The sequence below is a fragment of the Mauremys mutica genome, unplaced genomic scaffold (assembly GCF_020497125.1).
Source record: "Mauremys mutica isolate MM-2020 ecotype Southern unplaced genomic scaffold, ASM2049712v1 000077F_np12_subseq_10558478:10632872_obj, whole genome shotgun sequence".
Taxonomy (NCBI): Eukaryota; Metazoa; Chordata; order Testudines; family Geoemydidae; genus Mauremys; species Mauremys mutica.
Window position 1 is genome coordinate 2,141 of NW_025422829.1, and position 72,089 is coordinate 74,229.

Genomic DNA, 72,089 nt, shown 5'->3' on the forward strand with positions numbered 1-72,089 from the left:
AGGTCTTGGCTACACTAGCATTTTGTTTCTAATTTCCCATCCCTTGCACTAGCAGCAAAGCTCCATCAGACAGACTGCCCATGGCTGGCAGCATTTTAACCATACTATTGTCTACATATGCTCTGAGCAAGTTTTAGATGGCACACTAGTTAAAACTCCAGCTGCTGGTCTGCACTAGTTCTTCCACCATTGCTACTACCTAAACTAAGCTACAGTGGTGGCAACAGTGGGAAATCTGAAGAAAAATGACGGTGTAGACAGAGCCTTGATATCTTAACACATTAGAAAGGAAGGAGCATCTGGAGGTTAGGGTACTATCCTAGGATTTGTGAAACTGGGTTCAAGCACCTGTTCTACCCACAGACTTCCTGCATAACCTTAGGCAAGTCACTTCGATTCTCTGTCCCTTAGCCCCCATTTGTAAAATGGGAATAACAGCACATCTCACGGGGTGATGTGAACATAAATAAGATTGTTCGGCACTTGGATTTTATGGTAATGGAGCCCACATAAGTACCTAAGAATTAAATGTAGGACACCTCCAAGCAGGGCCGGCTTTAGGCCGATTCCCCCGAATCGGGCCCCACGCTTAAGGTGCCTTAATTTTTTTTACTCACCCTGCAGCAGTCCGGGTCTTTGGCAGCACTTCAGCGGCAGGGGATCCTTCAGTGCCGGGGAGCGAGTGAAGGACCCCCCCCCGCTGCCGAAGACCCGGACCGCCGCTGGGTATTCGAATCGGGCCCCACAGTTCCTAAAGTCGGCCCTGCCTCCAAGAACCTTACCAAGAACAAAGCACTGACCCAAACAAAAACAACAGGACAAGCCAAGGAACAGGTATCTATAGCTGGTCTGAAAATCCACATTTTTCCCACAGAAATTTAATTGGAAAAACCTACTTTTAAAGTTTTCTACTGAAAATTTTTGGGGTTTCTGTGGAAATTTTCATTTTGTTTTGATTTAAAAGGATATTTCAAAACAGAAAACGTCATTTTGTTTCAGACTTTTGAAAAAAAATGAAATATTTTGCTTCATTTTCTAACTTTTACCAGCTGGAACAAAGTAAAAAGTGTGAAAAGTGGGCTTTTCCACAATTTCTTTTAACACCTAAAGGAGTGGGAGTAAAAAAGTGAGTGAAAGCTCCCAAAATCAAAAAAAGGAAACACATTTTTTTTGTTTCCAAAAATCCAAAACAAAATGACTTTGTAGTCAAAACAAAACAAATGCATTTATTTTTAAAGTATCAGATCAAAATGAAATTTTTCATTTTCAATTATCCAAGTGGTAAATCTTTTTTTCTTTTTTAAATCTACTTTTTTTTTTAAAATACCAGACACATTTCTCAGCAGAAAATTTATTGTGAGAATTTTTTTTACCAGCTCTAACGGTCAGTTTCACTGTTTGCCTGGTATAGCCTGTTAGCCAATTTCCTCTGTTGCTTACATGGGTCCTTAATACAGCAGAAGTGAATGGGATTATTTTTTTTTAAATAGGAGAGTTTAACTGTAAAATCATAAAAATTGGCAGGGAAACTAAGGGGCAGATGTAGTACCTGAAGCTTCTGCTAACTCCATTTATTTTTTTTAAGATAAGATTTCAAGTTGACACTGCCTTTTAACAATTCTGTTAATGATGTGTGAGAACATGTCATTTGACCAACGCTGAATTGGCTCTGCAATGCTACAGGAGTACAAAGCAGTAATGACTTACTGCAGGAGCAAACTGTGTCCTGTGTGGCAAAAACCCACAAAAGCACCAAGGAAACGTCATGAATTAAAAAAACTGGGGTTAGTGTCCCAATGTTCCTTTGGGACGGACAGAATCGACGCACTACCAAACAAGATGGAAGAGAGGCCTACCCAATCCTTATGGGTTGTAGGGGAATCTTATGGATATCAAGACAGCTACATGAAGACCCGGTGGCTCCATATTGCTCTCCTGGCCTCTTCTCCCCTGTAGCAACATGGCTCCTTATGGAGAACAGCCTCGCAGAAGCGAATTTCACAGCACAGAAGGTGAATCTGCTTGAAGATGATACGAACTGGGGCACTGTTATGTTCTACAAGGAAATATCTGCAGCTGTGTGAGTTGATGGTGCCTTAGGCCTTGTGTACAGTGGTGGTGGCGTCTAGGGTACATGTAGCTACGTGCAGCAATGAAAGGCAGGCTGCATCCACACTGTGGTATGTAGTTACGTGCAGCAGTGAAAGGCTCTGGCAGTGGGAAAAAGGTTCCAGCAGCTGCCAGAGCCTTTCCCCCTGCCTCTGCCTACCAGAATCTTCCCTGCTGCTAGAGTGTTTTAGTGGCAGGCAAAGGCTCCAGCAGCAGGAAGCTGCTGGAGCCTTTCCCCACCACAGGGAGCTAATGGAGACTTTCCCCACTGCCGGAGCCTTTCCCAGCAGCACAGAAAGGCTCCAGCAGCAGAGAGTCAGCAGGACACTACCTGCTAAAAATATTTCATGTTATAGCATAGGGGTCGGCAACCTTTCAGAAGTGGTGTGCCGAGTCTTCATTTATTCACTCTAATTTAAGGTTTCGCGTGCCAGTAATACCATCTAAAAACGTCAAAATGTCTCTTTCTACAAGTCTATAATATATAACTAAACTATTGTTGTATGTAAAGTAAATAAGGTTTTTAAAATGTTTAAGAAGTTTCATTTAAAATTAAATTAAAATGCAGAGCCCCCCCAGAACAGTGGCCAGGACCCGGGCATTGTGAGTGCCACTGAAAATCAACTCGCATGCTGCCTTCGGCACACGTGCCATAGGTTGCCTACCCCTGTTACAGCATGTTTTATATCACTGTTATAGCAGTCTCTGATAATGACCCAGCACATGTTGTTCATTTTAAGGACACTTTCATTGCAGATTTGACAAAACACAAAGGTACCAATGTGAGATTCCTAAAGTTAGCCACAGCACTCGACCCTAGATTTAAGAATCTGAAGTGCCTTCCAAAATCTGAGAGGGACGAGGTGTGGAGCATGCTTTCAGATGTCTTAAAAGAGCAACAATCCAATGTGGACACTACAGAACGCGAACCACCAAAAAGGAAAATCAACCTTCTGCTGATGGCATCTGACTCAGATGATGAAAATGAACATGCGTCGGTCCGCACTGCTTTGGATGGTTTTCGAGCAAAACTAATCATCAGCGTGGATGCATCACGCATGTCCCCTGGAATGGTGGTTGAAGCATGAAGGGACATGTGAATCTTTAGCACATCTGGCACGTAAATATCTTGCGACACCAGCTACAACAGTGCCATGAGAACACCTGTTCTCACTTTCAAGTGACATTGTAAACAAGAACCGGGCAGCATTATCTCCTGCAAATGTAAACAAACTTATGTCTGAGTGACTGAACAAGAAGTAGGACTGAGTGGACTTGCAAGGCTCTAAAATTTTACATTGTTTTATTTTTGAATTCAGGTTTTTTTGTACATAATTCTACATTTGTAAGTTCAACTTTCATGATACAAATACTGAAGTGCAATCTGTTTATTAGGTAAATTGAAAAAATACTATTTATTTTGTTTTTTCACAGTGCAAATACTTGTAATCAAAAATAAATATAAAGTGAGCACTGTACACTTTGTATTCTATGTTGTAATTTAAATATATTTGAAAATGTAGAAAACATGCAAAAATATTTAAATAAATGGCATTCTATTATTGTTTAACAGTACGATTAATCGCAATTAATTTTTTAATCACTTGACAGCCCTACTTTTAACATCTTGCAAGTGTTTGATCAAATGCTTATTTTCTCTCTGTCATTTTACTCTGTTCAAGTTAAAAATTAAAATAATAACTTTTAAGAGAAGGAAGCAAATATACTATTGTAAGTTCAAGTTACCTGAACTAAAACTACATTGACTCAAATGATTTATCATAATTATTGGACATGGACTACACAGAATCACATGATGTTATTTTATTAATCAGGTATTACTGGTTTGAGTAACCCTGAACATTTGCGTGGTTTACAAGGGAAAATTCTGTAACGTGGACAATAATACTTTGCTTTCTAGAAGCTGGAAACAGGTCCTTCAATTAGCTGAAAAACATGTGCTTGAAACCTCCAATTTTCTCTTTCATTATAATTTATTTTTGAAACCATGACGTTTATAGGTGTGGTAATAAGATTGTGATCCTGTTGCTGTCACTGAAATTATGTATATGGAAAATGTATCAAAATAATGCATTTTCTAAATTGAGGCATAACATGGACCATATGTATCTGATTATACTTCACATAAAATCAGATAACCCAACAATGACTGATTTTTCTGAATATATTTCCTTTTAAATAACAAAAAATAAACAGAAGTCATTATTCATTTGACTAGATTAGACTATACTATGCTGGTAAAATCTTAGACTTGCAAAGAATTTTAGGTGTTGAGTGACTACTCTAAATAACACTGCATTACACACACCAATCCCAATAAGCCTTTTGAAGGCTTTTAATGGTAGCGTGCACACAGGTGGTTAAAAATTCATCTCCTACCTGATCTTCATGATTATTAGAGTTACAGCAGGATAACATAATACTAGACATATCCTATGATTATTCTGTTATCATTATTATTATTCATTATTAGAATACATTTTGTATACATCACTGAGGCTGTCTTATATTTACTTCAGATATTCTCAGATTATGGAGGCAGTATAGTCCAGTAGATACTAGTAAACACAGATGCTAAAAATATTGAGAAAGAGTTTGAAAAGCAAACACCCCACGGGGCCAATTTTAGCCCTAATATGTACCACCTGGCGTAGATACAAAAATGTGGATCCGTATCTGCCAAGATCAACCCGCAATCTGACCCGCAATCCACTAGCTGTCTTTTACCTGTATCTGCATCCACACCCACAGGCAGCAGCAAGCCATCTCACAAAGTCTAGCCATTGGGGGTGGGGGAGAAAGGAAGTGAGTGGGGGGGGCAGGGTCTTGTGGGAAAGAGGCAGTGCGAGGGTGAGGACTGGGGGTAAGGGTCAGCGTAGGGGCAGTGTTGCGAGGAGAAGGGGCAGCGCGGAGGGGGGGACAGGAGGGAAGGAGCATTGCATTGCGTCCTGCTCCTGGGAGCTTGTGAACGATGGCACACGGCAGCAGCAGTGCGTGTTGCATCACAGAAGGGTGGAGGGATGGGATGCCGGGGCCCCACCCGCTCCAATCCCCATGGGCACGGATGGGCCCTGCTGCCCAGAGCTGGCAGGCCATGCCCAGGACTGGGAGCTCAGCCAGTGCTGCCAGGCAGGGCCATGGTGGGGACAATGGTGCTGCCCAAGGGGCCCAAGCTGCTGGACAGGAAGTGGCACAATGAGTGGGTGCTGGACAGCCCCGACTTCAACCTGCTGCCAAGTCCCAGCCACTGGCTGCCAGCCCCGAGCACACTGCGCCCCCCGGGCTGCCCACGCCGGATGCCGCGGGCCAGGTGCCACTAACAAATAGAGCCCTGCATGGTTCTATCTGCATCTGATCCACAAGCCGCAAAAATGGTCCATGGCTATCTGCATATTTGCAAGGCTCTACTAATACAAAGTAGATAAGTCAGTCTTGAACTACAACCAGTGCATTTTTCCTTTTCTGCCAGTTTTCACTGTGAGATTCTCCAACAGACTGAGTGGAGAGGACATTGAGCTAAAAATCATTCTATCCTATTGGGCATAATACCTTACAATGTAACACTGAATTTTGTCAAGTTACATGTGCTCAGTATATAAGCATCATCATTTTTCTTTCTGTGCCCTCTCCCCCCACCTTCTGCCCCCTCCTTCAAAACACACAGCTCAATGAATTCCATTATTTTTCGAATTAATGCAAAAACTCACCTCAGGCACTTCTTCAAAGTCTTCTTTAGAGACCAAAATTCAGGGTATTTCAGACAAACTCAAAAAGCCAGAAAATTGCTTAGTGAAAATGGACAAAAGAAGCACTTTCACATCTAATTTAAATACTGATTAGATTGTGTTTTCCATGAAAGCCATGCAAATAAGGCAGGAGTTGCTCTAATAGAAGGAACTTCCAAGATACATGTGTACACTAATTGGCTAAAAGAAAATGCCCTTACTCAAGGGCTCCTTCATAGAGGATAGAACAGACTTCTCAGTTGTTTTCAGATCTAAATTGAAAATTACCCAGGCAGGGGAAAAATATCATGACTGGCAAGATCCTAAAGAAAGAAGCCTGTTGCCTGTGAACCCTGGGAGGGGGGTGCCCAGAAATAGACTCCACCTGAGTAAATTTATCAACCTCCTGTTGAGCCTCATGAGGTTTGTCAGGGAGTCTCCATGATCTAGTTTATAGACTCATAGATTTAAGGTCAGAAGGGACCATTATGATCATCTAGTCTCACCTCCTGCACAATGCAGGCCACAGAATCTCACCCACCCACTCCTGTAACAAACCCCTAACCTATGTCTGAGTTATTGAAGTCCTCAGGAACCATCTATCTCTCCCATTGGCCCAAAGAGGCTTGTAGGGTCCCCCATAAGCCCTAGAAGATTTGCATCTCCCAACACCTCTATGCCAGTCTTAATAGGCTATTCAGGGATATCTTGAACTCCAGCTTCTGAGAGACTTACAAAACTCATCAGGACACCAGCTGCTCCAGGAACTCCCTCTACTAATCCTAGGAAGTTCAAATCTCACCATCTCTCAGCCCTGGCAGGGATCATTAGTGCCATCCCAAACCACAACCACCACCCCAGCAAGCCTCAGAGGAAGAGTTGGCAGCTGTCCAAATGCAAACCACATTATGCTCATGAGGCCTCCAATAAGAACCGCCATACTGGGTCAGACCAAAGGTCCATTTAGCCCAGTATCCTGTCTTCTGACAGTGACCAATGCCAGGTGTCTCCCCAGAGGGAATGAAAAGAAGAAGTAATCATCAAGTTATCCACCCCTGTCACCCATTCCCAGCTTCTGGCAAACAGAGGCTAGGATACCATCCCTGCCCAAATAGTCAAAATAAGCTTATCTGGGACTAAGGTTTATGTGAGATTGAGGATGACCTTCAATGAGCCTCCCAAAGCTCAAATATAGTGACGGGCGCTCACTGATTCTAAAGTTTGGGGGATTAACCCAGCAAGCCCCTTAAGGCCTGCAGGGGGGCTGATAAGTCCTCCTAAGGCTCACTACTGGTTCTCCTCTCCTGTAAACCTCAGTAGCTCCACAGGAAAGAGGGAATGCCCAGCTCCTAACCACCACCCCAAACCCTGCTCTCCACAGCCCCTTAGACTGAGCAGGGGGCTTGGAAAATAAGGCGATCAGAAGGATACCCCCTTTCTTGTGAACTTTCTGAGGTCTGCAGGAAGGGAGAACCCCTGGAGAGATTTAGAAGGATCATCATTCCCTCTGCAAGCCTTTTTGCAGCCATTTTCTCTTTCTTCCATCAATAAGGCTCTCAGCAGGTTACAACATTTTGAAGTCTACATTTGCAAGGAAAAGAGACTTTGTTGTTGTTAATGAAAGATCAGAATTCCAGCAATCCTTTGATGACCAAATACTAAGCTCGCTGCAGCAGATAGCACCATTACAAATCTGAACATTAATAACTTTTGAAATTAAAAGTTTAATCCTCTAACTTTTCATCCTGGACACCAGATCATGGCTAGGGAGTCCAATAAACTAAATTTTATTCACTGTATGTCCTATTTTGCTTCAAATAAGGTGGCTTTTTGAACTCTGGTGAGTGCTTCTATTTTTAGGGTGTCGTCATGCAAAAACTTCTTGTCCAATCGCTCCGCATTTTGTTGAAAAACTGTACCTTAGCCCCAACTATAGACTATCAATTTTGAGGCTGAGAGGACTTTTTTGTATATGCTGAGGAAGGAAAAGGGGGACAATGAAAAATTTGGGTTTATAGCAGAAACATAGTTGCAACTTTAAACTATGGAGTAACTGGTTTCCTTCCCTAAGTATTATCTATGTTTCTAAGTACTAAAATTAAGAAAATCTAGAATAATGACCATGAAGGGAAAATAATTTTAAACTGACTTCAGCAATGTGAGCCATAATATTCAAAGAGCACTATCCCCAGAAACGCCTGAATTAAACAGTAACATTCAGCGGCCTAAAGTCTCAGTCAACCAGAGAACAGCTTTCTGTTTCATTCATTCGCCTTGAATAAGCTGTTATCCAAAAGAAAGAGCCTCTTAGGGCAAAAGCCTAATGTTGTAGAACTTACATAAAGAGGTACTTCAGTGCAGCTCAGCTTCATTGTTACAGCATCTACAAACAGAATAAACCAGAGTAATTATCACACACTGAATCACAGGGCACTGATACTATTCAGGTTCTTATAGCACGCCAATCACCATGGTGTCTGAATATCTTCCAGAATGAGGACATTAAGAGACTAACTTTATCAAATGTGCAGTTCTTCTCCATTTTCTTACCTCACGGGGAAAAGAAATGCATGCATGTATATTACTGGAGGAGGGCTTGTTTCTAGTTAATATGCTGCATGTTAATATGTTTTTTTCAATACTGTACACAGTAAACTAAACTAAACAGGTCAGTGAACATTTCTGAGTCCAGCCACCAAGATGTTAATATTGACAGTAAGTGAAGTATTAAAACTTGTTGAGTATATCAACAGAGGCAGAGGAAGGAATTGTAAATTTGATCCAGGGATGTAGTTGCACCTACCCTTGTAAGTAACACCAAAAATCAAGTGTCTGGATTTTGGGGTTTTTGTTTTTTTTAACTCCTTCATTTAAGAACCCCACAGGCTTCAGTTTGTCATTGGTTGCCTAAAAAAGCACCTAAAGTGACAAGCAACTGCTTAGAGTAATTTAACAAATGAATTTTAGACGATCAATTTCAATTATTACTATTTTAATATAGTCGAGATAACACTGATTTCTAGTATTATATTTTGATTTCCTTCTCCGATGCATCTACCATTCCCTAAAAATAACATTTTTTTAAAAAATTAGAAAAAAATCAACCTGGAAGCAACCAAGCCTTTAGAAAGCCCACGTGGACAAACATACTTACAAATCCTCTTCCTCAACTCACCAAAACAGAAAAGAAAGCCTGTCCTAAAAGGAGGCTCTCTCAACTCGGATGTGGCTGTGCTGTTAAAGTTGAACCCTTTCCAGTAATAATATGATTATGTTGTGCACAGCCTGTTCACGCATATGAGTCAGATATAATTGGAATGTTTCCCCTTTTACATACTGCAAAATTTACTTACAGAGTTTCCACCATGAACACAAAACTTCTTTAGCAAACGGTTTATTTATACTAGACTGATACAGCCCATCTTTTCATATGCACACAAGCAAAACTGGGCATGCTGCTAGGTTTTGATTTTCACACAATTTTGACAAAAAGGCAAAATCTTTTGCAAGAACATTGAGCACAAACGTCAGACCAAGGCCGGTCTTTCACACCATAAGCTTTGTAGATTTCCCCCTATATCGTACTCATTCTGAAACCAACGTCTGGATTAACAGGTCAGACATCACCTGCTAACCCCTCCCAAACAGTAGTTAAATGAAGTCAGCAAAGAATCCTGTGGCACCTTATAGACTAACAGACGTTTTGCAGCATGAGCTTTCGTGGGTGAATACCCACTTCTTCAGATGCAAGCAAGATGCAAGCTTTCGTGGGTATTCACCCACGAAAGCTCATGCTGCAAAACGTCTGTTAGTCTATAAGGTGCCACAGGATTCTTTGCTGCTTCTACAGAACCAGACTAACACGGCTACCCCTCTGATACTTAAATGAAGTCAATATTTAATCAATATCTACACTCAGATAGAAGCTCTTGTTTTGTTTTTGGGGGGGGGGCGAGAGGAGGAAGTTGGTTTCAAGGTGCCTTGTTCTGACTGCCAAATACAGACAAGGTTCTTTAGTTATTCTGCAGCCAGCCCTGAATCTGACCCAATCTGAGATTAACATCTGAAGCACACTCATGTTTGTGCAGACTAAAGGGGGGTACGAAACGTAACCCAAAAAGTTGTTTCTTGAGGAATTATCAAAAACACTGTTTTCCAAAAGTGTCATATTTCAGAAAGGATGAAGCCCATTACCTCCTATCTTGGATCTCTCATCAAGCCATAGTTATTGCTGCCAACATGTTATATTTATAAACAAGTCAGCAGGAACTGCATATTTGGTGTCATGCATGACAATGAAATAAAAGGCATGTCACATCTGCTTTTGAGCTGCAACATGCCAGCTAGCAGAATCTCCACAATGTTTCTCTTCTATTTTCTAGGGAATCTATTAATCTCCAATTGTCCATGTTCATAAAGGAGTTCACAGACCATCAGACTTAAACCCACACAACCTCTTTTACAACATGAACGCTGACCCTCACATAAATTGTAGTAGCATCTCAATAAAACAAAACATGCATCTAATTATGGTCACACAATAGATACAATTCCAAGCGATATACACCAACCCCCTCTCGTTTTGCACGAGTGCACAGAGGAATGGGAAAGGCAGGGCTCCCTATGCCCTCTCCCTATTCCAGTGCATTTATGCAAGGGGAGGCATAATTTAGTACCTAATTTGGGGATTATGATTGTGCAAATGGTCAGACTTGTACAACTCTTCATTTATTAGGAAGTGAAGTTCATAACATGTATACAGCACACACAATAAATAACATCCACTAAAAACATGGACCTAGCACACACATTCCCTCATGCTTTATTTATATGCTATTTAGATCATAGGCTCTTCAGGACATAAAGTGTCTAGCATAATGTTGATGCCATCGAGATAAATAATAATATAAATACAGTAGATCATTTGAATGGCAATTTCCCCTAGTAAATGATGTTTACTAACCTAGCCTTTCAGTTATTAGCATTAATTGGTTAATGTTTGTTTGTATAGCACTACAAAAATGTAAATCACAATTAACATACTAAGAAGCTATTACATTTCCAATGAGGCCTTGAATTTGACCTATGCTCTTGCTCACATGAGATGTATACCAATATGAAGATCAAAAACACACACAATTTTTATTGAATTCCTAATGTGTCACTGAGTTACAAGAACAAACTCGCAGAACTCAATGAAATCTAAATTTTAAATTTATTTACACAAAGATCAATTTCTCAAGCAGGCAGTTCTATTAGTATTTTTATATTCTTCTAATAAATACCTATAACCTGCAAACTGCCTGGCCTTATGAAAACGTTAAACGTGGTGTAGAATGCTAGCTGTACTGGTTTAAAATATACTTGTGATTGTCTATAAACAAACCTTATAATCACCAACTTTTAATGGTGTTTCTTAGAAACAAAAGGGCACTTAATTGATCCTCTTTTCACTTCCTGCATAGGAACTTGTTAACGTCAACATATATTATAGTAAGTTCTAAGCAAACAGTTCTGCTTTGCTGTTTTTTTCACATTTGTTTTCATGGCAGTTGTTTAGAAAAAGTTCCGCACAAATGATCCAAGTCTTCCCCACAGTGTTTAGCCCAATTCACTCACCTGGCTGCTGGGAATCTTTGAAATTTACTAAAAACAAATGCAAAGCACTATATTTAGGAAGGAAAAAATCAAATGCACAGCTACAAAATTGGAAATAATTACTAGCTAGGCAATAGTACTACCGAAAAGGATCTAGAGATTATAGCAGATCACAAACTGAATATGAGCCAACAACGTGATGCTGCTGCAAAAAAGGCAAATGTCATTCTGGGATATGTTAGCAGAAGTGTTGTCTACAACCGTGGTGCTCAACCAGGGGTCCAGGCAGGGGTGAAAGTAACTTAAAGGACTTGCCGGTACTCCAGAGTCCTGCCAAGGGGAGGGGCTCAACCGGAAGAGGCGTGGCCTCTATTGGAAGAGGTGGGGCCTTTAAATCCTGGGGCTTTTAAATCAGGATTTAAAGGGCTCTGGGAGTCAGCTGAAGCTAGGAGCTGGGCCCTTTAAATCACCCCCGGAGCTACCAGCTGCAGAGGCGGCTGGGAGCCCTGGGGTTGTCCGGGACCCCCTGGGGGACCACGAGCAGGTTTCAGGGGGTCCATCAAGCAGGGCCAGCATTAGATTCGCTGGGGCCCCGAACAGACAGCCAAAGCCCCACCACATGGGACTGAAGGCCGGGGCCCTGAGTCACGTCACCCAGGGCTGAAGCTGAAGCCTGAGCAATGTAGTTTCATGGGGGCCTCGGTCTCATGGGGCGCCAGGCAATTACCATGCTTGGTGCCCCTTAATGCTGGCCCTGTCTTTTATATGCAGAAAACCAGTTGGTGTAGTACAGGTGGGCCATGGAGTTTTTATAACATGGGGGGATTCAAAAAGAAAAAGGTTGAGAACCCCTGGCCTACAAGACATGGGAAATAATTGTTCCATTCTATTCATCACTGGTAAAGCCTCAGCTGGAGTACTGTGTCCAGTTTCGGGCACCACACTGTAAGAAATATATGAACAAATTAAAGAGAGTTCAAAGGAGAGCAACAAAAATGATAAAAAGTTTGGAAAACATGACATATGAGGAAAGGTTGAAAGAATTAGGCATGTTTAGTCTAGAGAAGAGAAGGCTGAAGGGGGACATGATAGGAGTCTTCAAATATGTTGAGGGCTGTTACAGAGGGAATGGTAATCAACTGTTTTCCCTAACCACTTAAAGTAGGATAAGAAGTAATCAGCTTATTTTGCAGGAAGAGAGATTCAGGTTAGATACTGGGGAAAATGTCTAACAATAAGACTATTAAGCTCTGGAACAGTTTACCTCGGGAGTCTGTGGAATTCCCACCATTGAAAGTTTTTAGGAACAGGCTAGACAAACCACTTTTCAGGGATGGTCGAGGTGTACTTCATCTTGCTCAGCATGGCAGGATGGACTAGCCGACCTCCTGTGGTCCCTTCCAGCCCTGCATTTCTATCATTCTATGACTACGGGAGTAATTCTCCCACCGCGGCCATGGAACCAGAACAAAGTTGCTCTGCAGTCACTATGGAAGGAATGCAGTCACAGCCTAAGGAATGGAGGAGATTTCCAGGGTCCTGACACCACATCACCCACCATCTCTGGAGGATTCATGAAACAGCAGATTCTCTAGTGCAAGCCAAACTGCCACCACCATAGACCAACTGCACACAATTGCACTGAGAGGCACTAGGGAGTAGCTGCACTGAGCACAATGAGTGCAGACCCCATGCAGTTTCCTGGCATACACATATCCCTCCACATAGCAGAACTACATGAGTTCCCTTGTGTCAGGGTCAATCTGGGTGATGGGAGAGAGAATTGGGAAGGATTTGGGCCTAAAAAAAACACCATTTCCAATTTCAGCCTTCTCCCACTGAAGTCAAACTCCCATTAATTTTAATAGTGGCAGGATCAGCCTATAAATCAGATCTTTCCTCATTAAATGCAAATTTGAGTCAGTTCAGTAGTGAACTTGACAAAAAATGTTGCGTGATTATGTGCCATAATTTGGAGAAGTCCAAGGCATAGGCTTATTGTCCAGTATAGTTGAATATCTATGCTTTATCTAAGAAAATCTGCACCAAGTACATCAATTTTACACTATCTTACCGCTGGAGTGAATGGGAAATCTGTGAATTTCAGAACATGCATCTGACGAAGTGGGTATTCACCCATGAAAGCTCATGCTCCAATACTTCTGTTAGTCTATAAGGTACCACAGGACTCTCTGTCACTTTTTACAGATCCAGACTAACATGGCTACCCCTCTGATACTCAGAATTGCTGTAGGTAAATTATATCTCAAGGTAAATTCTATCAGTGATTATCCCCAAAGTTTAAAAGAAAAGAATTTACCCAACAAGAGTTTTGAAAATGTCTAGTTTGCCACCTTCCCCACTGGAAATTGAATTTTTGTGTGTCCTAACCTACTTGGGATGGTTAAGAATGTTTATTACTTTTATCGTAGTTAAGATATATTTTAACAATTTTTACCTATTTACTTCACAAGAATCTTAAATTATATTTCAGGTTTTTTGGGGGTTTTTTTGTTTTTTGGTGGGTTTTTTTTGTTTGTGTTGTTGTTGTTGTTGTTTTTAAATACACCACTACTTCTAGCTTTTAACTGTGTTTTTCCCAAGTACCTTTAATAAGGGACCTGGGAAGGAAATCTGTCACTAGAAAATGTGAATGGAAGTGTGTCATGCTGAGAACACGTTAATGGAAAAGGTTTCTGTTATCAAACCTTTTCAGTTTGTACATACTAGAGAAATTAGATAATGGAAAGTACACAGGAGAAATTCCAGCAATAATGCCTTTTATCGTGCTTGACAAGGTGGACGGCCAATTTACTTTATGAATGGTGTTTTTTTCAAGGAGAATTTTCTGAGACTAATATTTGGATTGCAGCACCTACTGTGTGTTAGATGCTTTCTAAACGGATGAGGACATATTTCCTGGCCCAAAAGTCAAAGGCCCTGTGTGACGAAATGGGTCTGTTTCCTCTGAATATGGTAGGGGTGCCTCAGTTTCCCCTATGCATTTCTTAAGTCTCTAGGGGGTGAGATTGTTGCAGAGCAAAAGCCCAGTGTGCATAAATGGCTGGCACTCTGTCTCCTGGCAACTAATGTCCGGGGCCCTTCCCCCCTGCAAGGAGATAGCTAAAGGTGTGGGAGAACAAAGAGATCAGGTGACCTCCTGGCCCAGGAAAGGAACAAAGCCCAGAGAGGAGGGGCTGGAGGGTGAGGCAGTTTGGAGCTAGCTGGGGAAGAGAGGTGAGGGCAGACGTGGGTATCTGGCTTGCTGCCCTCCAGGATGGACCCGGCTGAGGGGTCCTTTCTCTGTACCTACAAGCTCTCTTTTAGACCTTGCTCCTGTCATCTAATAAACCTCTGTTTTACTGGCTTGCTAAGAGTCATGTCTGACTGCAAAGTGGGGGGTGCGGGACCCTCTGGCTTCCCCAGGACCCTGCCTGGGAGGACTCACTGTGGGAAGCGCACGGAGGGGCAGAGGATGCTGAATGCTCCAAGGTCAGATCCAGGAAGGTGGAAGCCGTGTGAGCTTCTTGCCCTGAAGACAGTCTGCTCACAGAGAGGAGACTTCACCAGAGTCCTGACTGGCTTCGTAGGGAGCAGTTCCAGACCATCACCTGGGGACTCCGTGACACCCTGATCCCATAAGTTGGCCTGCAACTCAGTATTTGAGCCTCACCTTCCCCAAAAATGAGGTGTTTACTCCTAAGATAAATAAATTAAGTACATAAGTAGAGGACTTAGGCCCCAATCATGCACTGAGAGCCAAGAAAGGCAAACTGCTGTACCATTAAACTTCAGGGCTCCACCCAGGTAAGCAGTCGGACTGCCTGGATCAGATTCAGAATCAGAATTGGGGCATCAGTCATTTAGTGTTTGTAGGCCTTTCAGAATAAAGTATAGTATAAAAAATTAAATTCATATTTCTATTGCCTTTTAAACTGTATGTAGAATACAAAGTTGTGTGTAGAGACAACATTTATATGTTCCTTTTTGTATAATAGTCCAACACCTCTGTACCACACAGACCTATTGTCATCCCATAATTTGGGGTGTAAATTACTGAAATCAAAATGCTGACCTGTGAAAATAAACCTGCAGTTAAAAACCATGAGTGCCTTGGAATGTATATCCTATTTCCATTATTGTGATGCCCCACACTTTAATACATGTTTGTAAAACACTTTGAGGAATACAAGTCCCATTATTAGTTTAGAGGCCAGCACCCCATATTTGATTTTTGATAGATTAAGAGCAACATGAAACAAACGGGGTCTTTATATTTTAACAATAGTGGCCCATATAAAGGTCATTAGCAGGCAAGAAAATACTTCCACTGCGCACATACAACCTGCCCCCCCACACACACACACCCATGATACCCTTATTGCTCCTTATACAAAATTATGAGATTCTGAGTGGTGCTTATAAAACCAGAGATTTCTAATAAAATACTGCTGGCCAGAACTGCTTTATTGCAACATATGTGGCAACTGGACCACAATACATTATATACCAAAAAGCACTATCATTGTTTCCTGACTGTCAGGACACATTGCACAGAGATCAGATATTATTCAGTACAGAATGTACTTTTATGCACAGCTTCTTGCCCTCGACCAAAACTAAAAGATCTTAAAATAATTCAGTGACAGAAAAAAAGTAGCCAGTTGAAGCAAGCATATGATGACTACTTAATTCCAAAATGCATGGATTTGTACCATTATAACCAAGGTTTTTCAAATCAGTCCTAATTCTAATTCTGATGAAGATACGTAGCATGAAGTGGGGGGAGAGGAGGGAACAGCCACCAGCCTTGAAGTCATTTACTTCATTCTAATATTATTTAAATTGAGAAGTAAAATAATCCCTTGCCTATAAATGTATAAGGAAGCAGCTTGCATAGGTTTTGATCACCTCACTTTGCACTAGTCTGCTCTTGAAAACAAGCAACTGGAGAAACTCAGCTAAAATTTATTTTACAACACTCTTCATATCAACAAGAAAAACACACTTCTCATCTTATTTGGGGCTAAAATAAAAGATCACTTAGCTTCCTGAAGATTATCACCCAATTCACTGCTCAGTTAACATACTAATGCTTTCATTAGTTAAAGCCACCACTATTTTGTGTTGCATTGCAGAGAAAATATTTAAAGAGCCAAAATAAAAATGGGAGTTGTTCAAAAATTTAAGGCTAAGGTTACACCTTATTATATATATATATTAGTTAAGATCACTCAAACCAACTAAATGTTCCTATAGCATTGCCAGACTCCCAGTGTACCATTCTTGCTCCTTTAGTACCAGTTTTGGAAGCCGTGTTACTTTTTAAGAGTGTTTTTTCTAACAGTTTTAGAAGGCACCAGCCTATTGAAGAAGATATTTTAAATACTAAAGAAGCCATTATACTGGGGCAATAATTTTGTACCACCATTAAAACCAATCTTTCTTTCTCCATCGTTTCTCATAAGGGTCCCACAAAGCTCACAGTCATAGGCAGGAGGTATCATAAAAACTCTGCCCCTGTAGTTCGCTGGTAAGAGTACTGAACAAGTGAATCCTAGAACACTGCTTTTATAACTGTGTTCAAACATATAATCCAATACTAAGTGTGATGGTTCATCACCTCTTCAACCTTTGACTTTTCTACATAAGTGCTCTAACTTCATGAATAAAGTTTAGGAGGTTTCTGTACCAAGCTATACTAACTGTGTGTCTCATGACACTTTTGTAATTTGCAGTTCATCTGCCTTTTTGAGCAGTGGAAAAGGCTGCTTTGGATACGCTATTTGTCTAAATCAGGAATTGCTGAAATACATCTATGTTGACATAAGGTTGTCTCAGCATTCTGTCTTGTTCTGAGGGTGATTCTATGGAACGGAGTTAAGATGTTTGTGTAACTTTAGCTATATATCTGCATACTTTCACTTCAGCCCTGAGTGGCGGGGCTCAGGCTTCAGCTTTAGCCCTGGCCAGCAGGGCTCAGGCTACAGTCCCCCCACCCAGGGCTAAAGCCCTGGGGCTTCGTCCACCCTGCCCATTGCGATGGGGCTCGGGCTTTGGCTTTGGCCCCCGCTCCTGGGATCATGCCGTAATATGTAGCAATCATGCAGGGATCACAGTACAATGGAGTTTGAGAACCCTTGGCCTAAAGCGATACATGCTTTCAATTTTAACTGCAGGTTGAAGGGGTTTTTTTGCTAGGAAACTCCCTCAGGTTTTTCAAAATCCACAAGCTCTTCCAGCAGCCACCCGCCCCTTCTCTTCCCCCTCTTGCAGAACTAATTTCTTAAGAATGAAGGTTCCCTTTGCTCCTCCCTCTCCCAATGGGGAGCTCACGAGCGCTGCTCTTTTAGTGATTTCAGCTCTTAGTGATTTCAGCTTGTAGTAGGGGAGCCCCAGTGCTGGTGCACTACTGACCCAATGTGAATTCAACTCAGCAGCCTCTAGATGGACTCCTAATGGAATCAAAATTAGCTCTGCTCTTCAAACAGTGGAGAGAGGAGGAGGTGCAATGGGTGCTCCAGGCCCTCAAAAGGGGCCCATACCATAAGGTACACACACCAGTGAGCTCTGCAAGTGAGAGTTTGACAGTTCCACAAGAAGGGCTGGAGGTAAATCCATTCCTCCTTAGCATGTGCTGTAGATGTACAAAGGCTCACAAAAGTTACATTTTCAGTCCTGGACTGTAGCAGACTAATCTACTTTTCCTGCTATCTTCCTTAAAATGTGGCAGCACTATGGAAATCTCCCCCCTCCCCGTCAACTGCCAGCAATGCAAATCCAACCTGAGCTCTAAGAATCAAGGTGTGGTTGTTTTATTCACACGCCGTCATTAGTAATAACGTTTCTACAATTTAAACTTGCTTAAACAATTATGTTAATGATGCATGAGGCAGAACGGATTTCTGTTCACTCTCCCATGGCCACGTTAGCATTGCAGAGCAATCAAGGAGTAAGTAATAGTAACATTTTTGTCAGTAAAGTCATCAGATATGACTCAGAGTGTCGCAGGGAGCAGATTTGGTTGGGTAAGATGGCATTATTTTTAAACTGTCTCTTTCTGATCATAAATACAATTCAGTGTGTTGTTTATGGCAGTGGTTCTCAAACTTTTGTATTGGTGCCCCCTTTCACACAGCAAGCCTATGAGTGCAACCCCCCACTTATAAATTAAAAACGCAAATGTTTATATTTAACACTATTATAAATGCTGGAGGCAAAACGGGCTTTGGGGGTGGAAGCTGACAGCTTGTGACCCCCCCACCTAATAACCCTGAGGGGTCGCAACCCCAAGTTTGAGAACCCCTGGTTTACGGCTTTCAGTATCCATCTTAATGATACTCAGACTGTAAGTGATCATATGGATCAAAGAGTCTGTAGTAAGTTAAAAATCAATATATATTTGTAAACAGTTATCAACGTACAACTTTGAAGAAAATATTGAAACTCTACCTGAAAAGTGTCAAGATGCTTAGAAAAGCGATTCAGAACCAAAAGGAGTAAAACACAATCAGTAGATAGAGTTGAGAAGTGACATCTAAGGAAGTTTAAATGCACAAAAAGCTGTGGTTGTAGCAGTATATGTGAGCTGATTTACAAGTATACTAAATACAGTTTTTATTACAAAGTTACACTATAAATTAAGTGTTTGGGTATAGACAAACACAAATTGTCAAATGTAGATCTGAAATGCATGTGCAAATCCTGTGGTCTGCATTTGCAAATGGGCTCTTGCACGTACAAAATGATGAACTGTGCACTTAAGTGTTCATATATGCATGCAAATAAGGAATCTGCATTCTAGGCAGCCACTTCTGAAAACCGAGTCCATTGTTTTCAAAACTATGTAGCTCAGCTCAAATGATTAATGCAACAACAGTTAATTTGCTTTTTGATGTACAATAGCATTTCCCAATCTCTAGATAAGGCATTAGTAAAATAGATCAATTTCTACCATACACACCAAACACTCCTGATAATATAGTCTCTTTCTTCAATTTTGCCTCAGACACCTGCATCACCTAAGCAGGCAACAAGAGTTGTGTGACCTCTTACTTTTATATTAATGAAGGGAGTCACACATTAGTTGATAGCTGGAATAAGAAATCATCTTTTCTGTTGTCTAAAAATATCTAGGTTCTAGAAATGTAGTGAAGGTTCTCTCATCCACCTTGGCCCAGTGAATGTTTATATAACTTCCACAATGAGTGCAAGTTTCTGGGTGATGCAGATATAAGCCTAAAGCTATGTGTTGCTCTTGCTCCATGGAAATGCTCCAAATGCTACCAATAGGAGCTGTGTGCAGAGACTGAGCCTTTTAAGTTACCCTTCTAACTTTTGTTGCTGGATCCACTTCTCCCTTCGGTACTATTAAACTGTTTTGTAACCTATTTTGGGTCTTGTATATGAAAATATCACAGACCTCATCACATTTGACTACAGTCTATAAATGCAAGTACAATCCATCTATGCAGACTGCAGTATATCACACAGGTAGCATCTATAGAAGTGGTATGGCTGGTTGGAAAATGATTCATGGAGAGTGAATGGGTGTGGGTCTCTGAGCAGCTCCGTTTCCCAGGATTTTATTATTATAATGAACATTAAATGTTAATGTGCCAGGCTGAAGAGAGATTTTGAGGCAGAATCTGAATAGTCAATAGGAAAATTCTTGAGTTTTTAAGGACTTCAAATGTATCCGTGTGTGCACCCTGTGTACAGCATGGAGCTCTGCTCTGTGTGGCTGCCTGAGTAGCAGCATGCAAGTTCTCCCATCATCCACCAAGCACAGCTACGTAGGGGCCCATGGAGGCTATCTGATACATTGTGCCGGAATGGCTCAGCTGCCTGTGGGAACAAGGAGAATTCCTCCCTTGAGCCCCCCTTCCCTTCCCTATATCTGTGCAATGCATAGCCCAGATCTACGCTGGGCACTCGGAAAAAGGTTTGTTTTATATTCCTTTTATATTTTACCTTGCACCAGGCCACAAGATAGAGCAGCTTTCTCCAAAGTCTTGCTTGTGCAAGTAAAAGCAACAAAGCATGGCTGTGATTTTGGTGACTTGGGAAGCTTTACATCTCTACAGTAAAAACAGTAAACCACATTGAACCAATAAAATACAGTTGGATTCATTTTTAGTAAACCAGAAGAGCCTGCTGAACAACCTGGGTTGAGTATCATGTCATCACCAACTAGTGTTGCTAGAATAAAGGATCTTTCAGTGTAAATAATTTCCAGAAATTCATCACTTGACCATAATCTTTGACTATGATAAGATGAAACCTAGCAGTACAGGTATCATTTTTATTATCAGTATTACAGCAGCACCTACTAGCCTCTTTCTACTGACCATTGTACAAACACATACTAAGTAAGAGTATATGCCCCAAAGAGTCTACAGTATTATCATCATCCCATTTTACAGATTAGAAATTAGGGCACAGAAGTATTAAGTGACTGACCCAAGGCCACACAGGAAGTCTGTGGCAAAGATGGGAACTGAAGCCAGATCTCTGAATCATAGCCCAGTGCCTTAGCCATAGATCATCTTTCCTATCATCACTGAAGCACATATTTAAAAACTCTTATTTGGATTAAAAGAAAGTTAAACCATTCTGTACAGCATAGTTTTCTGAAATGTCACTGGCGCCCAATGCTGAAGTCTCCAAAGGGAAAGCTCCCAATGGAGTCAATAGGATTTTTGGCTGAATTAGGACAGCAGTTTTAAGCTCATTGGGAGAACATTGCTGTATATTAAATAACTGACTGTGGGCTTCAAAACCCCACAAGCATTTCTGCCTAACCGAGAAACTCAAGCATTTCTGCCTAACCGAGAAACCAGCTCAATTACCTGACCTTTTATTTTTAAAACATTCCAGGCCATAGGATCTGCTCATCAATTTCATTATTTTATCAAGTACACAAAAACTGCCCTGAAAGAAGAAAACCAAAACAAACATATTTTTAGTATAAACATTTATGAAAATACCAGTCTCTGATTTTTGTTTTTGGCTTGCTAATATATACAGTTTTGTGGAGACAAAGATAACTCTTTGTCTCTGTAGGAATCTGACACATGGCCCTTTAACATTCCTCCACTCATGATCTCTTGTATACTGCACCAAGTTGAAGTATCTCATCCTCACCTTCAAGGCCTTGGCACAGCTCCCTCATCATACATGCCAGATGTTGTCTCCTTCCACATTTTCCCTTTCTTTCCCTCCACTAGTGACACCAGACTTAATGCCTTGTTCCTACACCCATTCTCATATCTGATCCTATTTCACGCAGTCACCTATGCCATTTTGCCAAGCCTTTTCTCATGCAAATTCCTCCTAAAAACCTATTTCTGCAAAGCATACAAGAAGTCAACTTATAATAATTATAAAAAAAATACAAAAGGCTCTCAATTATCCCCCCTCTAGATTTATCAGTACATCCCGTCTTTCATGTGTCTGCATATTAGAATGCAAATTCTTTGGCGGGGGGGTGGACTATCTTCATTTTTGTCATTGTACAGTGCTCAGTATATCAGCAGCAATAAATCAATTTTAAAAAGTTATTTTAAAGCCTCTCCTTGTATCATATCAATGATCAGGGTGAAAATTCATGTAATTCTACAGTGCAAGTATGAGTTTGGAAGCTCAGAGGCAATTTGATAAAACACCTACAAGCATGGCAGAAACCATTCCCATCAGAGTCTCAAATAAACTTCCTATTTTCTTTCAGAATTTTATTTCTTCTGGCTCTCCAGTTCATTTTTGTGATTGTTGATGTTCAGTTGAAACAATGCTTTGCTCCAGTTCAGAAGTACCAGTATAAGCATTTTTCAATACAGCTATAACAGGGGTAGGCAAACTTTTTGGCCCGAGGGCCACATCTTAGAATAAAAATTGTATGGTGGGCCATGAATGCTCACAAAATTGGAGTTGGGGTGCGGGAGTGGGTGAGAGCTCTGGTTGGGGGTGCAGGCTCTGGGGTGGGGCTGGGGATGAGAAATGAGGAGTTCAGGGTGCGGAAGGGGGCTCTGGGCTGGGGCACAGAGGGTAGGGGGTGAGGGTTCCAGCTGGGGGTGCAGGCTTTGGGGTGGGGTTGGGGATGAGGGGTTTGGGGTGCAGGAGAGTGCTCCAAGCTGGGATCGAGGGTTAAGAGGGCGGGAGGAGAATCAGGGCTGGGGCAGGGGGTTGGGGCATGGGGAGAGGCTCAGGGGTGCAGGCTCCGGGCGGCGCTTACCTCAAGCAGCTCCCAGAAGCAGCAGCCATGTCCTCACTCCAACTCCTACACAGAGCCGCGGCCCCATTCACAGGCACCACCCCTGCAGCTCCCATTGGCCACAGTGGCGCTTGGGGCAGGAGCTGCATGTAGAGCAGAGCCCCCAGATGCCCCTATGCGTAGCAGCCAGAGCAGGGCCATGCCGCTGCTTCCGGGAGCTGCATGGAGCAGCCCCTGACCCTGCTCCCCAGCCTGAGCACAAGGGCTGGATTAAAATGGCTGGTGGGCCAGATCCGGCCCAGGGGCCACAGTTTGCCCACTCCTGAGCTATAATGTAAGTGACTCACTGAAAGTCCCAGTTTATTATTTCTGCCTTCTGCTACTCAGTTGTTAATTGAGATACTATAAAACAAGCAAAAGTGCTGGTGCTTAGCTCAAACTTGGGGGAAAATTAGCAGGAGCATAACTGCTGCTTCCTTCACATCCTGGGTCAGTACAGCCAGAATCATTCTGGGAATCCACTTGTTGGCTGGAAGCCAGCGCCTGGTTCACCAGATGCCCTGACGACAGCCCAGTCAGATCTGCACACTCATAAGACCAGCCTCGGAGCATAAATTCATAACTTTGCTAGACACTAGAAATCATGGTCTTAATAAAGACACTGGATTTACAGCTTATTACAACAATCTATAACCCACTAATCCCCCTTTTTTGTCCAATGATTTTGTTGTCCTATAGTGTTAATAGGCCAGTTCACCTTGAATCGTCCCTTAGTTTAGCACAGAGGTAGGCAATAGGCAGACCACGGGCCAAATCCAACCTTGCTGGGACAAGGTTTGTCAGACCTACAGAAGAGCTCTGTGTAGCGCCAAAGCAGGTCTCTCTCACCAACAGAAGTTGGTCCAGTCCAAGATCTTACCTCACTCACCCACCTTGTCTCTCTAATATCCTGGGACCCCCGCGGCTACAACACACATCCTAGGGCACAGACTCCTGGCAGACGCGAGTTCTCCCTGCGCAGCCCTAGCAGGAACCCCGCTGCGCGTGGAAGGGAGGTGATGGGCTCCTCATCAGAGCAGACCGTCCCTCAGGTGTGCGAGTTCTCCAGCAAACACATCCTTAGCCGGGCAGCCCCCAAAGGAGTCGGACCCTAGTACTCGTGGCGGTCAGTTCTGCCCCCCGCACGCTGCATGTCACACTGCCCAAGGGGCAGCTCGCCCCGCCCGCAGGGGCACTGACTAGCCCTGGGACACGAACCCGCAGCAGAGGCGAGAACAGCCGCCTCGGGCGAAGGCACCTGTCCCAGGGCCACAGCTGGACACAGCCCCCGGCACCGCGCAAACGCCGGGCTGCAGCCTTTACCTGGGAGGGAGGCTCAGCCCCGCTCTGGGCGGCCGGCGCTAGGCTTCACCTGCGGGGCCGTCTTGGCAGGGGAGGCGGGCAGCCGGGCTGGAGACCCGCTGATGGAGAAGGCGCCCTACACTGCCCAGAGACCAGCGCCCGCCGGGCTCGCTGCCTGCAGCGCCGCCCCCCTGCCGGCTGCCGAGGGGAGGAGCCCGGCGCTGCACAGCCCCGCGGACCTGCAGCTGCGTGTGAGCGCCGCCGCCTTTCCCCGCGCCTGAGTGGCGGGGCGGGGGGCGGGAGCGCTCAGCTCTCTCCAGCGGCCGAGACGCACTGGCCCTGCTGCCACTTCCTGGGGAGCTTTGGCTGCTGCCCAGCTGGGGGGACTGAGGCATCGGGAAAGGGCCCGGCTGCCTCTATAGCACCCCTCAGCGGAGCATGGGGGCCCCAAACCTTCAAAACGCCTGAGTCAGGCTGCCAGGCATCCTAAGATTTTATTATTTATTAAAAAGGGCCCCAAATTGTCCCTTCTTTGCCTTCTGGTTTGTGATCATTTTCAAAGGTTATTTTCCCCCCTCACACCTGCACTTTGGAGGGGCTCAGGGACTCACCAGCCTCCAGCAGCTGGGGCTTTAAGGAAAACCATCAGCTATAATGAGATGAGGTTACTGGGGGCAGTACCATGGCATTTTCCCTGGGTGGAAGTCAGGAATTGTGTTAAGGATAGTTAGCTCCAGCCATACGGTGGTAGCACACAAAAGCTGCAGTGTTAGGGACACTGTTGTAAATGCATTGTCAGACTCACTCAGTTCCTCACAAGGTATTTAGGCACCTAAATCCCACCAATTTCAATGGGAGTTGGTGCCTAAATACCTTTGAGGTCTGGGCCACAGTCTGCCCTGAAGTGCTTACAACTTTAATTCCATGAACCTAGAAAAAGAAAGCTTAATGATCTGCAATGTCCTTAATCTAACCCTAAGGAAGCCCTATTATAGATGTTATTTTAGGATTAATCTATTGCTGTTAATTTCTAAAAAAAACCAACCTATTGCTATGTTTGTATGCAGTGTTACTGTAGACATGTTAGCCCAGGATATTAGAGAGACAACGTCGGTGAGGTAATATCTTTTATTTCAAAAGCTTGTCTCTCTCACCACCAGACATTGGTCCAATAAAAGGTATTACCTCACCCACCTTGTCTTTCTAGTACGGCTGTGCTTGTAATTCATGCTCTAGGGTGGTACCACTGCCCTCTACTGGATGGATTCACAAGGCATGAGGGATGAACTGTGTGCCATAGTCTGTGTATAGCTAGCAACGTTTCTTTCCTTTTACTCATTTTGTAGGAGGCTGTGCATTGGGATCAAAGTTCTAAATTCTACACTCCGCCATCACCTTTTGAGCAGCTAGAATGCATAGTGAGAAATGTTCATTCTTCGAATGCCAGAGATTTGCCACACTATTACTAATCATTATATGGTTTGTGCTCTAATAATACAGAGAGCACTACACAAACTTTAATCCTTATGCCCCTCAGCCCCCAGTGAGGTGTATAAATATTCTTATCCCCACTTCACAGACAAAGCAACAGATACAAAAAAGATTTCTTGACTAGCTCAAAGCCACACAGCAAGGCAGTGGTACTGCAACATATACCTTAGAGTCCAGATAATGCAATATAGTCTTTCACAGAATAGAACTTTCATTTTAAAGGATCACATTACATTGTGCTTTCCATACCATCCTGAATGTACAGAATATTATATTATATGCCCTTTGTAGTGCTAATGTGATAATTTATCTATTCAGGTATACACTGGTCATTGTCTGTAGCATTTTCCTAGTATGATACAACAGGTGCAATTACAGTGAAACTTTTGTTAACAGTCACCTACTAACCCTGGCCACCTGTCTTTATGGGCAATGAAATCTCTGTTATACTACATTATACAGCTGCTTGTTAAAACTTCACGGAAAATAGTTACTTAGATGCCCACCATTAACAGTTTTCCCTGTATTTTTTTTAGTCTCATCCCTAAATGAAATGGTCCACTGCAGTGTCATTGAATAGGCAGAATAAGGGATGTCTTAGTTCAGTTATTAATGTTTACAATTTTAATAGATAATAAAATGATAAATAACCTATTGTCTTCTTGACTCCGATTGGCTGAATTTTTTTTTTTCTTGATTCCCTACCCATTTTTAAATGATATTGTATAGGCTCTTATTAAAATAATCAAACAGCACAAAATTTACATTTGCAACATGTTTTAAAAGGTTACTATGGTTGTCCTGAGTTTTAGCATCTTACTTCATGAGTCTTAACCTGAATTGCTGGAAATGCTGGTCCTGATGAATGCACAACCTCTTCGATCATGCTGGAAGTATTTCCTACAGAATCTTCCACAGAGCCTGTTGTGCCTACCCATGGTGTTGCTCACCTCCCATTCAAACTGCTTGCATTATGTTTTGTGATTGCCTCTACCAGACAAGGAGAAAATCCTCAAAGTGCTCTCCCCGCCTTGATTGTTGACTTTTCCGCACAGTAGCTGACCTGGCAGTGGGCCAACAGCCTCCTCTACACTGTGAAAATTACTATATTAGAGTGCCCACTTAATTCAAATATTGCTGGGTTATAGCACAGTTTGGTAAGAAAGTTAAGACATGGTTTGATCCTATCTACACAGGTATGACCAAAAATCATGTGTTAAGCCTATGAGGGCATTAGTCTGTAGTAACCAATCAGCCCAAAGGGTAGAATTTATAGTGTAGCTTGGAACAAAGGTGTACAGAACTGGGAAAGTGGTTCCTTACCAAGCATGTATTTATATTTTTATGTTTCTTTCACAGGACCTGTTATTCCAACAATACACACAGATGCTAATGTGACGAGTTCACTTTGCTAGAGGTTTTGTTACTGTGCTCTGTGGGAGCCTCCCTTGGAATTAAAAAAAATATTATCTGGAAAGCAATTGTCTTCCTTTGGTTCCTTGCCTGGGAGAATCCTTATAAACCTGCTGCATATGCAATATTTCTTTTTCCCATACTTACAATGCTCTCCCTATCGCAGTGTTCCGAGTGCCCACTCTTTTCATTCAAATCGCCCCTGAAATCCCACTTCAGCAAGGTTCACAATATTAACCCACTGACTGAAAAGCAGTGTATGTATTACAAGGCTCAAGGGATTCCAATCTATTGTTTCTGATCTTTGTGTGCCTTTCAGACTACCAGCTCCTTGCAGCAAGGATGTCTGCATTTAGTACAGCACTTGGTAAGCTGTCTGCATGCATAAAACATTCTGCATCGAGAGCAGCTAAAGAATTAGGTCCAAAATTGTCTGTGTTAGAAGCAAGAGCCACACATTAAAATTAATTATAGAAAAGTTGTGACCAAGAATGTCAATACACTGGAGGCTCCTTGCTAAGAACGTGAGGTCATTCACAGACTCAAAATTATATAATGGAAGACTCAAGCGTCTCATTTATGGTCTTCTCACTAGATGCCCTCAATGTAATTATTGGCTTACCTACCCATCATTTTCTTGTATTTAAAAATAAATAGTTTTGCCATCCCTTTTAAAGAGGCAGACCTATTACCCGGCTGCAACAAAAATACAGCTCAAAGAGGCAGTCCTGCCCCCCGGGGTTTGAATTGGATCTCTGAAGGAGATCAGAACAAGGTGATGTACTCACTGTTTGCAAGGCTAGGAACCTTGCCCTCCACAAGGAAAATAAACCTGCCTTCAGAATCTGCTGACTATCATTCGTTCCTCCATTCTTTGTAGCTTAACACCAAGCTTGTCACTTCCAGGGCTCTCTCAGCCAAATCCAGGGTACAGTGAGGTCCAATGGCAAAACACCCCATTGACTTCCGTGGGACCAGGATGTGATCTCGCATACTGGTCTTTTAGATGTGCTTTACAGACAGCATACAGAGAGATCGCTTCACTGCCATTGAAATCCAGCCACCTCTCATCTGCAAGCAATCCATCTGGCACCTGCACACTTCATTAAAATTTATGAAGCAAATGAAGAATTACTTATACAAATGAAGATCTCTTTTCCCTTCCCCCCTCCCTTTGCAAAAAGTTCTATGGAAACTTTCGTGAAAATAAGTGCTCAGGATCTTTCATTTACATCTCACCTCCAACCATATAGTGGCCTCTAGCATTAGGCTGGGACATTGATTCATAACTGAATTAGAGAGGTGTCACTTAAGCCCTGATCCTACAAAACACTGGAGCACTTGCATAAACTTTATTCTTGTTAGCAGTCCCAGTGAAATCAATGGGCCTACAAATTGACAACCCAAGCATTTAATTCTCATGGTAGAAAAAAAAAAAGTCAGAAGATTGGCTTTAAAAACATGACATTTAAAAAATAATTACTGTCTCTTTTGCTTTGCCTTCAGTGCCACGCTGTAGAGAAATATCAGCTAAAATCACCTCATCCTGTGGAAAATGGTGCCAGTAGTCAGTACCAATTCTTTATACTCATAGCTTTATGCAATTGAACAATTCCCTCACCTCTGGCAGGCAGTACTCACCATGGCTGGTGCTGTGAGTGACACCATGCAAAAGTACTCTGAAAGGAGAAGCACCAATCAGCGTGTCTTGTTTAAAACTTTGGAGGGATGAAGAGAAGGAAGATTATACCAACAATGGTACCTCTGTGTTTTATCTGTAGCAGCTGCCAGTGCAGCTTTGAGGGGTTCCCCCTTCCACACCCGAGCCAGATAAGGAGAAAGAGGATTCTGGATGACATGTTCAGTGAGCTCCTGCGAGCCAGTGCTGCATCAGACTGTGAACAGAAGGCCTGGAGGATGAATAATGCAGATTGTATGGAGAAGGAAAGAGCGGACAGGGCAAAGGTCCAGGAATTGGAGAGGGACATAATGTACCAGGACATAATGGGGTTTCCTTCTGCAGAAAACACAAATGTTTCAGACTGTTGTGGACCTGCAAGTTCAACAATCCTGGACTCACCTCCCTTTGCAGCCCTTGGAGAACTCCAGAATAGCATCTCCCTCAACTTTCCATGTGGCGTCAGGGGCTGCATCCTGTTCTTACCACTACATGCTGGGGCGGGGAGGAGAATATCAAGGACAAATCACAGCTTCACACAGGGGCGGCTCTAGGTATTTTGCCGCCCCAAGCACGGCAGGCAGGCTGCCTTCGGTGGCTTGCCTGTGGGAGGTCCCAGGTCCCACGGATTCGGCGGCACGCCTGCGGGAGGTCCGCCGAAGCCGCAGGACCAGCGGACCCTCCGCAGGCATGCCGTTGAAGGCAACCTGCCTGCTGCCCTCGTGGTGACCGGCAGAGCACCCCCCGTGGCTTGCCGCCCCAGGCACGTGCTTGGCATGCTGGTGCCTGAAGCCGCCTCTGGCTTCACATACATTGACCTGAGAGGCCACAGTTGATGCATGTGTAGCTAAAATGAGGGCCAATGCAAGGATGTTTCACGCCCTAGGTGCGAAAAACACCTATTTTAAAGCGGCAACTGGAGAACACATCCCATCAAAAGCCTTCCTAAAAATCAGATAGATGCACATTTTGTATAACAACTGGACTGGTGAAAGTGTACTAATTGTGCATTTCAAAGACATACCAACCTTGTAATACCAAAGTGACCTGCACATGAAAGGTATCTTCCTCTTGCCCCCTTTAAGGTGAGGAAAACCCCACACATACACCCAGAAAGCTAAATTCAAGAAGCAACACACATGGTTAAGGTTCTTATAGCAATTTAAAGCCATCCTACTGCATTCTAATGTTTTTGGATTAGTAGATTGTTTGGCATATAATATTAGTCTGTAGTACATGCACTTCAGGAGAATTAATGATATTATGAGAACCTTAGCTTCTCTTTAAGTATGCTTACATTTGCAATCAACAATGCATTAGCGCTTTAAAAAAAAATAAGCACATATGCTAGCATACATAAAGAGACCATTGTAGATATTTACTTGTCTATATTAGTTTCAGTCATTTGTTCAGTTTGATAGTCTCTCCCATTATAATGCTAAAATTAGAAAAATTACAGAAGCCCTATTGGTAACAAATAACCCTCATCTTTACAGACCCTCAGAGAAAAAGGTAAAATAAGTATATATTTTAATGCATTTACAATGTAGTCTCTCAAATCCTGCTAACTATGGAAGACCAGGGGTAATTTTCAGAACAGACAGCATGAACACAATCCTGATAAGCAGTAGAAGCTGTAGGTGCAGCCATCACATCAGACATCCCCAGCCAGCTAAAACTTGATGCCATACGAGGCAGTGAACCTGATTACAACCCAGATAACTCCCAGTTTCTGTTAGTGCTGTTGTGTCAGAATAGCAATGGCTACCTGACCTACCATTAGAGAGAAACTCATCTCAAGCAAGATGACATGAATCTTAGGATCATAGAATTTTTCACTGGTACAAGATTGTATCAAAAGCCTGCAAGGTTATTTAGTAATCTTCCTAAAATTAAGGTCTCAAATACCACTAGCAGTACAAGAGAACCATGCTTCTGTTTTAATTATATATTTCTAATTACACTCTACCTCCACTGTTTTACTATAACAAACAATTCATATATGCAATAAGGCAGATTTAAGTGCATTGCACAATGCAAGTGAAGGGATTCAGCTGATATGGGGAGAGTGGGAGAGGAAGGAGCAAAAGTTAATATGATGCTGGAACTGTAACGGAGGATTTCCTCACTGATGAGTAATTTAGTTAGATTTATTTATTTTTTTAAAACTAAGTTGCTCTAAGGGAAAAACTCAATCCAAATAAGAAAACTCAATTCTAGGCAAAATAGGTTATGAGTTAGCATTCACTTTTCAAAAGTGAATACATTGCAAGGATTTGAGTAAAGATATTGAGCTCAGAATCTTCCTGTATCCCTAAAAAATGCTTCACTATTGTCCACTATTTTCTGACAGAGAGAGAAAGAGAGAGAATTGCTTTTTACTAAGATACCAAAGATTTGAACTGGGTAATGAAAAGAGAATGAAAAAATGCCACAATGCAGTCAAGCTATGTCAAAGTCATACTTGGTTTTATTCCTGTGGCCAAGTACCGGAGATTTGAGATATACCAATTCTGTAAGAATTGATGTATATTAAAGTTAAACAAACAATTATTATTTGGGGGGGGGGGGGAGAGGGGAGAACAATGGAGGAGAAAAGAGGAGCAATATAAAATGAAGTTCATAAACGTATTTGGAGGAACAAAGTCTCTCTTTGTACTGATCCGCAAGATGTATTTTAGTAGTTAAATAGCTTTGGAATAAAACTTTAAAATCTTTGTGGTCAAAAAATTACATGGAAAGTTTGTCTTGAAAGGGTCCGTTCTTTCTGTCATCATTAATCCAGTCTCTTCAAAACACATCCTGCAGGAGTTGTTTCCATTTCCTGAAGCAAAATAATTTTTTTTTCTGTAGCAGCTTTCAAAATACTATCTGGGGAAAGCTTCGTAGATTTCAAATCCAATGAATTTTCCACAAATATGATGTATGGAATTAGACAGTTAGTTACTTGTAGCTTGTTCCAGAACCCTCAAAATACCATTAGTTTTGTTCTCCTCTAGAGAAGTGGCCTTTTTCTTCGTCATGGTAGCAAACAGTGTATCCATCATTCCCAAAACTTCAAGTAGTTCCGCCTGGTAATCAATTTCTTTTTCTATGATCTCTTGGAGTCTTAAGAATTGTTTATCAATTACTGCCGATTGTCCAACCACAGGGAGATAAATATCTGGAGAAAGGAATGTTACTTAAGTTAGTCTATGTGCAGATATCCATTTCACTTGGTTTATATTTTATAAGCATGTATTATATTTTTTAAATAGTTATTTCTGATAAGTCTTGCTTTGTGGTAAGATGGAGAATATTTTAATAGCTTTCTGAAAAGTTATTGATATAGTCTTACAGTAACTTTCATGCTAGTAAGCCTGAGGGGGGCTTAACTTTTGTTTAAATGTTTACTACTTGTGGTATTATGCACTGGGAGAAGTTGGGGAAGCTAGTCATACCACACAACTGCATAAAAATAGCGCCGAGGGCATTCAGCGCCTGGGACAGGTGCTCTTCTGTACAGTGAGCATTAATCAAAGTGAAGTGTACAGTCTGATCAATCATCTGGCAAGAAAAAATAAAGCCTGGAATTTTCTGATTTTATTTTGACCACTGGCTTTTTTATTACCGTATTTTCCAGCGTATAAGGTGACTGGGCGTATAAGACGACCCCCTAATTTTCCAGTTAAAACATAGGTTTTGGCCTATACTCGCCGTATAAGACTACCCCCCCCTTCCGAGGCAACACCATTTAATAACATCAGATTTGATTTAAATAATTTTAATTAAAATGGTTTTGACTTACCGGTACTTACAGGGAGTCAGAGGGCTCTGGGCTGCCCGCTGCGGCGGGGAGCCCAGAGCCTTTTAAATCCCAGCCGCGGCGGGGAGTCAGAGGGCTCTGGGCTGCCCGCTGCGGCGGGGAGCCCAGAGCCTTTTAAATCAGCACAGGGACGTTCTGTATGTAGCCGAAGCTACAGTATGTTTATACCCGGCGTACAAGACGACCACCGATTTTTGGGGGTTGTATTTTAGTATAAAAAGTCATCTTATATGCCGGAAAATACGGTATATCAGTTTTAAATTCCACCCTGGGTGGTTAGGCAAAAATGTAGAACTTTACTCTTTGGAACAGCATAAGCTTAGCTTGGAATACTAGTAGTTTCCTTTTGGTACATTACTTACAGAACATTCATTTGACGAAGTGGGTATTTGCCCACGAAAGCTTATGCTCCAATACATCTGTTAGTTTATAAGGTGCCACAGGACTCTTTGTCGCTACTTACCAATAATCATTTCTGCAACTTTTATCAGCATAGGGGCAAATCTTGGCTCAACCACATACCTGCAGAGACAGAGCAATTCTTAAAATTGGGGAGAGGGATAGCTCAGTGGTTTGAGCATTGGCCTGCTAAACCCATGGTTGAGAGTTCAATCCTTAAGGGAGCCATTTACAGATCTGGGGCAATAAAAATACAACAACAAAAAACACTGTCAGGGACAGTATTTGGCTCTGCTAGTGAAGGCAGGAGACTGGACTCGATGACTTTCCAAGGTTCCTTCCAGCTCTATGAGATAATTTTATACCTAAGATACTAGCCATTTACTCCCATTCCACCAGTATGAATAAACAAACAGTTTTCCTATACGTATATACAATTTACCACACAAAAGTTTAACTAGACAACTTTTCATTCACATGAAGGGGTAAAAGCAGTCCAAGGGATGGGATAATCAGGAAGTCACACGTAGCAACCCCTCAATGAGGAAAGCACTGGGGCTTGGAAAGGTGGCAATATTCTTTTTAAATAAAGGAAGATAAAACACAAGCTTCAGACAACAGGGCTCATTAAGGTGGAGTGGGAGGGTAGCAGGCAAAGGGGCAATAAGGCAAGTTTAAAGAAACCTCATCCTCTTTTTGGTGGGTCTCATACTTCCTCTAAAAAGAGAGCAGCAAACTTGATCAACATACATTTTATAAACAAAAGGCAGTGTAGTTACCATACAAGCACAAGTCCATTAAGAACACAAAGTAATTGTGAACAATGGTAGGGGTAAATTCTAAACTTGTGCCTCCACTGAGGTCAGTGGCAAAATTCCTGTTGACATCAGTCGGGCCAAGGTTTCACTCGAAAGAGGTGTCTGCAGGTAAGTGTGGCAAAAGCTGGCAACAAGAAATATCTGCCTGATGAAATAGCCTTGTCAGAGGTAATTTAGGTGAGTGATACCTTATCAAGAAAGCCAGGAGGACGCTAAGTTGTGTTTCATCTCGTCCTGCAAGTGCATTTTGAAGTGTTCCTCTGCGATTTAGCTCCTGCATGACTGCAACTGTAATTTCAGGCGTCCTGTTACGGGCCTAAGTGTACGTAAAGAGTTTAGTACCAGTGCTCATCTTCAACATGAAATGAAACTTGCATAAGCAGGTCTATGTACACAAGAGAGATTTCTTCCCCTTCTAGCCTTGTCTAAAAGTTATATTATTTCATAATATGTAAATATAAATGTCAAATGAAGGCACTGAGTATTGATGCACAAAGCAGTAATGGCCTTACCTCAAGTACTACATCAAGAGCCTTGGTGACCTGGAAGCTTTTTAGTAGTTTGTCATACTTTTTTAAGTGACTTCTCACAGGTTTACTGACAAAGAAATCCTCCTAGAATTGAAAGGACAGTTCAGGACTGAGCAAACATGTTTAATATGTATTTTTTCAGCACTAACACTACTTCTCAATTTCTTTATATTGCTTTTCCAGACAGTGCAATTTGCTGTCCAGGTGTCTTTTGTTCTTATCAGAGTTCTGGGAAAGTTTTCAAGGGGGGGGAGGGAGAAGGAATGTTGTATTTGGAAAGTCATGTTAAAAATACAGTTGTCAGCACAGCTAATTAGATCATTCCCTTTAAAACCCTTCATACTAATATTAGGTGTATAGATTTTTTTTTTTTTTTAAAGCGCAATTTTTATTTTGAAGAGTTATACAGAATGCAGCTACCACACACACACCTTCCTCTCCCCCATACCTGCTTCGGCATGTAGTTTCTTCCTTTTACAAAGGTTCTGTATCCTGGCCGTTTCTTCTTTGGAAAACGTTCTTTGCTTTCTTCGTGTTTTCTGTTTCTCACATTTAGTACCCCATTGGTCATACCTACAACTATAGTTTCATCTTCAGGCTAAAATGAACACGAAATTGAGTTAGTAACAAAGTGTTTTTGCTGTGATGAAGCTTTCCATAGCAGGCAGAGTTCTCTGGTTATATAAACATTGTTAATCTATTTTGTATGAAACAGGTCTGATAAAAACCCCAAAATACTAAGGCCTGCTGATCTAAACAAAATTTTTGGACACAAGGGCATGGAACAACTCCCAGAGGAGAGACTAAAGATTAGGGATGGTCGTCTTAATAAAGAGATGATTGTGGGGGAATATGATAGAGGTCTACAAAATCATTACTGGTGTGGAAAAAAAAATTCTCTTTCCCACAATACAAAAACCAGGGATCACCTGATGACAGGTGGCAGCAGGTTCAATACAAACAAGAGGAAGCAGGTTTAATACAAACAGGAAGCCCTTCTTCACACAATACAGTTAACTTGCGTAACTCATTGCCAGTGAATGTTGTGAAGGCTCAAAAGTATACGGTAAGTGGATTAAAAAAAAAACTAAATTAGTTCATGGAGACAGGTCCATCACTTGCTATTAGCCAAGATAGTCAGGAATGTAACCTCATGCTCAGGGCAAATCTAAATCTCTGATTGCCAAAAGCCAGGAAGGGAAAATGAGGTGGATCTCTCCAAACTTGCCCTGTTCTGTACACTCACCCGGAAGCTCTGGTGCTGACCACAGATGGAAGACAGGATACTGGACTTGACAGTCCATTGGTCTAACCCAGTATGGTAGTTCTTATGTTTGCCATGGTACTAAAAACAGGCTGAGGTCTCTATACTCTGAACCTTGACCTTTGTTTAAAACTGTTAATGTTGTACAGTGACAGGGTCATGTTAGCATCTTTGACTCTTTGGGCTCATATTTATCTAAATACCACAGACCCCCCTAGGACTCAATACCTCCCTTCCCCCCTGGTCCCCAAGAGATGGCTGTGAGGGGCCAAGACAAGGAGACCTCCAGAAGAGCCAGAGAAGGGGGGGGGGGGGTTTGGGAAGGGAGAAGAGGTAGTCAATTGATGCCAGACTCTCTACCAACTATGAGGGTGGCCCTCTGAACTACCACTGGGGGGAGAAGGGAGCTGTGTCTGACCAGCCTTCTCAGCCCCACCAAGCAGAGAATTTGGCTCTTCCCTTGACTCTCAGGCAGGGAAGGTAAAGGGATGGCTTGCCAAGCAGTTCATTCCCTTCCTCCTCTGCAGAAGTTCTGACAGGAGAGCAGCCACAGCTAGCTCTGCCTGCAGTAGGAGTGAGCTGTCAGGCAGCCAGAGAAAAGCAAAGCCAGCCCCTGCATTCCCTGCCAGGAGGTTGTTTGTCCACAGCTCCTCCTATGGAAACTAGTTTCTAATGTCTCTATCCTTAACCCTTCATCACAGGGGAAGCCTGTTTGTAGAGTGAGGAAGGTTTCGGCAGGTGAACTGTTTGATTCTATCCATGTCTTCCCAGACCAGATTGGCTCTAAAAGGCTCCTGGGGCAGGTCCTCCCACAACCACTGACTAGCTTCAACAACTGGTCCACTTCCAGCTGGAGCTGCAGAAGGCTCCCCAACAAGAAAAAGTACAGCCTTCTTTACAAAGTGAAGGTCAGACCACAGCAACATTCCCTTCCCAATCACTCACTCCTTGGGGGAGCGCACTGCTCAAGACACTCCCAGCTCAGAGTACACTGCTAAGACCAGTGCCAGACTCAGCTGCGGGACAGCATGTTAAGCCAATGGATTGTTATGACAGCCTAATGTATAATACTCAAAGTCTCCAGGTAATATTTGTATGTGTAGAATTCACTTAGTGACACACACACACCCCCCACACACACCCCACATACACACCCCATCCCTCTGACATTTAGAGATTGCAACAAAAGCTAACATGAATTATGTAGACCACTTACTTTTTTTTTTTAATACACCAGTTCCCAAAGAGCCTAAAAATTATTTTTTATATTATACTTACGGCCAATGCAAGACTCAGAATTGACGCAGCATAATCAAAGCTGTGGACTACTTTGTAGGAGGCTGTACTGTAAACCTTCACATGCCTGCATAGAAAAGCAACTTATTTACAACTTCACATTTCCATGTCTCAGTCTAGATATTTTACAGGAATTTCACCTCTTACAAATGTCACAGACTCGTCTAGAGAGAGTTCAACAAATTTTACATAAAAGTTTTTTCATTGTACAACAGATTCTACTTTTATTGGTCTCTTCAGATATCTAGCCTGCAGAAAGATTTCATACTCTCAAATTCTTACACTTGCTGTACCATCAGGCCATCAGGTAGTGGTTCAAACATCTGGCTCATGGTCCAGACCTGGCCTCCACAATATATTTACGTGGTTGGTCTAGGATATGCAGATTCTGCAGAAACTAAGCTTTCATTTAAAATAATATTTCAATTTCTAACTTTCAAATAACCTTCCAAACATGAACCGAGTGTCAGGGTACTACTGCCTTCCCTAGGCACCAAAGGAAAAGCCAGAAACAATGGCTCAATCATTTGAACCTTTTATCTTTTTAATCTCTTCTTGCACTAGGTACGTCCCTCTGTGGGTTTGGGCCCCTCTTGCTAGTGAGTTAGAAGGAAATACTCAGAAGAAAGTAGAGGAGACAGTTTCCCTTGGAGCTCTTATGCTGAGCTGTGACTCAATCCAGGGATCAAGGACCAGGGCAGCCACTTTTGGGGGTAGGGAACAACTGCTAATATGAATAAAGAGTGGGGTGGAGGTTGCCATTTTTGATGTAAGGTGCAAGTGAGGATTATTAGCAAGAGAGGACTCTGACCTAGACTGAAATCAGAGGCACTAGTAAGTAAGTAAGTAAGTGCAGCTCTCTTTTCATATTAAAATGGGACCAACTGGCATGGGGGGGGGACTTAAGTTTGGAGTTTCAGGAAACAGAATAGCAATTTGGTGAAAAGTCACAGTTTGGCCCTTTGAATGATTTATGCATTTGCCACTTAAGTCAGTCAATGGGAATTACGAGTGCACAATTAAAGGTAGAACAAGGCCCCAGAATGTGTTTCAAAGTTACTTGCACCAGTAACTGTAATATGAAAAATATTGCTTTTATTACTTTTAGTCTGGTGTTAGTCTCCTGCCTTGATCTATAGCAGTCATGATTACAATGTGTTTTTCCCAAATTTAAAAATAACAAAACCCCTAAAAAGTTAGATCAAGTGAAAGATACTAACCTGTCCAATGAGCCTGAGAGCAGCCTTTGCCCAGAGCTACTGAGGCATAAACAGGTTACAGTTTTATGGTGATTTTTCAGCGACACTAGTAATTGCCCTCCTTTTAGAATGTCCCAGACTTTAACATACCGGCCTCCTGTAAATAGGAAACACATGCAAAGCAGTTTTGACATATACATGTTTAAGTTTCTTTGCATAAATTTTCAAGTTAAGAGCACAAAAGAACACACTAGCGGAAAGTCATGGTTTCCTTTTAACACTAAGTTTACTGCCTCCACCCTTGTCCACTTATGATTATGGCATAAGTACCTGTCAAACAAACAATTTGAGTTTATATTCTATAGGAGACATGAACTTCCTCTAGAAGCAACTGGGAGAAAAATATTGTATCACTCAGGTTATAGCAGCTGTGGGCGTCAATCATGGTCTGTTAGAGATGTTAAAAAAGGAGAAAATGTATAACTTCCCTCTATAAGAACATTATGGAGGCTCAGCATGGAGTTGGGGATCTTCTGTTTGTGTTCAAGCAAATCGGGGGGGGGGGGGGGGGGGGAAAAACGGACCCTGAAGAAAATAAAGATTCTTAGCTCTACAGATCAAGAGTGAAAAATTGACATCTTTCAAGAATAATCTTTGTCCCATGAAACAATTTATCCCATTCTTCCACCCTTGCACACTATGGCACTACGCCAATGAGAGTCAGTTTCCAGTCCTAAGGTTTCTTATTTTAAGTTTTGATTAACAGCAAGTGGGAGCAGATTACAAAGATGAAGACCCTCTTCTGAGAATGCCCTGCTGCCTACTCCTTGAGTTTAGCTCTTAGGACAGACTGCAAATTCACTACTATAGTAGGATCTCTAAGACAGCTGGAACCAGGCCACTCATGGCTGCATGACAATCGAGAGTTCAATGCATTATTAATTCATAAGGCAGTAGAAGTGTGCAGCCTTGGTGTTTCAGTCTCAGCAATGACAAATGTGATACCTACTCTGTGGCTGCAAGTTAAGGGGGCGAAGAAAGGAAAGAAATTTCATTTTGTTCAAATACCTGCAGACACTAGAAGACCCCCAGAAGGGAAGAGAAGAACACTCTCCACAGGCTGTCCATGCTCTACAGTCATAACACTTTTTTCTGTCCGTACATCAAATACTTTCACAGTGTGATCGTATGAACCTGAAAAATACCCCAGTGAACAATTTAAGAACCCATAACATTTCAAGTACCAAAAAACCCCACACACTCATCTAAGATTAAATGTTCAATCTCAAACACAAGTCCATAGGAACTGCTGACCAACAGAAAAGCATTTTGCTTCAGTTTAAATAGCCAGTATCTTACATAAGTGAATTTCCCTCTTTCAGATGTTATAAGGATCTCACCTTTAGTCCTACTACCAAGACACTGGACCTTACAAACCCTGTCATTCAGATCAGTTTTCTTCCTACCCACCCTTGAATTCATATGACTATAGCAGCAAGAATCACTAGAACCACTAGAGCTAAAACACGTTTTATACCATGTAAAAACTTGGAATATCAGTTTTCAAGTGTAATGAAGCATAACTATAGTCCAACCAGTGGTCTGATAACCATAACTTTACGTTAGTAGTGTTCTGTGTAAGAGTTATCCATCAGTTATATTGTGCTATAGGAGTGCATGGTATTTAATCTAGATTATGATGAAAATATCAGGAAACTCAGTAGCAGTTGGTTCTAATAGCTACTTAAGCTGCATTTGTTCCAGTTTTGAAACTTCAACTTTTAGACCACACAAGCCATGTTCACTGGTGCCATCTTTTCCTAAAGTCTTAGCAAAAATTTTCAATTGCATTGATGTATTAGGTTTTTGCTAATTGCTGCCCAGAGGATTCAGGGGGCCTGGGGCAAAGCAATTTCCAGAGGCCCCTTCCATAAAAAAAAAGTTGCAATACTATATTCTCGTCGGGTCCCCTGTAGGGCCCAGGGCAAATTGCCCCACTTGCCCCCCCCGGGCAACCCTGTATTAGGAAAGTGGAATGCTTGCTTACTTATTCTTAAAAAGTCAAGAAATAGTCTAGTATTTTAGCAGAATCATTAACCTTAAAGGACTAGTGTAATGTTCTAATCACTATGAAACATGTAACACACAAAAAAACCCAAAGAACTGGCATAAGAGGCAAGCCCACTGTCGTACTGTAATAACAAGAGTCATCCTGTAAAGATAAATGCTAAGATAATCAATATTTTAAACAGAAAAAATCAAGGAGAGAGAGAACACATGAAAGGCAGGAGACTCCCAGTGCAGGGGAGGGGAAATTAGTGCCATTTAGATGTAGAACCCAGGTCAAGAAGAAACTGCTTTTCTGAGTTTCTTATATGAGACCAATTCAAGACAGACAAGTATTTTACAGAACAAACCTGTTACAAAAAGATCTGTGTTCAGTTTACTTGTACAGCCACATCTCACGTAATCCATATGCTCGCTGTATGACACAATTTCTGTTGCACTTGGAATATCCCACAACTTCGAAGTATAATCGTCAGCACCAGAGACTATACGGTATTTATCAGACAGAAAGTCCACTACGTGTACTGCTCTAGAAACCAAAATGAACGATGTCCAAGATTACTACAAGTACTTCAAACTTTGAATACACAGTTATTATAGGAAAATATGTCCACTTAATCTGAAGTGCTATAATAAACTGGCTAACAAAATATCTGCTACTGTAAGGTATAGTGCCGCAGCTTGCAAGTCAGATATGCCTTCAACGGTTCAAAGTTTATATTAAAAATACAGATCACAAAATATGGGCTATGCTGACTTTTTTCTTAGAATATGCATTAATACCACTCCACCCCTCCATCAAGGGCAATTACATATTCTTTTGTATATAAAGAGAAGATTCAAATAGGGTAGGAGCCTAGTAATTCTATATAAAAGTTGTAAGGGATTTTGGTATGAGTGTTAGTCTGATGTTAATATTTCTTGTTAAGGAGTGCCTGAGTGTGGTTATCAATAAAGCCGGATGCCTGTGTTTGAGTGACATCTACCCCATCCCATTCTGTGACTGGTTGGCCGCCACCCACAGAATGGTAATATCAGATTGTACCATCATTTAAATGTACTTACATAATAATTCTAGATGTGATACAGGAATATTCCATATAATCTGTGTCTTTTATTTTGGTGCGCCGCTTTAATTATACGATTCTTTAAAATGTAATTCTATTGTGTTTTATTCTATTGTGCTCTATATACCGGGTATTCTTTCTTGCTTTATTAAAAACATTGTTACCACTTATTTCTTTTAAATAAATAATTATTTTGTTTTCGAAGAAATTCTGCTTGCGTCCATAACACCCTAGCAATTCCTTTAGGGCAGGCCACAACCTTGTTTCCCTTTCGTTAAATTAGAAATGCTAATGCATGCTAATTTTAATTGGCGTGTAAAATTTAGGGTAACAAACTTATCTAGTTCTGAACCCTGTTAATGTCTTCACCTTCACAAAGTATTCCGTGGTATTTCAATCATAAAATGTACACGAGAAAGCTTTTATACACAATGAATAAAACCATGTTGTCTTTCTTACTTAGTGTGACCATCATATTGTCTCAGTGCTGCTCTTCCATGGATATCAAAGAGCCGAACGACACCTTCTTCACTTCCAGCAACAAGCAGCTTGCCATCATCTCTATATGTAGCACAATAAGCAGCATCTTTGAAGCGAGAGAATGTTTTGATTGGCTCCTGAGAGTACCGACCATAAATATGGATCTAATAAAAATAAATTTTAAATTAGTACATTCTCATACAACACTAATTGAAAAACAAAATAGGGCTAATTATGAAAACTTACCCTTGAAGAGGCTGTGACTGCATAATTATGTGGAGGAATTGGAGAGAAGTCAATTTTATTCACTGCACCAAATTCCTTTATCTGAACAGGAGTCTAAATGAATTGAAATGAGATTAAAGAAATTTAATCTTTACCAAAGATTTTTATTAGCAGTAGTCTTACAAAGACATGAAAGCTTGACATGGATATTCTACCATTGTCTAGTTTCTAAACTGAATTACAAAATCCTTTTAAAGAATTAGAACAGAAAAAATCATGGCTGTATTTAAAAAAAAAAAAAAGTTTTTGCCCCTCCCAAAATTTTACTTCCTCTTTTTTGCTTTAAGAATTTTTTTTTCTAATTTTATGTTTAAAGTGTAAGGTTGTTTCATTACTAGGGAATTTTCCAAAATGCAAAACATGCTCATATTGTATAAAATATGTACTTTTCAAATACCCATATGTACATTATACCTAAATTGTCTGGTATACATTTTCATTTTTAAAAAAGAGACTTACTACAACAAACTTATTGTAATGATTGCCAGTAAGATAAATGAAGGTGACCATATTTATTAGAGTGATCTGCATATATTAGAGGAAGAAATTTGTGATTCAAGTCAGTCTGGGGTCTTGAAATGTTGACAAACTCATTACACGAGTAAGATGCAAACTTGATTTTAAAAACAAACATAGGCAAGCTGTCACCTCTACTGAAGCTATTTTGCTATAAAGTGCACAAAGAGAGAGTCCAGTTACAACAATGGATAGGAAAGTCATTTTTGTTTTTAAGTTTTGGCCATTTATACTGTTGCATAAAAGCAAGACAAAAATCTTTAAGCAAAAACTACTACACAAACGCTTAAGTTATATTCCCATATATTAACTATGCATTCTTACCTTGTAATTCTTCCAATACAAAGTATCTTGTGTGATTTTCTCACCAAGCTTGGGAAATGACTGAACCACTACAGGTTTATAACTAGCCATTTTTTCGTATAATTAGGTTCCCAAAAGCAGTAAGTGCAGCCCCTGCTGTTATGCTCTCGGTAAAGCAAAAGTGTGGTATTTCTTTTTTTAAATGCAAGTGGAGCTGAAAAAAACAAGAGTTTACAATAAATTTTAAATTTGAACCATAAAAAAAAAAACAAATGAAATTCCATTATGCATGTGCTGAAATATCTTATCCAGCTTCCTGATTTTAAGTTTTGGGGGCAAGGGCCAAGGATGAAGGGGACAGTGTGGAACATAAGGCCAGGGCATGCAGTAGATTCATATAGCAGCCTTACATCTAGAGTGTTGAAGCTGGATCAGATCACACGTGAGCTCACCTTAGCTTCCATCCACGCTCATCACAACAGACACAGGTCAGTAACACAGCGCCCTGCTCAAGAGACATTTCAGACCAAGACTACGGACTCACTAGTCAGCGCCTGCACAACGCAGCCACTGTGATAACTCCCCTTTCCACACCACCCCGGCTACCCCCTCCCCGCCACCGTGACAGCCCCTCCCCAGTCAGCACAGCAGGGCTCCAGCTTGGCCAATAGTTGCGGAGCTGCCGGTGCCTGAGACAGGGGCAGCCCCGTTGCTCAGCAGCAGGCCCCGCCTGAAGGACACGGGACGGGGCAGCCCAACGCGGGTCCGGCCCGGCTCACGCGGGCTGGCGCCGCGCTCTGCACGGGGCGGGGGTATCTAGGCACAGGGGCTCGTTACCCAGCAGCGGAGTTACAGGGTCGAGCGGAGCAGAAGGAGCCGGCAGCTCACCAGCCTCAGGAGGCGGGCGGGAGAGACCGGGGCCCGGCTGCTCTCCGGGCCGAGCGGCGCGGCGCGGCTCCCTCCCAGGCCATGCGGGGCGCGGAGGGGGGGGGGTCTCTGCCATCGCGATCCCCACCTCGCAGCAGGCTCCCGTCCCGACTGGATGTCACTGGGGCAGCGCCGGACGAAGGAGCCCGGTTCCGCCTCAGCAGGCAGAAGTCACGTTGCGTCCCACGGCAGCTGCCATCGAGCATCAGGTCGGTCCTGTCGCGGAAGAACTGCGTCATCACTGCTGCGCCTCGCGTCACCTCTCACACCCACGTCTCTGACCCGCGTGACCTCTTGAGAGGCCCAATGAGAAAAAGGAAAAGGGCACCAGGGTGTCCAATCGCACCGAGTGTTATTGGTAAAGTAAATGAGAACTCCCTTCCGGGACGCGCGCGCCCGTGAGGCTGGAAGACGCTTCATTGCTCCGGATCCTGTAAACAGAGAGGAAGTGACGTTCCGGAGAACAATAACAACAACGCCAGTAACAATACCGAGGAGGAGCCGCCGCAGGTGAGACGGTCCGACCCCAGAGACCTGCCACGGCTCGCGCCTAGAGCTCCCTCCCCACCCCCTTCTTCGCCGTGCGAATAACGGTGACACCAGGCGCGCGGCCGAGTATTAAAGTGGCTGCGGGCGGTAGCGGGCCTGAGGTTCGCCCCGGGCAGCGTTGGGTGAGTCTCTGCCAGCGGCGTTGTCTTAATAAGGCAACAAAGGTTTCCGGAAATGAAGTGCACTTGTCACGTGGGGCTCTTGCTTGATTAACAGCTGGTTTAGAAGCCGTGGCCCAGCGAGCGCAACGTTTGTTCGGGATGTGGATCACGCTGCCATTAGCTGCTGTCTTTGCCGCTTCAAGCCTCGGGTTTATAGGAGGTCACCGCTTAAAATGAATGGGAAGCTGGAACTGGAGTAGAAACTGGTTGCTTGCTTAGTAAGCAGGACACCTTATAGCGATCAGCTGACTCCTATACTCAGGATCTGTAGTTGGTATCTGTGAGCTTACAGATAGATTTTAAGTGTTGGGTTATATATATGTCTATAGTCATAAATAACCAACATCTAGCCTACCTCCATAATACACTGCTGCAGATGTAATCATTGGAGGCAGTGATGCCAACTCCACCTTAGTATAATAAGGACCCCAGCACTCTGGACTGCCTTTCTGCCCCCGTCTGAAATAGCTTGGATTTACCATCTTTCAGTGCTTGTTTCATTTGACCTATGAAGAGAGTCAATTATTAAAAATTCTTGCCATTTTAGGGTCCCTGTACTTATGTTTACAATCTTTTTCCATCTTGTTTTCTTCCTTTTCCTTCCTACCTCATCTTTGTTCTTGCTGAAAAACTGAGTTATAGAAGACTCTGAATTTGGAGGAACTAAACATGTACTTCTGCACAGTCTAATTTACATAGAGACATTTTTAGTACCGATCGTGACAGTTTTTGAGTAGCTCATAAACATTAACAACTTAGGCTTTGTAATATGCCTGCAGGTTAGGGAAATATCCTTATTTTACGCAGGCACAGGAAGACTTACATGAGTGACTTCCCAAAGATTACAAGAACTGGGAATGCCCTAACCCATAAACCATTCTTCCTCCCTATAGGATCTAGCACTTGGAGTTTATCAATTTTTTTTATTTATTTATTTTGAAAAAAGAAGGAGAAGACTGGAGTCCTGAACTCTGTTCTGGTTTAATAATAGTCTGGATTTTATCTACACAAGTTAGAGATTTGAATTAGTTCTGAATGTATTGCAGTTCACACACATTTCTTTTAGAGCAAATTAGCTTGAACAGATTTTCCTAGATAACAGTGAAATGAATGGCCGCTTGTTTCACCTAACCCATAGTAACTCTGTTAAGATCTTGATTCTGCAAGGTGACATACAGTACAATAAAGGACAACAACTGTTTCTTGCTAACTTGCTAATTGGAGCCTGTCTATGGCAATTTAGGCTTTGATGTAGGATACAGTCCGGTGAGATGTGAAGTCACCTAACTCGCATGGATCAATGAATTATTATGCTTATTGAAATCCAAAAGCTTTGTTTAACAACATTGTGTCTAGTCCTGATATCCAAAAAAAAAATTTTGATTTACATTTTTGTAAGTTAATTGAGTTATAATAGTGTAAAACAACCATAAGTGGATCAGAATCAGACTTAATAATTGTGTTGCAGTTTCACTATAAACCAGCAGGCTACACTCAGGATTAGTTTGTTTTCTGAGACACACAGTCATGCTATGAGGGAGAGGGGAGGGGGAGGGAGAGGGGAGGGGGAGGGGGAGGGGGAGGGGGGGGAGGAAACCAAATACTGAAACGGTACTGTTTTCCTGAACAATTTTCCTTTCTGTTCAAAGACAAATTATTTCCTTCTGTATGTAGCCTTAGGCCCAAATCCTACAGTTCTTACTGAGGCAAAGCTCTTAATTAAGCCTACAAGATATGGCCCTATGAGGAGATGCTTTTCTCAAGCTGCTTTAGAGCAAAGTTTATGCACTGTATAGAGTCAAAAAGACCAAGTTCCCCCCCTTCCCCGGGTATCTTTAATACAGAAATTAACAACAGAGTTCAGGTTAAGCCTTCTCCTGAGATGTGACTGATTCTAGGATTCCTACCTCATTACTGCTCTTGATTATTTTTCTCTAATGAGTCACTTATGTCCATGTGGGACAAAGTGAACCACCTACCTCAATGAGTCATAAAATGCACCTACTGTAGTCCTTTCTTCCCAAGTATTCACTAAAAGGGTGAGTGTTTCAGGCAGGCACATAGTAATAAATCAGAGTTTCAAACTACACATTTTCAGTGCTTCCTCAAACCACGTTTTCCGTGTAATAGCTGGGGACAGCTAAATTATAGTCAAAGAAGCAAAATCCCTTGTTATCGACAATTTTATGTCTTATTTCTTTGCATTGAGCTGGCTGTAACCTTAGTAATTAAAAGGTCAAATCCTGAAATCCTTATTTAGGTACAATTGTTGTTTGCTTCAATTAGAATTTTGTTTGAATAAAAACTAAATAAAATCTAATACCGATTTTGTGATTTGGCCTGAAGTTTGTAACCATAGTAACATAATTGCAGCTACTTTAAAGGAAGAAGTAATAATGTATTTTATAGCATTATGAAGTTGTGACATTGTATTCAAACCTTAAGAATATTTGTGTTCAATTGTAGATTGTTCTGAAGTCCAGATCTCTTCAAAGACTGCTTGACTGGTTGGAAATTATGCTAGTAAACCACTACCAACTGGAAACCATGAAGCAACATTTTACATAATTGAGATTGAAATTATGGCATCTTCAACAAATCTAGATGTTGGGGCACAGATAATTGTGGAAGAGTGCACCAGCAGCTATAGTCTGTCTCACATGCCAGACATTAAAGTAGAGCATCAGCTTGACTCCACCACTGAAGAAGGCCCAGCTCAGAGTGTCGCCATGGGAATGAAATTCATTTTGCCTAATAGATTTGATATGAATGTCTGTTCTCGGTTTGTGAAGTCATTGAATGAAGAAGATAGTAAAAATATTCAAGACCAGGTCAACTCTGACCTTGAAGTGGCATCTGTCTTATTTAAAGGTTGAACTTTATGGTACAAGTTGTGTGTGGACTATCTTCCCCTTCTCCCCCCACCCCCACCCCCTTCACTTTTCAATATTTTTCTTTGCTTTTTATCCTCAAGATTATAGATCAATTCATATAGTTTCCTAACATTCTAGAGTGGTTTTAAAACTAAAAAACAAAGTTCAGGATGATTATGTCACTGTCTTCTATTTGCAAAAGATTGCATAGGGAAATATAAGTAGTGCAGTAACTCCCATTAAAGTCTTTGGAAAATTTTAGGTGCAGGAAGCAAGTTCCATTGCAAAGCATGCAAGCTGACTTGTAAAACTATCTTGCCTAGCCTATTGATGTTTAAATTATAGAAAATTGCTAATGATTAATTCCTTAACATTTCTGTTACACATCCAGTTCAAAAATGGTTTAATTCAAACCTCATTTCCCTCCTGAGAGTACATACGTATACATATCTTTCAGGCTTTAAAAAAAAAAAAAAGGCAACAGGACTGAAGAAAAGTCATAAATGTACTTAGACCATGAGTCTACACTGAGGCAGATGTCTATATTTTTTGAAAAACTACTGCCACATTGAGAATATAATCATCTTTTGATGGCTTAGTCCATAACCCTGCAATGTGTTGCACACAGGTAGACTCTTGTACCCACACAGTGCCCCACTGAAAGAATTGCAGGATCACTTGTTAGCTTTAATACACTTTTGGGGGAAGTTTAGAGAGTTTTCTCTTTTCCCTAATATTGATACAAACTTTTAAGTTATTTTGTCGCTGACAGTGGCCTCTTTTGATCTTGTTTTATCAGTATGATGCTGCTAGACCTGCAATCATTGCAATAATTGCCTTGTTGAGTCATTTTCACCTATTTTTGAAAGCGGTTAGTGATTCTGGGTCCAATTCTGTGAGCTGTTCCATGTGGGCAGACCCTAACACCTGTGTGTGCAGTCCCATTGAAGTTGAGGGGGGCTCTGTGCAGGCATTGGGCTGCTCACACAGAACAGCTTTCAGAACTAGGCTTATGTCTGTTACTTCTTAAATATCTGCGCTTTTAAACTTAATTTTCACATTTCTGTACTATATCAAACAATCAGTGATCAATCTTGTCATGGTGTTGAATCTAATCAATTTGCCATTATGAATACAAGCTTTGACTGGTTACGGGTTTCCATTTTCCCCCCTCTTGTATTTGGCTGCAGTTCAGCCACCAGGGTAGGGCATTTAACTTTGTAACCACAGCTGCAGCTATTTGACCTACAAGTAAAATGTAATTTTGCTTGAACTACATTTGCCCCAGGGTGTCACACTTTTTTTAATCAGATCTCTTCCTGAATTTGCACTCAGAAGTTCTTTACAGTATGACTCCAGAGTTACTGGACCTGTTAATTAACCTCAAATCATTTAATTACTATTGCATACTAATGCCAAATCAATTCAGCCAGTAATGCAGCTTAATCCTAGTTATGACTTCCTACATTTAAAGTGTTTGGTTTGGTTTTGTTTTTTTAATTCTGTGGCTTCTAATCTAAGTTTCCAGAAGTAATATAGCCACTCCTAAGAATTGGAATCCAAATGACAACGTCTATAATAGATCCTTTTAAATTACTGTTCCTATGCTCATCTAATGGAAAGCTAGGAAAATAAGCCCATGCAAAGTGCAGATAAAACATGGCATAGAGTGACCTTTAGGACTCTAGCTTCCCCACACTATAACAGCTAGTCATCAATTAATTTGGGAGGTCTCCATTTCTATTAGATCAATAGTCATAAGACATCATTCACAATGCAATTGTAGTTTTGCTAAAGAAATGGTGAAACTGTACCAATAAGGAAACATAGTTAATGTAGACACCTGGTAGAAAATTTTTATTATGGACTTTGGATGATTGTAGGTCATATTCATCCCTAGAGCATCACTGATTTAGGGATGAATTTGGCCCTTTCACTTTATTATTCTGTACATGTAATTAATAGTGGAAAGAAATACATTCCATCACTCTTATTTAATGCAGGTTTTAAATATTCTATAACATTAACGTATCCTACTTTGATTTAGAATCTGTAGCTTTCCTTTTAGCGTTCTTACAGTCACTAAAATCAATTATCTTTTCCCTGTTGAATTTAGCTGAATGCAACATCCATACTTCCCCTTCTCCTGGAATTCAAGTAAGACATGTCTACACCCCATCAACAACTAAACATTTTTCGCCCATAAAACAGTCAACTACTTTAACTAACAAACATAGGGGAAATGAGGTCTCTACAACACCTCTCCTTGTAAATTGTAAGTATTCTGTGGTATAGTAAATGTTGTGAGTTGTAAGTTAATAACTGTCAGATGTTTGACTTTTTCATTGGGACCTTTCATAGAATAATGCCAGAAGAGACCATTAGATCATCTAGCCTGACCTGCATAGCACAGGTCATAGAATTTCATCCATTCACTCTGTATTGAAGCCAATGAGTTATGCTTTAGCTAAGCACATCTTCAGGAAAAGTATCCAAGTCTTGAGCTGAAGACCTTGCAGACGACCTTTTTGATTCTTTGTAGTCTTTAAATGAAAGTACTTGATTTTTTTAACCCTATTAATCTGTTATCAGTGTAGGTACAGCAAGTAGAACTTATTAATTAATGGGTAAGTGCCAACAATGTCCTGGATGTTATACAATAAATATTCAGGCAGTCTCTGCTCTGTAGTGATTATAATCAAGGAGACAGAAGATGCACTGACAGAGGAAGTTGTAAAATTATTTTTTTTAATGTAAACTGATAACCTAGTAGAGTTTTCACCTACAAATGGCCACAATTTGAAATCTTAAGCATACATCCCTCTTAAACTTAGAAGTTCAATTATAAAATTTCCCCTTTCCTACTGGGCTAGTGAATACAGAGGTATACCATACAATGCCCTTTTCTGAATAAAAGGTGTATCCTTTCTGAGAAATCAAACTAACAGTGAATAGGAATAGCACAATGGACATTTATTTAATGGACCACTGGCAAACAACACGAAGTGTTATCAATTAATATGTATAACTGTGGCCTTTCCCCAAGACAGAATGGTTGTACCCACAGTGAGCTTGACATAGGCAGACCCCCTGTGCCTGTACAAAGCACGTTGCAGGATTAAGGCCTTAAATGTTTGCTCTTAGATTATTAAAGCACTCTGCTGTAATAACTGATTCCATCCCCAAGTTTTTTTGGGGGGATGGGGTGGGGAGAGGGAGGTTAATGGAAATATTTTCCTCCCCGATATAAAAGTAGGTCATGTTGTGTATGCTTACAAAAGACTTGATCCAATGCTTATTGTACTCAATGGGAGTTATGCTATTGACTTCAACAAGCAGTCAACTAGATTCATACAGAACACTGTGTGACCCGTCACAGAGTATTTTGGATATTCTAATGCAACAAAGAGTTTGATAAGTGCTTGCAGCTTTCTTAAGTCTTAAAATAAGTAAGAATATTCCCTTTGTCTGACCATTATCAGCAGCAGGTCTCTATAAAAATTCAGTGCTGATGAAGCAACCTGAGATAAGCTTAAGAATTAAACAGAAAGGAAGGAACATTGGAGGAAACATTGGTTAATAGTTTCAAAACGGGAAAACACTGAGGACATGTTCATCAGTGATTTGGTATTTTTAATCTTTCTCCTTTAAACGTTCTTGAAGGCAATATAATCTTGATGGCAAAGTGACATTAAATTACAAGCCGGGTGGCAAGAAGCCATCTCATGGAGATATTGAGAACATAATAAAGTTTGTAATTCAACATCAGTGGAAAATATTTTGCCCTAATATGATAGAGAGTTGGTGGAAAAATGGAACCACTTTTAAGAAGACTGCAAACCTGATTCAGAAGTTAAGCTGACATCAGTATGAGCACTTCCTTTTGTCATTGGCTTCAGGTGGAGCAGGACCATGCCTTATGTGCACATAATACATCTTTGTGCTCTTTTTGCAGCTCTGTCAGTTCACCAGCTGGCTGCTCAAGGGGAAATGCTTTATTTGGCCACACGTATTGAACAAGGTGAGAGTCTGAGGGGCTTTAAACCTCATCTTTTCTTTGGAGGATTTTTAACCTTGTTACATGGGATTATATCCCCCAACATTCATCAGCTGCATAGAAAATCCCCCACAGATCTATCACAAACCCCATAAACTCATGATGGACATGGATTTTTTTTATATCTGTCTGTACTTTTAAAGATGTCGAGTTGCCCATCACTGCAGTTCGGGTGTGCAAAGTAACATTAGTCTTAATGGGAATTACATGTAAATCCTTTCTGTACTGAAGCAGGGGGAAAAAACCCTATAGACTGCATATAGATAAACTGTGAAAGTGAGATATGCAAAAATCTGCAAATTAGTTATGAGATGATTTAACTGTAGTGTTCTTTACTGCATTTATAGTCTGATACAAATTCCCACTAAAGTGAGTGTATTTATATTCATAATTTTATCAGTTAACCTATACAGCATTATATTGTAGTTTCAGACGGCTCTTCACTGCTTATCATTCCAAATCTGAGTTATGCAATATCCTGCAGTGAAACTATTGTAATTTTATAATAGATATTATTTTCTGTAAAATAAACTGCGAAATAGCATCCACTGTACTGTACATCACTCCTTTTAAGTAATTATATTAGCGTGAATATGGATGACTCGCTGGCTGGCTCAACAGGCTATACAAGCATTTACATTAACTTCTCTGGTACGAATCTGGCCATTGTAGGCAGTCATTGAAAGTCATTACCATCTGACATCTGTTTGTTGGCCTAAGGCGGTGTTATGCTTGAATATACAAATTTGAAATTTGCTTTTTGTTGGCATTTATTCAAGTAAAACTGTCTCGCCTTTGTAGGAGGCAAAGGATTGGGAATCCAGAGAAAGCAAATTCATTTTTAAAAATTTGAGCATATATTTATTTAGATTTGACTAATGGTTTTTAAAAAAAAAAAAAAAAAGTTACCCTTATAAGAGCTTTGGGCACCCTGACACCTAATTTATCTTACAACAATGTAAATATACTCAGCAGCATTGAAAAAACAAACATCCATCAGGAACAAATTAACTCAACTCATCCAGCCAATGAATCAGCTACAAAAACACACTTACCACCCCCCTTCATTTCTGGGAACACGCTTAACCCTCTGCACAGAACCCCAATCAAATACATGAAATTGCCAACTCTTTATTCTAGACCTTAGATTTACATGTTATTTATTTGAGAGACTAGAATGGCTCATTATCTTGGAAAAGCACATTTTAGATTGCCTAATAACTATTAATATGGAACGTTTGTTTATTTTGGGGGCATCTGCTGTACTATCTCCAAAAATATCCATAGCCAACATTATGGTTAAATGACCTGCAATATTTTAGTATAAAAATAAAGCTTTATTTGTGGAAATGTGAAAGTCATCAGAAGCTAGGTTTTCCTTCCCCCTCCCCCCACACAGAATAGATAAGTGTATTTCTGTCACTGTCAGGGTTAGATTTTGTATGTAAAATGTCAGGCCAGAGTGGACTTTATGGTAGAACTATAAACGCAGCTGTTCATAACAGAAATGTTGACACAACCTTTACTCTAACAGCACTTGCAGTACAGCAGCAAAAATGATCATTGAACTGTATTTTTCTTTTAAACAGAAAATGTAATCAACCATAAAGATGAAGAAGGTTTTACCCCTCTGATGTGGGCCGCAGCGCATGGGCAGATAGCAGTGGTAGAGTTTCTGCTTCAGAATGTAAGGAGAAAATACAGTTCTTCTCAAAATCTTTAGTTCATTTTATATTGCTAAGTTTAGAGATGTAGCATCTGCAAAAGTAGTAACATTAATTGCCCCACAAAGGGGAAATAAAAGGCAAATGTGGTGGGGGCACACTCCACTTTGGAGTTCTGTCTTATGTCAGTGCATAATGTCATTGGTATCCTGAGCTCCAGCACTTCCTGCAAGTATCTTCTGTGGCTCAGCCCTCCAGCCAAGTCGCATAAAGCTTAAATCCCCGTTGGGGTAACTAAAAGGTCCAAATGAAAATCCAAACAAATCTGAATAAAGTTCTTGCTACATTCAGCTACTGAAGTCTTCTGCTTACAAATTCTATCTCAGGGCCACCCCACAGGAGCCTACTCTACTCCCTTTGGGTGTCTTTGGGACTACCCCCCACCCCTCCATCCCTGTGGGTTTCTGTCTGTAGTAGAGTTCTGCTGCCTCTGTAGTCTCTCTCAGACCCCAGCTGCAGCTCTAATCACTCTAACTCTAGTGCACCAGGCTGGGATCACTAATTGCCCTTTCGGGGCAAGTCTGAGCCCAGCTTGCCTTAAAGGGCCCTCTAGCCTGTGACAGTAAGGTTTCTAAATAGGACTGGTAACACCTTTTTTTTTTTTTTTTGTTCCCTTCAGGGTGCAGATGCTCAGATTTTGGGGAAAGGGCGAGAAAGTGCACTCTCATTGGCCTGTAGTAAGGGATACACAGATATTGTCAAAATGCTGCTTGATTGTGGAGTTGATGTAAACGAGTATGACTGGGTAAGTCTGTCACTGGAGTGTACATTATCTTAGTGTGCATTGGTCAGAAATTTGCTCCTAACTCTAGAACAGACATGGATTTGAAAACCATATTAAGTTTTCAGAAATGTAAGCTTGGAAAACCTAGGACATGGTGTACTAATTGATTGTCCCTGGGAGGACTTTTTTGTACAGGACCAAGAGAGTTTTTTCAGGTCTCCGTGGCCAACTGTAGTCTCTTGGTGGTATGGATGGGGAGTGTCTTCTAAGCCGAAATAGGAGGGCTAGATGAGATTGTTCCTGGGCTCACATGATGGCTGTGAATCAGGGACCTTAAGTGTTTGTCCTCACACCCCAGGACTTACTATGGACCTTCTGGAAAGGTGAAATGTTTGTTTTTCTCCAAACTAGTGGGGTGTTCCCTACCCAGGTCTTCTTGCCACAGAAGAACTTTGCTATATCAGTACTTACTATAGAAGAGTTCCTTATGCAGAAAATTACAGAGAATTACTTATGATATTATTAGCACAGGGGAGGGCTACTCCCTGAAGCCAGGAAAAAATATCTCTGGGACGAGGGCAAAATCTGAGGTAACCTTTAAAATGCAGTTGCTTTTAGAAGACAGAAACTGGCCTTTGACTCTTGTGAATTTTGCATTTCAAAGGAGATGTCATTGATTAAACTGCACTGTCAGAAACATAAGGGCAAAAAAGCCAGTATGATTACATAACAGAGAAAGGGTCTAAGTTAAAAAAGTATTCACTTACTCAATTTTCCCTTTTTTAACATAAATGTCAAGTTAATCAATTTTTATGGTGTGATGAATCTTACTGTTGAATTATTTACATTTCACCATAAGGATTCCTTTAGAACAATGGCAGCAGTACAAAATATAAATAAGAGAGATGAGAATGTATTTCAGGTTAATAGTCACATTTGAAAAGGTTTCAGTTTTCAGATTTTGAATTTATAGACAGTTTTCTAAAGTGGCTGGAATTTACATACGTGATGAGTGCTTCAGAAGATTTTGTACAAGTTAAATATTTTTCCATATTAATGCAGTAAAAATGTCTGTTGCCACTTTATTTATATTGCATCAACAGTGTGCTCAGTACTAAGCAATAGCAGTAAAAACAGTGATCCAGAATTGAGGTGTGGATTGGTTAATTTGTGCCACTCTGGAGTCTGGGCATGGAACTGGCATAACCAGCCCTTGTGATCACCCTTGTGTAGGAGTTGATCTGCTAATTCCTGCTCTTTGGGCTGTTGGCAATTGCTATAATTTAGAACAGCCTTCATGGAAACACAAACAATTTGGGCCAGTTTCTGCCTTGAAGAGTCTACAAACTTCAGGTTCTGCAGTCTGACCCACAGAGACAGATTTGCCCATGCAAAGCTCCTTTCACTTCACTAGGACTCCTCACAGGGACAGGGGTCTGCAGACACAACCCACTTCCAGGATTGTGGCCTAAAATAGACCCATAGAAGATGGGGGACACAGAAAACCATAGTTGGAGAAGAGCTGGTGACCTTTTCATTGCACATTATGACCCCTGTTATCTGAAGGACTCACATATGTGTACTACTTATTATCAGGGGGGAATTACAGATACAGTCTGTTCAGTTTTTGAACTAGCTACATGAACTCCAGCTATTAAAGACTGTAAGTCTTTTTTCTCCTTTTGCAGAATGGAGGGACACCTCTTCTATATGCAGTACATGGAAACCATGTGAAATGTGTAAAAATTCTCTTAGGTGAGCACATTAAGGATAACATTAAGAAATCAAACCTAAAATAATTTTATTATTGATAATGATAAACTACTAATTATCAGAATAATTTAGGGATTTTGTTCCTTCTATTTTACATAGAAAATGGTGCTGATCCAACTATTGAGACAGATTCTGGCTATAATTCCATGGATTTGGCTGTGGCTTTAGGCCATCGGAGCGGTAAGGATTTAGAGCCCTTTACGTTTGGCTGTTTTTATTGCAGTTTGTTTATGTAGTTACAGTAACTGTTTTACACATGTAAGAAGATAAAAGTCCCTGTCCCAAAATAGTTTTAGATTGCTAAATCTGTTAGGGCTGTTGTTTTCAGTTGATTATGGGCTAGTTAAACATCTTAATTATGTAAATATTAATTGACTAAACTCACGTTGTTTTATTTGCTTGACTTGTGCTTTCAAAATCTATTAAAATGTTAGCTCTAGCAGCACGCACTGTGTACATCTTACAATATGTAATTTAGAGGACAGACCTGGATTGTTCAAGGAACTAGTAACAGGTCTTTCACCTCTAGTTCACGAGCCCAGGTCAGTAGTGAAAGAGAGTCACTGTTCTTGAGCCATGTCTTTAGGCACAGTTGGGAGTGTATCTAATTTACAAACTCCTTTGTCTATGTGGAGACAAATGTACCAGAGAGAGGATTTATTCTAGGAGAGGGCAGGCAGTGACACTACTACCCCCTCCATCCTGAAGGGTTTGGCCATAGGAAGACAGCGTTAAACCGTGTGTTGGGATACACAGGAGCCCTGTCTGCTGAGGCTGCTCTCCCTCTCCCGGCAGCCTTTCAGCCTGGGGTCCAGCTTTCTCTGAGAGGGAGACATTGTTGTTCGGTTTTTTGAGCACTTGGGCCAGGCATCTGCTCTCACGTACATTAAATAGTCACAGGATTCTTGGACTTACCTCTGTGAACTATTTGAAATTGTTTGTATTTTCATCTAAAACCACAAACATTTCCTGGGGGTAGAGGGCATTTCTTCCGGGGTCCTGCATGGTTGTACAGAGTCAAAAAGGGGCCTCTTCAGTGGTGACCCTGGCTTCTGAACCATGTGAAATCTTTGGTTTTTTTAAACCCTGAAGTGAATAAAAAATGATAAGCCTACCCAGGCATGTAACTGCTGCAAGCCCCTGGGCTTATGTTGGAATTGATAACTTCATGGATGGCTCAGATGTGGAACCCATAGCGGGTTCAGTGTGTAAATTCTGAACACTGAGGAAAATCACTACAAAGTTTCCAACAGTGACTATGATTTTACCCCCTAGTACTCACATGCTCTCCACTTCTAGGTTAGAATCCCCCATACCCTACCTTAACCTATCCCATCTACATTTCCAAACCAGGCCACAGACCAGGGCTTCCTCCCATGCTCACTCAACATACTGGCCCTCTGTTAGTGTATTTATTGTTTTGCATTATATGATGTTTTAATTTTCATAGGTGATACAAATCCATAGTGCATTAGTTCGTCTTGTACAATCATCTAATCAAAATAAACAAGTCAGCATCTAGCAGTAAAATACAAGAACAGTAGTGATTTGGAAATCATTGAACAGTAATTAACTAGGTTGTTTCTCCACTTTAGTTCAACAGGTTATTGAGGCTCATTTATTGCAGCTCCTTCAAAATATCAAGGAGTAATGGCCTGCTGTTAATAGAAAATTGTTCCAGGCCTGAAGATTTGGACTGTGTTTTAGCCCCACAATCAGTGATAAAGGCTTGTTAACTTATTTAACTTTATCTCAGTGAAAATATTTGCTGGTTTTAGTCAGATTTTAGTATATTTTATGTATTTCACTGATGTTCATAGACATCTCTGATCATTGATCCTTTTGTAAATGTATTTTATGTAAATTTTAAAAAATTTAATCGGTGTGTGTTGCATGAAAACCTTGAATAAAAATATAATTATAGCAGCATAAATGTTCACATTAAGTACAGTAGTTCACTTTCTACAGAGTATTCCACTAGGTTGTGTCAATGATATGGTATCCACATAGACTTCGTTTTAGATTTTTAGGTGTGTACCACAGAAGATAAGTGTCTTTATTGTTTATAGGACAAAAAAAGTGCACAATGTGTGGTTGTTTACAAATTCTTATGCAGTTGAATTAAAATACTTTGTCAATTTCTGTATTTGTCTGATTAAACTGTTTTTTTGGGGGGGGGAAAGCAATTCGGCATTGGGAGCTCAATTCCGCTCAGTAGTTTGCCCCAAAGGATTTAAGGACCTAAATCAGAAACAGACTCTCTGCTCTGCTTCTTTTTTGCCAGTCAGGTGGTGCAGAGACAGCATCCCCTTAGCTGGGATTCCCCTGGCGTTGGGGAGTCCCCAGCAGTCTTAGACCCAGCATACCTGGCTCCTAAACCACCCTCTTCAGAGTGCCTGGCATAGTGGATGTCAGTGATCGGTGGGGCAGGGGGGAGAAGAGTACCTAGAGAGCACTGTACCTCAGCCAGCTATTTTCAGCTGAGATAGTCCCTTGAGTATCTCCTTGCCAGCTGATGCAGATTTAGAGCAGTCATTAGGCCAATTTAACCTGCACTGGGGAAAGGCAGAGAATCAGGAAGGGTGACTGGTTCCCTGGTAGGCTCCCCTCTGCTTTGCCAAGTCTAAACTCAAAAAGGCAAAGAATGTGATTCTTTATCTTTGCACAAACAACAAATCAGCTTCTGAAACAGAATGTTAGTGTTATGGATTCTTAGCACTGTTTTTCCACTACATGTCCCTTACACTATGCTGTTTAAGAATTATCCTCAAAAATATAACAGGATGAAATTAACACCACGTAAAATGTCAGAACAAAGGGCTTGGGAAGGCCCATGGACCCCCAGACTAGTCCTTGGGTCAGAGCCAGAGATATAATAAAATACAAAATACTGGTTTCATCGTTTCAAAGTGAATGAAACAACCAGGGGGCAAATTTAAATAGCTACATGAATTTAGCTTGAATTCGGGCCCAATTCTCCCCTAACTTACACTGTACCTTCACTGAGGTTGTACCAGGTGTAAGTCAGGGCAGAATTTTGGTTGCTAGGAAAGCCAGTTAAACATCTGTGACAGTGAGTTCTCTTTCGGAGAGTCAAAACCTTAGAGTGAACCATAAAGAAGGAGCTTTGAACAGAAGAATGTCATTGATCTTCATGGTTTGCTAAAATCCTAGCTAACGCTGACTGAGCATTATTATTATGTGTACCACTTCATCTTTCAACATCTTTAACTGCCCTTTTTCTTATGTGGGTGAGGTCACGACCTTCTCTCTCTAATATCCTGGGACCAACACAGCTACAACTACAGTACATACTTTTTCTTACGTAGCATTTATATCTCTTGCATCCCATCACGGCTCTAGTTAAATTGTATATATTCATCAAGTAAAAAGAACACCAAATCTGAGGTCGAGGGGGGAGGAAGGTAAAAATGTTCTATTATAATTTTTAGAAATATATTAGCAAGTTTTTAAATCTATCTATTGCTTGTAATGTGAGTAAACTCTTTAATAATAATAATAATAAAAAGCCTGAAGTAGATGGTAATTATTGTAGAATTGCAATATTGGAAATTTTTAGATGTAATAGCCTTTGTGGGGAAGTTAACTGATGTTTAAAGTTGTTTTTAATTTGTTTTCATGTCTGTTTATACAATGTGTATATATACTGGAAACATTTTTTTTCTTGAAATTAATGGTTTTATGATCTGTCAAATACTTCATTTCAAATATTATTTCATGTATATATGGCATATAAATATGTATAAAGAACAAAAAAATCCTTTTTCCTGTGGATTTATATAATAGAAAGCGGGTCACTTAAAGTATAAGCATTCAATAGCTGTTTCACATTTTGTTTTAACCTTCAGTTGGTACTGAATAAATTTAATGGATATAAATTAATTTATTGCCATCCAATAGTTTTGAAATGTGATTTCACCTAACTTGGATTTTCAGATTGGGTGGATAAAAGATAGAATAAATGGAAAGAAACGAAGTAGGAAAAACTATTTGTCTTCTCCTTTTTTGCTGTAGAATTTCAAACCATTTTGTGGGCTCTACAGTGATGTGTCATACAAATGCCTCTGAATAAAGTTGAAAATGTTCATCTTTAGAAAGTTACCTATTTTCTGAAGTCAGGAGCACTTTCTGTAGCTTGACCTTTTGCTGTTAGAGCAATGCAACTGGAATTGAAGTTCACTCAGTAGCCATTGTGATGGCACTATAGGGAATAGATAAGTGTTTCATGAACTATGATTCTAGCATCCTGGGGGAGGCTCAGTCAAGAGCAGGAGAACTGGGAAGGGAGAGTTTAAGTGGGAGGGGGGGGAGCTCTTCTACCTTTATTGTTCTGTTTTCATTTGAGTCAAAAAAAAGTGCAGACATCTGTTACTGTTCTGTATTCAACAGGGTGGCCTAGTCCACATGTAAGTGCACTCTTTTATTGGTGTAAACACTACTTAGTATAAAAATACAATAGTGGTACAAAATACAAAAGGGTTTGTTTTGTACCTTAAAGGAGGAAAATTGGAACAAGCTGAGAAACCCTGATACAATTGCTAACATTCCAAAAGTTAGGCCACCGCACTAGCTTTGATGGAATAAATGACTTCTTTAGCCTTCATCTTCTGGGTCATATGGTTTTGATGGTACTACTGGTTACCTGTGAGCCAGACCCTGGGTTTGAATATAGATGTATCTTATGATTGGGCCATAGGACTGGGAAATGAGAAGGTTCTTAATTTTGATTGCAGCTCTTAGGCCGACTCCCTCTGTGACTTTGGCCAAGTCACTTGATCTCTCTTCTTCAGTCTCTTCCTATGGGAAATGAAAAATAATGCTTCCCTACTTACCTCACAAGGATGCTGAAATGCTCTGAAAATGAAGGATTTCTTTCTTCTTTTCAGTGTAAATCAACAAGAACTCCAGTGAAATTAATGGAGTAAAGCTGGTGTGAGAGAGTAGCAAATCAAGCTCAAAACATATTTTTGTTGGAAAATGCCGATTCATCAAAACTGAAACCTTTCATGGGAAAAGGTTGGTGTTGATGAATTTCCCATTTCAATACATTTTGGACTTTCTTTTTAAATTGTCAATATCCCATTTTGGCATTTTTGAAAGAAAAAGTTCAATTTTTGGTTGAACACAACCTGTTTTTTTTTTTCATTATTTAATTTATTATAATTAAGAAAAAATGTAAAATTTTAAAAGGTCAAAATCTAAAGGAAATGTGAAAATTATTGAAACAAAAATGTTTTGACTGACCCATTCCAAAAAACTTTTTGGATTTTTGGTGTGCAAAAATGTTCAAGTTTTTAACATTCCATCCTGATGTAAGAGAAGGTTTTGTTTTTTATATCAGATTCTCATGGCACAAGAAAAACAATTTCCCTGCACAGTTTTACCAAGTGTTATATTCAGTGTTGCCACTCTGCATTTGAGTTAGTCAAAAATGTTTTTTCACAGAAAAATTGATTTTTTTTTGCAGAAGAAATTCAAAAAACCCAAATATATCTATTTGAAAATACTCCCATGGTGTATCACAGGAATTGTAATTCAGGAGCCTTATGCTCCAAGTCTCCTCTACATGCTGAGCTCCCTGGTTAGACTGTTCCCCATGGTACACCACAGTCTCACATATTGAGAAGTGAAGTGGTGTATATTGGGAGTCCCTGACCCTGGTGTATCATGGGACACAGTCTGGTCAGGGTATCCAGCCTATACAGGAGAACATTTGCCTCGTATCCCCAAACTACAACTCCCATGAGGCCCTGGAGCTGCATTTCCAAGTTGAAATATTTTGATTTTCAGATAAAATATTTCAATTTTGGGGCATTTGTTTTTCTGACAAAAAGATCAACATTTTCCTTGGAAAGTAGACAATTTGCAAAAAAAAGTTCAGTAAAAATCCCAGTTTTCTGATAAGTTTCAACAGAAAATTTTTGACCAGCCCTACTCTGCATACCATGGGCTTGTTACCACCAGAGCAGCTCTTACATCCTAGATGTATTGCAGTCTGCCTCACAAAGGACAGACTGCTTTTTACACTTTTATGTGGTGCAGTATCTAATACATTTCCAAAGCGGTGTAAAGCCTTTCTCCTGTTCATTCATGTTTCCAAGTTGCAGTGTATTGTGATCTACTTTGTGGAGGGCACATAATAAATTAATTAGAACTAAAATTACGTGACTGCAATACATTGACAGCTGCTACTTTGTTAGTGACAGGCTTAGATCCCTTGGGAACGGAAGACAGCCTTGAGTGATCTTAAAGACAGGCTAATGAAAGACAAAGAAAAAAGTGAAGCTCTGTTCATGTAATGCAGCAGTGAAGACAGTATGAGTTACATCAACTAAAAATTGAAAATTAACACTTCTGCTTTGAGTGTCATTTCAAGAGTTAATGGTCTAGATAGGGGAACTGTTATTTGACTTGTGGTCATGATTAGAGAAAGGGGCAGCAGTGGTGAGAGAAGGCAGAGCTGATGGAAAGATGAAAAATAAAGAATAACCTCAAATAAAACACTTTAAATATTTACACTATTAAAAAATAAGGTCTGTTCATTTAATAGTCCTCATAAGAGAATATAAATAGATACACAATTTACATAGCAAGAGATTACAATCCTGTGAAGAGAGTTTTATACAAAAGATGAAATTTAAGAACTTGTTTTTCTGAAATCCATATGCATCTCCCTGTGGTAGCTTGTAGTGATTGGCAGGCCCAAAGAAACCATGTAGTCTTTTAGCAGATGTGAATTAGAGCCAGTGCTCCATCCAGTCCCGTGTCTGCCTCTGACCAGAGCCAGTAACACATGCTTCAGAAGGAGATGCAAGAATCCCTATAATGACTAATGGGGGTTGGGGGGAATCTGTCCATTAGGGAAATTTCTTCTCAACCACAAGAAATGGAAATAACTTTATTATTTAGCATCCAAAGTGTGCTAGGCACTTTATAAAAAGGGTTAAGCATCCTGCAGGCTAAATGACCCAGAGTCAACCTGTAGAGCCATGTTAGAAAAGTATATAAATGGTAATTAGGGCCACTCCATGTTAGATAGGCTAGAACTTCGAAGTTCAAACCTGTATTGTTAGAGAATTGGAGGTGATACTAATTGTGTGTGTATTTATATCATGTTAGATGTTAGCCGTGTAAACAAACAGTTCCTGTGTGTCACTATAGCTATTAATTCAGCGATCAAAAGGAAATATTAACATTTAAATGAACTGTAAACATAGTAAATCACTGTATTCCTCTCTTTGAAATGTATAGCAAATCACCTGAGAATGGTGGAAAACGGGCAATTGTCTTATGTTTAGCCATGTAGCTAATTATCGGTGATGCTTAGGAAAAAGGCTATTTCAACGTCTCCGTAATTGCCTATTGTGGCCTGAGGATTCCGAGCTGTCAAAGAAGACCTAGAACAGTACAAGAATGTCTGAGGTCCTGATCCTTTTTATCTCAGATCTGCTTGATGCTTCATGCAGGGGAAGCTTAAGCCAAAAGGCTGAGCTCTCCAGTCCTAACCTGGAATCACCCTGAATATAAACATTGGACTATAACCTATGAACTAATTATGAAAGGACTCTTTGCAACTACAAAGCTCACCATCTCTACTATGAATCTGAATCTCAAGAACTGTACTCATGTCTGTATGTATATGGTTCTTTTAACCAATACCCTCTCTCTTTTCTTTTTTAATAAATTTTAGTTTAGTTAATAAGAATTGGCTGTAAGCATGTATTTGGGTAAGAGATGGAATATTCATTAACCTGGGAGATAATGTGTCTGATCCTTTGGGATTGGTAGAACTTTCTTATATTATGAATAAAATTTTCAGTAATCCTCATCATATTTGACTTGGGTGTCTGGGTTGCTTTAAGGCAGGGGTTCTCAAACTGGGGGTCAAGACCCCTCAAGGGGTCGTGAGGTTATTACATGGGGGGTCACGAGCTATCAGCCTCCACCCCAAACCCCACTTTGCCTCCAGCTTTTATAATGGTGTTAAGTATATTTAAAAGTATTTTTAATTTATAGAGGGGGTCGCACTCAGAGGCTTGCTATGTGAAAGGGGTCACCAGTACAAAAGTTTGAGAATCACTGCTTTAAGGCTTCTAGGTAACCACTAAGGTATTACAGAAGCTGTTTTGTGCTGGTTTGTTAAATCTAAGTATTGGAATATTCACCAGCTTTGGGGATTGTCTGCCCCATTCTTTGCAGTTCACCCTAACTGAGTAACTCCAGTGTGGCGCCCCCCCCAGGACTCTGGTCACAGGGAGTTGAGCCGCCTAGCCTGAATCACTGCTGGAGCCTCAACATCCACACTGATAATTTTAGTGCACTATCTCAAGCCCTGCTAGCATGAGTCTGTCTACTTGAGCTGGGAGGCTTGCTCCCACCTGCAATGTGAACATACCCTTTGTGGGGCCAGCTGGGAGTTGGAGGCAGGTTCTGGCTACATAACCTCTCCTACCCTTTCCCCACCACCATGTCTCATGCCTCCTGGGCCTCTTGAGACAGCCGGCCTTTCATTCCCCCAGTGCAAATAATGCAATTGAGCTTAGCCTTCGCATGTGGGGGAAAGGTGGCTCCTGGCTCCCCTGCGTGTGCCCTCATGCACAGGCCAATCACAATTTGGCCCTAAATTAGACATAAAACAACCTGGGATGACAGACAAAGGGTCACAACAGGGTCAGATTAGAGATACTTCTTATTCCATTTGCATTTTACTAGTTTGTTTTTTTATTTTGTCTACATCTGGGGGCAAAACCAGGACAGAGGCTGGGAGTGGATGTCAGTGATGAAATGGCAAGGCACACTACAGCACTGTATGATTGCTGGCAAGTCTCTCTCTAAAGTTTGGTTGTTAAAGACCTGTACTAGAAAAGGGCCCTGCTCTTACTGGAGCCAGGTGGGCACTTTGTCATTTGGCTTCAATGGGAGCAGCAGAAGATACAAAATTCTCTCCTGCTAGCTTCCTTTGTCTCATTCATCCATCCACTCCCAGCTTGGTGTGCTCTTTCACAACCCTAGGGGAGGCAGGGATAGCTCAGTGGTTTGAGCATTGGCCTGCTAAACCCAGGGTTGTGAGTTCAATCCTTGAGGGGGCCATTTAGGCATTGGTTCTCCTTTGAGCAGGGGGTTGGACTAGATGATCTCCTGAGGTCCCTTCCAACCCTAATAATCTATGATTCATGTACCCTATACTCTTCAAAAAGCTCCCAGTTAATGTACTCTAAACTCCCCTCTCCCCTCCTACACTTGAGGGTGACCATATATAAGGTCCTACTTCATTCACAATATTGTGAAAATTGCAAATTCCACAATATTAGGTTTTCACCACAATTTTGTTTTAAATGAGCTTACTTTGCCCAGTTCACAATTTTGCACACATTTTGAGGTTTGCAACACACACTTTGCCCCCCATTAGTACATTAAAATGATCTTGGACAGTTTGGGGATTCACCTGCAGTTGTACAGCATTGTCCAGAGAGAGCAAAGGGATCACTTTTGATCTTGCCTAATTCTGTGGAGGCCGAGCATGCAGTATTTTGGTATGGACAAGTTTTCACAAAGGAAAGACAGGGCATGAAGGAAACCACTGCAGCAGAGCGTACTGCACGAACATTCAATTCCTGAAAAATGTAAATGGCTGAAGTGACTGGGCTCAATTTCTACAGCAGTTGTGTTAAGACTTTTAGTCTTCTGAATTTTATATTGTACTGGTCATTTTTTTAATGAATGTAATATAGATGCACCAAATTGTCTGGTTATCAAAAAATTTCACAGGTATAACAATAGTTAAGTGTTTATATCATTCCAGCAATTTTTTCTTAAGCAAATAAGTCTAGTGTGGCTTTTCCAAATTACCTCTATTAATAAAGGTCCATTATTACTTATCTCCGATTTTCCATGTCTTGTCTGCAACTCAGCTGCAATTATTTGAAGATCATCCCATGATTCAGGTGGGGTCTTAACCATATACCATTTTCTTCATGGTGCTTGCTGCTTGGTGTTTTTGGTAGGGATGTGGCTGAGCAGGGAGGGACTGAAGCCAGCATTTGCTGCTCTGCAGCCTTCTTCCCCTTCACCCTTGTGTGGATTTTCCATCATGTTTTTTAACCTATCAGCATGCTGTGCTGTTACTCCTCCTTCCCCGCAACCAAGGATAGGTTTGGTATGGGTGGGGAGCCAATGGGAATCCTGCAGCACAGTATCAGGCTTCCACATTGTCTTGAGATCCAGGATGGGAGACCACAACCCTTGGCCATACCAGTGGGAGTAGGCTGTGTCCCAAAGGGCTGATGCAAAGGAAAACTCGTGAGTCCCACTCCCTGGCCATTCTGCGGTCTCTCATGTAGAGATGATCTAGCTCTCTGCGTGTAGCTAATTCAAACCATTTGTGTACAAATGTTATCCAGGTCTGAAGAAACATGCTGATTACGGATCTCTAGAGGGGACTAAAATCAGCCATTAAATAGTAATAAAAGAGTAGTTTGGTATCCACACAAGGAATCCTGTGAGCCAGATTTGAAAACTGTCCACTTCCTTTCCTTTATTCTTGGCCTGTTTTCATTATACCTCTTATGTTTCCTTGTGCAAATAAAATGGTCTATCTCAAGCACACTCCACAGAGTAAACATGCCTTGAGCAACAATCTCATTGTCAGTCATTAACGAGCTGCCCTTTTTATAGCCATGACAAACTAGGACTAATTTTAGATTTCCATAGAGAAGGTGCCTCTTTTCTTATGCCTCATCATTTAATGACCTTTATATGATTTTGAAGCAAGCTTTGAGTCCTGAATCAACTGAGAACATTTATAGAGAGCAATAAACTAGAGACAAAGATATTTTATTGCTCTTATTTTTATTTTAGGATTGCTTTCATTTTTGGACAAGCATGTTGGAAGCAGTATATCATCACCAATGAAAGATGCAGTCAAACAGAGTTTATCCACAATTTCAGGTAATCTATTCCTCCTAAATAGTTCACATTTACTGCAAAATGAACCACATGTGACTCCATAGTCTCATGACTCACTAAAGAAAATGTTTTTCATCATTCTTATGGCAGGAGGATGGAAACAAGAAAAGGCTGATCATGTGATGACTGCTCCAGTCCTTCACTCCTACACCAGAAAGATGGTTAGCATTCCAGCACAGTTTCCCTGACCATTGTGGACAGCAATTTTTTCTCCAAACAATGGTATAAAACCATGGAGTGTAGACATAGCCTGGTAATGGACAGATCTTCATTAGTATTGTTATAGCAGTTCCGCTTGCATGCACCTCCTGCTGTGCAACATGTATGCTTCAGGAAGTATACTGCAATGTCTGGCAACGAATGTATCAACTGGGTGAATTAAGAATCCAGTCACTTGGAACGTTAAAGATCAAAGATATTGTTAGGGGTTATTCCCAGGGAAGATGTCTGAATAGATCTCTCAGTTGAGGTTGATTTATCACCAAATGAAGCTAGCAGTTCTTTAGGCGTACAGGACTGAAGGGGCACATCCGTCTTCAACAGACAAGCACTGATGAAGTCAACCATGCACACAAGAGAATTAGAGGATCTGGGGAGAGCAGCAAAACTAGGTGGAAAGAAGGAAACAGTCTGGAACACAAAGTGGCCACAGCAGCAAGAGGGCCAGGAAGGTGAATTGCAGCAGTTTATCCACACACAGGTATTTGTATGGGTTTTGTGAATTTCCTGCTGAAGGAGGCTAAGTAATCCTGGGTACCCCAAAGAAATTCTGAAACTGTTAGAAATCCAACAAGCAGCACTGCTTGTATTGGTGGTAAGTTACTTGGACTCATTTGTTCTGTGGAGCAGCTGCATGAAAGGGTGGCGAATACAGCTGGATGACAGATCTTTTCATAGCCAGCACAATTTTATGATATGTTAGCAGTTTTATTTCTCTGATACAAAATGTGCCCTTAGGGCTGGCATTCTCTTCACATACTGTATCTTTGAAATCCAGTTATTTTCTTGCACGCATCCTGAGATAATATGGTATGAATGAACCAACCCTTCCAGAACATTATCAGCCAGAGAATGATGGATGTCATTTTGCCCTTTTAGCATGTTTAATGTGCTGGCACTTATTCTACGTTACACTGGTCCTGGGGGCTTTAGGCTGCTCTAAATTACACTGGCAGGAACAGTCTGTTGAAGACCATTCTTCTGGCTAGGGATTACTGGAAGCATCACACACTCCAGTCATGTCCCATCGTATCCCCACATTGCACCAATCATGTCCCCCTATCCCTAACCCTGGAGACAAGAGTGGCTGGCTGGCAGAGAGCTGGCTATGATGGCTTTACACCGTCCAAGAATTCCCCTGTACCAGAGGGAGCCCCAGCTACCTCTATAAGGCAACTTTCCAGCTCCTGTGTGCTGTCTGAGCAGTGCAAAGCAGCCAGAAGGGTGACTGATGAGCATTTTTATGATATCTCTGTCTCCTATCCCTTGTTTGTCCCTTGTCCTGGGAACAAAAATAAAAATGCCCAATCAAAAGCTGGAACTATGCTATGTGTCCTGTCACTTTGGTATTATATGTTGTCCAGCTCTCCCTCACTTAATCTGGTTTTTGGTTTCATCCCAATCCTGCAAACACTTACACTCCTGTGTAACTTTACAGGATTGGGACCTTCGATTGTAAAATATATGGGACAGTGACTCTCTCTGACTATCTGCTTATGCAAGGCCCAATTTTGTTTGGCACCTTTGGGAATTGCCATAATGCAGTAATATAGAATATTCATGTTGGTTGAGTGGCCGGCATAGCTGAGGCCAAGCAATTTTAGAAACCAGTTTGACTGCAATGGAACTTAAAGTGGGGTTCTACTCTGAAAAAAATATTGTAAAAATGGTACCTACTTTCTTCCTTTGGGTATTCAGAGCCATATCTTAGCGGCTAAAATGAGTTTTCACTGCTTTTTACTCATGTTAGCCCTGCAGAGACAACACAGTTGACACAGAAGCTGGATTCTATTCTAGCTTGTGCAGGATCAACATAATTTTTTATTAAGTTGCAGATAGTTTCACACAGGGATTATGACTGTAGGCATAATGTGACAGGATGGGTAAGCCAGGATGGGTAAGGAAAGGTGTCCCTAGCCTCTGTTTGTCAGAGGATGGAGATGGATGGCAGGAGAGAGATCATTTGATCATTACCTGTTAGGTTCACTCCCTCTGGGGCACCTGGCATTGGCCACTGTCGGTAGACAGGATACAGGGCTGGATGGACCTTTGGTCTGACCCAGTATGGCCATTCTTATGTTCTTAACAATATGGCTTCATATACGTCGCTGAGGGACTGATTTTGCCTGCAGAACCTTTTTTACAGGTCCTAATGCATGAGAAGCAAAGACCGCAGCTTAACTCTTAGATCCCAATTGAGTCTTCAGGACTGACAGTTAAAATATCTTTTTATTTGTAAATGGAGCACAGTTGCTATGGAAATCACTAAGACACAAACATGGAACCTTGCACTGCCACTTAAAGGTCACTTTTCAGAGCAGATCTGACATTTAGACTATGTTTAAATGGAGTTGTAAAGCCAGTGTAAAAGAGGTCTTAGACAGTCTGCTCCTCCATTACTGACTGATTCTCTTGAAATAACAGGGCTCAAGCCTGGTGTGACCTAGCAGAGTTCCTACAGTCAGCACATTTCAATATACTCATTGGCTTTTTTTTTTTTTTTTTAACCACTGGATCAAACTGTACTGCAGTTTTGTTTCCTGTACGACCCAGAGGTTTCTTCTGCTTCAACTGCAGTGTCATGAGAGTGGTACAGCCAATCACCCTTTGGGGGAGAGGTGGAGGGGCATTATGGTCCTGCAGCTTAGTTTGAACGACTGCCCCTAATTTCTGAGCCATATGGCCCAATGTCTGGGGTCGACAAGGTGGCCTTCCTATGCTGGGCTTTCCTATGCAGCTCAATAGCCAGAGTCAATGGGGTTTCCCTCCCAAGTGGCACTGTGTGGCCTAATGGCCAGAGTCAATATGACTGCCCTCTCTGTCAGGGCGGTGTGACCTACTGGCCAGACTCCCTATAGTTGCCCTCCCAGTCAGGGCTGTGTGGCCTAATGGCCGAGGTCAATAGGGCTCCCTCTCTGTCAGGGCAGTGAGGCCTAGTGGCTGATGGGTTGGAGGGGTAGGCTCCCACCTCAAAGTGGGTGGTGGCCAGGTCCAGGCCCTCCCTTCTCCATTGGGTCCCAACCAAGGGCCCTGGCGGTGGCAGGGTTGCCCACCACCAGCTTGGCAGGGATCCTGCCAAAAAAATGCCACTCTAATCTCTGGTTCTACGACCCATTCCCCATTAAATTCCCATGGGTTATTTCTACCTGTTTCTCTGCAGCTTGTCATCTCGGGGTTCATGGTCTCTCCTCCCTCTGTGGCCTCAGAAGCCTTGGGGTCATGGGTCATCACCATCTGGCTGGCCTATGAATCCTGAAGTGTCGGCAGTCCTTCCACAGAAGCCTGCAGCGCACCTCCACTCCCTCTGGTAGTCAGCCTAGACTGAGCTAAGTTGCTCCCTTTTATATCCTGGTTCCAACTGGAGCATGCTCAGCACAGCCGAGGGAGCATGGCCTCCTTGGCCCACAGAGTAGGATTAACCCCTGCTGAACACCCCATCACATTGCAACAAGACAGAACTCTTCAAATGTCTTTGAATACTTAATTTGGGAAAAAATGAAATGAAACACACCAGTTCTGCATTTTAAATTAATAGCAATGTTAAAATATTAATCAAATATTTGTAACAGCTGTGAATACTTGCCATTTAAGCATGGAACCAGCAGGCAGTGCACACAAGAGTCACATGATGGTAATGCAAGAAAGCAAATGCATTACCCAGTGTGTTTGGAAAGAGGAGTTTCAGAGTGAGGCAGAGGTATTGCCATTGTATGTCATCTGGAGACCTTGTGCAGCATTATCAAACCTCTGGCTGCATTGGGAATAACTGAGAGAAAGTGTTGCACTGGAATAATGTGTGGTTATGATTGGATACCATAGGCCAGCCAATATAATCACCTTAGGTTGCTTTAAATTACTCCAGGCCCATTTTGATCTTCAACTGGCCTTAGGATCGGGGTATGAGGGGAGGCAAAAAGTTCCCTTAGAATTTACACTTTTGCTCAGTGGAGGATAGAGCCTCTAATTTCTAAAACCTACATAATAATAATTGGTCCATAGAGACACAATGATTAATATTAAATGGTGCTTATGCATCTCAATGCACTTTTACAAACATTACTTTAGCCTAAGTTTTGTTCAGAATCATTTAGGTAAGCAAAGGGCTAGGTTTGTAGTTTCAATGCCATAAAAGCATCATTAATCCCAGCAGAACAGAGGGGAATATTTACTAGGATGACTCTTGCCTTACCAAGCTATAACTTCAGTCGTGGTGTATAGGTGACAGCAATAAACACTCCTGCTTTAAACACTCCTTCTCAACAAGGGCATTGAATCTAGCAACAGGAAATGTAATATCATTATGTATGTAAAATGTTTTTCTTTCTGCTGAGGCACCATCATTTCCTTAATGGTGAGCCATTTATGAAAAGTAATTACAGAAGAAGAGTGAACTTATCATGGCAATAGAAAAAGCCCATGATTAGTCACTGTTCTGTTCTCGTTAAGTGCTTCAGCCGAGCGGACTCAAATAACTCACAATTTTACCCTATAAATTACTGCTTATAAATAAGATTTTTAGTACACAAAAGAATCAGGGGATAACATAAATAAGTCCCTGTTCTAGTATCACAGCTACAAAAAATTAGGTCCTTCTTTTCAGTTTCTCACTAAAACTATCCAGGTTTATTACACAAAGTAAGATCAATATTTTTCCACTGTATGTACAGTATCACTCAGATTACATGGATAGAGAGTTTTCCTTTCAGTTCCTTCTCAATAGAAAGAATTCATTAGAAACTTTCAAATCCCATTTTTTCCTAATTGCTCTAAATGCCTCGGCTTCTAATGCCCACTGACTTCAATGGGTGCATGGATCGAGCCCTAAGTCAGGGGTAATAAAAAACAGGTGTTAAGAACAGCCTAGAAAAGTACACAATCCTGTTCCTATGCATTTATGAAAACACGAAGATGTGCCCAACATTTGCATCAATTCGAAAGGTCTTTAATTTACAATAATATTGCACTGGTTTTAAAAAGTCCTCTCTTCCCCTGATGAAGTTTTTCTGTACTAAGTGAAATGATTCTAGCACATGGATTAACTGCGACACATTTTGCAAATCAACTTGCAATATCTTTAGCGACCATATTGTATTAAGGGTCTGAATGGTTTATGTATCACTGTGAGCCAGAGACTGTATGCAAATACCGGGGGAGAGGGGTTGGGCCTAAGCTTTGCCAGGACCTCATGAACAGTGCAGGGTTGTTGCAGAGAGGCAGGTCCCTGGGCTCCTTCCCCAGTTCATACATTTATGTCATCCATTTATTCAATCCATCAGAATGTTATACAGACCTCTTAACTACTGTACGCAGTTGAGTATTTGTGAACACTCATTTTAAAATTCTCAGGTGTTACCTCAAATCACTCAGTGTGGGACAAATGCTTTGTTAGCTTTCCCTCCCTTTTTACTTTAATTTCCTCCTCTCCTCACCATTAAGTGGGTAAAAGGAGCCCCAGAACCCACAGTCCTTACTCAGGCAA

General features: G+C 41.2%; 2 protein-coding genes across 5 annotated transcripts; one reads left to right on the forward strand and one right to left on the reverse strand.

Moving 5' to 3' along the window:
* Window positions 1-31,040: 31,040 nt before the first annotated feature.
* Window positions 31,041-43,795, reverse strand: LOC123356946 (U3 small nucleolar RNA-associated protein 15 homolog). 2 transcript variants are annotated; one of them, XM_045000208.1, is made up of 14 exons: window positions 43,633-43,795; window positions 43,070-43,122; window positions 42,639-42,831; window positions 41,760-41,852; window positions 41,493-41,677; window positions 40,317-40,495; window positions 38,968-39,093; window positions 37,921-38,056; window positions 36,683-36,767; window positions 34,589-34,738; window positions 34,123-34,224; window positions 33,799-33,926; window positions 32,857-32,915; window positions 31,041-31,751 (listed from the first exon to the last, which is right to left on the reverse strand). In XM_045000208.1, the coding sequence occupies exons 3-14, from the start codon at window positions 42,726-42,728 to the stop codon at window positions 31,528-31,530; spliced, it is 1,557 nt and encodes a 518-aa protein (XP_044856143.1). In that variant the 5' UTR covers window positions 42,729-42,831; window positions 43,070-43,122; window positions 43,633-43,795; the 3' UTR covers window positions 31,041-31,527. The 2 variants fall into 2 exon arrangements, with proteins under 2 accessions (XP_044856143.1, XP_044856142.1); XM_045000207.1 differs by lacking the exon at window positions 43,070-43,122.
* A 118-nt stretch (window positions 43,796-43,913) lies between these two features.
* LOC123356945 (ankyrin repeat family A protein 2) lies at window positions 43,914-58,934 on the forward strand. 3 transcript variants are annotated; one of them, XM_045000204.1, is made up of 9 exons: window positions 43,914-44,054; window positions 46,721-47,125; window positions 49,244-49,402; window positions 51,083-51,148; window positions 52,774-52,871; window positions 53,528-53,653; window positions 55,321-55,387; window positions 55,505-55,585; window positions 57,001-58,934. In XM_045000204.1, exons 2-9 carry the CDS (start codon window positions 46,837-46,839, stop codon window positions 57,054-57,056), a joined length of 942 nt encoding a protein of 313 aa, XP_044856139.1. In that variant the 5' UTR covers window positions 43,914-44,054; window positions 46,721-46,836; the 3' UTR covers window positions 57,057-58,934. The 3 variants fall into 3 exon arrangements, with proteins under 3 accessions (XP_044856139.1, XP_044856140.1, XP_044856141.1); XM_045000205.1 differs by lacking the exon at window positions 43,914-44,054 and adding an exon at window positions 44,061-44,215; XM_045000206.1 differs by lacking the exon at window positions 43,914-44,054 and adding an exon at window positions 44,351-44,472.
* The last annotated feature ends 13,155 nt before the right edge of the window (window positions 58,935-72,089 follow it).

Excerpts from the sequence above, each read along its gene's own strand:
- LOC123356945 (XM_045000204.1), top strand. The coding sequence starts at position 46,837 with ATGGCATCTTCAACAAATCTAGATGTTGGGGCACAGATAATTGTGGAA. Across the intron at positions 52,872-53,527 it reads TAGAGTTTCTGCTTCAGAAT|GGTGCAGATGCTCAGATTTT; the intron begins GTAAGGAGAAAA and ends TGTTCCCTTCAG. Across the intron at positions 55,388-55,504 it reads ATGTGTAAAAATTCTCTTAG|AAAATGGTGCTGATCCAACT; the intron begins GTGAGCACATTA and ends TATTTTACATAG.
- LOC123356946 (XM_045000207.1), bottom strand. The coding sequence starts at position 42,728 with ATGGCTAGTTATAAACCTGTAGTGGTTCAGTCATTTCCCAAGCTTGGT. Across the intron at positions 38,057-38,967 it reads GGGTCTTCTAGTGTCTGCAG|GAGGCCGGTATGTTAAAGTC; the intron begins GTATTTGAACAA and ends TCCTATTTACAG. Across the intron at positions 31,752-32,856 it reads AGTTGCAGAAATGATTATTG|ATATTTATCTCCCTGTGGTT; the intron begins GTAAGTAGCGAC and ends TCCTTTCTCCAG.